The sequence below is a fragment of the Mustela nigripes genome, chromosome 16, assembly GCF_022355385.1.
Source record: "Mustela nigripes isolate SB6536 chromosome 16, MUSNIG.SB6536, whole genome shotgun sequence".
Taxonomy (NCBI): domain Eukaryota; kingdom Metazoa; phylum Chordata; class Mammalia; order Carnivora; family Mustelidae; genus Mustela; species Mustela nigripes.
Window position 1 is genome coordinate 59818926 of NC_081572.1, and position 61398 is coordinate 59880323.

At 59.6% G+C, this 61398-nt stretch overlaps 1 protein-coding gene and 1 long non-coding RNA gene across 12 annotated transcripts; one reads left to right on the forward strand and one right to left on the reverse strand.

Annotated features, from left to right (window-relative positions):
• Positions 1-2669: 2669 nt before the first annotated feature.
• SPNS3 (SPNS lysolipid transporter 3, sphingosine-1-phosphate (putative)) lies at positions 2670-36563 on the reverse strand. Of its 11 annotated transcripts, none has more exons than XM_059380027.1 (13): positions 36231-36556; positions 33369-33434; positions 29242-29378; positions 28622-28773; positions 27926-27992; positions 27184-27262; positions 26638-26800; positions 26212-26364; positions 22922-23111; positions 10097-10162; positions 5338-5436; positions 5085-5256; positions 2670-4217 (listed from the first exon to the last, which is right to left on the reverse strand). In XM_059380027.1, the coding sequence occupies exons 1-13, from the start codon at positions 36466-36468 to the stop codon at positions 4144-4146; spliced, it is 1656 nt and encodes a 551-aa protein (XP_059236010.1). In that variant the 5' UTR covers positions 36469-36556; the 3' UTR covers positions 2670-4143. The 11 variants fall into 11 exon arrangements, with proteins under 11 accessions (XP_059236010.1, XP_059236008.1, XP_059236016.1 ...); XM_059380025.1 differs by having other exon boundaries at positions 27169-27262; XM_059380033.1 differs by lacking the exon at positions 36231-36556 and adding an exon at positions 34851-34882 and having other exon boundaries at positions 27169-27262.
• LOC132004009 (uncharacterized) lies at positions 30146-32372 on the forward strand. The gene is made up of 3 exons (XR_009400401.1): positions 30146-31232; positions 31476-31583; positions 31772-32372. It is a non-coding gene; the product is annotated as an uncharacterized LOC132004009 (long non-coding RNA).
• Positions 36564-61398: the final 24835 nt, after the last annotated feature.

Consider the following 61398-nt stretch of genomic DNA (forward strand, 5'->3'; position numbering starts at 1 on the left):
CATGGCCCCTCTAGAGGAGGCATTTTCTCCCTGACTGACTCCACCCTCCATCACCATCCATGTGCCATTTGCCTCCACCCTCTGATTACCTTTCCCCCAAGTCAGCACCCAGCTCCGGGGAGATGGCAGCCCCTCTTGGCTACTGCCGTTGCCATGCAGGGGACTCATCCAGGCTGCTCCATCCCCCAGCCTGGGCCTGCCTCGCGAGTTCTGCTCAGAATGCTCTGTCCCTGCCTCTCTCTCCTGCCCAGAACAGATGGCTGAGTCCCCACAAACACAGAAGTCCCTGTTCTGTCATTTGAACATTTTTAATGCTTTCTAAATGATCGAAGCTTCAGTCTCCTCTGATCGGGGACTCCGACTACCAGAAACAAAGGATCCCTTGAAGGACCCTGAGCCCAGCTTCTTCCCGGTCCCGGTCCCGCCAAGAGGCTGCATCTGAGAGGGGGCCCGTGACCTGCCCAAGATGGTTATGATGGACACCATCACTGCTTGTGTTTGTTTCCTTCCGCTGCTGTTACGTTTTGATATCCAGAGTCTCTTCCCCCTTCCCAGCAGCACCCTGGTTTCCTGGGCTTAACAGAGCTAAAAATCAAGGAATGCCCAAGGGTCCCACTGGACTCTTTTGCCCCAGGCTTTAAATCCTGACTGGGGTGGCAAGAAAACGGGGAAGATTGTCTGGCCCTTTGGGGAGGGTCCCCTGTAAGAGGGCTCCCCTGAACTCAGGGGTGGCTAAAGGCCTTCCACATTTGTGCATGATGCCTGGACCACACCAGGTTTCCTGACCGAGGGGCTGGACTTTTCAGAGCCTTTAACGGAGGGCATACACTGAACCCAGCCTCCTGAATCTGGACTATGTCCCTTAATTCTCTGAGCCCCAAATATGCTTCCAGCAAATCCCTCCCTTGCCTAGCATGGCCGCTCAGCTCCTTCTGCACACAGGCCCCAGCCCCACCGGACAGAGTCACATAGAGGGGGCACACTCTCCTGTGTTACGGGGAAAGCTTAGTGCCAGTGGCCACCCCCCCCCCCAACCGCCAGCTCTTGTCGAGAGGCCACATTCAACCCAAACGTCCACATTCCCACTCAGACAGGGAGGAAAGTCGGGCACTCCAGGGGATGGGACAGACATACCCGTGTTTGGTGTTGCAGGGACACCATCTCGAGGGTTGGTGTGACCATCTCAAGGCCCGTGCCCCACCCTCCAGGCCTGAGGGCCGTGTGGAAGAGCCGACCTACCGCCAAGCCTCCCCTGCTGACCCGCAGACACAGAGAAGAGCACAGGCACACACCTGCATGCCGTGATGACACCTGGGAGCTGGAAAGCACACTTTGTCTGGCACGAGCCGGCAGAGGGAGTGGATCAAGCCTGAGGGCCTGGGCCTGCTGACCGTACACGCCCCACAAATGAGGCTATCAAGAGTCTCCAGGCCTCAGGGATTACTCAGAATTGTCCTTTAGGCCAGACAGGTGTGATGGGTTGACCACTCCTCTGCTCAGCTAAGCGGTTGGGCACCTGTGGCCCCGGGGCGGCAAGGCCTGAGTGACCGCCCGGTGAGACAGGAGTGTGGGAGCATGAGCAGCTGGCCAGGACAGCCGGCAGAGCAGGCCGGGTCTCTCACCTCCCAGAGGCCGCCGGCCCAGGCCCCCGCCCTGCCCCCAAACTTGAGATGAGAACACCCTAAACTCCAAGCTGGGCATTCTGTCCAGCTCAGTCCCAGCCAGGCCCACGCTGCCCAGCCCCGTGACAAAACCCTGGGACGCACTGAGTCAGAGAAACCCGGGGTTCAGGACTCGAGTCCCAGCTCCCAGACAGTCTCTCCTGCCCCCAAAGCACACACAGCCCCACAGGACCACAGAAGCCTTCTGCCTTCCCCATCCCGCACCTCTCCTGGGCCCACCTTCTCCTGGAGGATTGCCCTTCCCCCACACCTTCTCCTGCTGTTGGCCAGCTCCTCCCCCAACCTGCCTGCGCAGAGGCTCTTGGGGGACAGAACCCTTTCCTCTGCCCACAGGGGTGGTGTGCCTCACCTGGCCTGGCGTTTCCCTGCCTGTGTTGGGCTGTGAGGTCCAGGGGCAGGGTTGGATCAGCGTCTCCACCCACCACCTGTTTCTGATCATCCTCCCCAGCTGCTGGACGCTGGGGTGGGAGAGGTAGGGTGACCATTCTGACTCTTGGGAGCCTCTCAAGGCTCCTTTCGATGGGTGCAGGGTGGAAGGGTCAGGCCTCAGAGCAGGGCTTCCACGGGCCTCGGCCCAGCCTGTAAGAATCACACAATGGGGGCTGGAAAAGCCACACTCAACACCCCTCTTAACACACAGCTGGGAGTGTGAGGCACAGGAAGCGTCCCAGGTCACAGCTGGTGCTGCCCAGTGGGTCCTTGGCATCCTGCCCACCCCCCCAGACTGGGCCTCTCCTTCTTAGCAGAAACCAAGTCTGACTGGGGGCTCACACGTTTGGTCTTCATCTGTTTCCGCACAGAGCTCCTAAAACTCTTGGAATTTCCTCAATGCTGAGAGACCTGAAGGTGCCTTTTGTTTGTTAATGAGGGGGCATTTGGGCCCCACGTAAGGGGGGCTGGTGGCCGGGAGAACCCGGTCCCATCCCCTGACCTCTGGTGACAGACGGCGGATGGGCTGGAGGTCGAATCAATCACCAAAAGCCAATGGTTAATCAATGGTGTCTTAGTAATGAAGCGTCCACGAAAGCCAACAGCGACAGGGTGGGCACGTGGGGATGCGGGTGGATGGGGTTCTGGAGGGGGCACGTGGCTCTGCCCCTGCCCCGCAGCGCGTTCTGGCCCTCGCTTCTGCCGGCTGCTCCTGAGTGGCACCTTTTAGTATAAACCAGTGATCTGGCGAGGAAACAGGTTTCCTGGGTTCCGTGAGCCGGTCTAGCCAATTAACAGAACCTAAAGGGGGCTCGGGGACCTTGGGTTTTTGCCCCTGGCCACTCAGGGGTACAGCTGACGTCGAGCACCCGTGCTTGGCCCGTCCAGTGGGCAGGACTGGGGGAGCAGCTTTGTAGGACTGAGCCCTTCCCAGGCGGACTCTGACCCTATCTCCGGATACACAGGGTTAGAAACGAGTTGGGGGTAGGAGAAAACTGCTTGGAGATGTGGGAACCCCTGCATACAGTGTGACTAGGTGTGGGCTGTTACTCACAAGTTCAGGAGCAGCCCATTTTGTGAGCTCCAAGGGTGAAACTGCGGGTGAGGGGCTGCTCAGCCTCGGGGTAGCCACTCCCGAGGGTTAGGGCTGAGGACGTGGGGCTGAGCTGGAGGGTCCAGCACCCAGAGCTCACCCTCCAGCAGTAGGGGCAGGGAGGCAAGCAGGGAGGCGAGCACAGAGCAAGCAAGGGTCAGGAGGGGTGCGTGAGTCTGGTGCCGGGAGGCAGGCCTCTGCTGGCCAGGCCCCAGGGGAGGTGGAGAGACGCTCCTGCTCCTGGGGCAGGAAGAACATGCAGCCCCGGCGCTGCCGGCCTGGAAGCTGCTGGGCTCCTGCTGCGCCCAGCTGCTCCGAACCCAGCGGCAAGCGAGTCCCGCAGAGCCAGCCCGGCCCACACGCTGTGCCCCAGGGATGGAGCAGCCTCCCCAGCCCCGCCTGGTCCCAGGGCAGCTGAGTCCCTGTGGGGTCCAACGTGCCTCTCCTGGGGGCTTGAAGTCACAGCAGCACCAGAGTGGAAGCCCCCCTCCAACACCCCCCCTTTCTGTTCAGAGGGTGACCCAGGCAAAGGGGTGTCCTGTGCCCTCCTGACCCGCAGAGGGAGTGGTCCTGGCTGGGGAGCAGCCCTCCTCTTCCTCTCCTGCCCCCACTCCCAGCAGAGACACCTGGAGGCTCTGAATAACTCGGTTGTTCAGAAATCCATGGGCTTTGTGCAGGCCACGCTTGAATCAGGGCCCAGGGAACCAGGCGCAGGGCCCCAGGCTGGAGCGGCCCAGGCCTCCCGCAGAGGGTGCGGATAGCTCAATCCACAGCCCACAGGCTCGGCCAGCGCCCCGGCTGGGTGTGAAGCTGCAGCAGGTGCGGCTCAGCCGGGGTCCTGGAGCCTGGGCCAGATGGGCACTGGGGCACTGAGGCTGTGGGGCCGGAGGGAGGGGTGCAGCAGGGGGAGTGGGACCTCCTCGCCGGGGCGTGGGGGCCTCAGAGGTTCTCGGCGACGGAACCTGTACTGGAAAGCAGGGCTTGGCTCTCGGCATCCTTGCTGTCGGAGGTCCCTATGGGAGGGAAGGGGAGGCAGAAGGTGCCTTGGGACCAGGCCAGGAAACCCCTCACTTCTGCTTTCAGAACGAGCTCCGGATGTGACTCCTTCTCCTCACCTTCAAGGCCACCCCCAAGGTCCCAGCCCCACTGCTTCCCCTGATGACACAGAGTGTCCTGCGCCCCCGTTTCCACGCTGACCTCTCCAGTCTGTTCTGCACACAGCAACCACAGTTGTGCTTTTGCACTATAAATAAAACACCTCGGGGCCTGTCTACAGGAAACGGCACAGAGGCTTCCTCTCAAAGTAAAGGCCATGGTCCCTACAAGACCCCTAGCTGCCTGCTCTGGCCTCATCCCTACCACTGTCCCCCTTGCTCCCACTCCAGCCACACTGGAGTCCCTGCCAGGCCTCAGACATGTCAGCCACAGGCTCACCTCAGGGCCTTTGCACTGGCTGTTTGTCTGCCGGGAGCCCCTTCCCCGCAGAGAGCTGCATGGCTCCCTGCCTCACCTCCTCCAAGCCTCTGCTCCCAGGTCACCTGTGCATCGAAGACCTTTAGGACAATCTTTCAAGAGCTGAAAGCCGCGCCCACATGTTCCTCCTCCCACCCTGGTCTACTTTACGCCTCTCTGTACGTAGCACTGATCACCCTGAACGTACCAGGTCTTCTGCTCTTCCCGTCTGTTTCTTGTCTTTCTGCCCTAGAGCACCCTGGGTGTTCACCCCCCGCATCTGGCACATAGCTGGGGGGACGAGGGGGTTAATGGCCACTTTTGAACAAACGGACAAATTAACAAGTGAGATTGCTCGGGGCGGCCTGTGCCGCTCCCGTGAGGCGTAGCCCCAAGCCTGGCGGGGCGGGGGTGAGGGCTGGGGGTACCTGTGCCAGGCTGCCGAGCCCGGGCCTGGTCCGTCTCCAGCCGCAGTGCGGTCAGCAGGAAGCAGCCGCCCCCCAGGGCTATGACGAAGGCGCAGCCCAGGAAGCTGTACTGGAGGCTGAGGAAGGACTGTAGGTAGGAGTCGGGCCGCGCGGCCCTCAGGGTGCCGGAGATCTGCAAAGACAGGCTGCGTCTGCCCGTCTGCCTGCCGGCCTGCAGCAGCTGCCCCCGTCCCCTCTGGGAACCCCCCCTTACAAGTCCAGTGAGGTAAGGGCTGCCGGCATCTCCCAGGACGTGGCCCACCGTGATCTGAAGCGCCTCAGCTGTCCCCCGGCACCGGGGCACCACCACAGACTGCAAAACACAGGGGCGTCAGGGGAGCTCCAGAGGAGGGCAGAGCATGGGTGCCCCTCCGTCCCGCCTCCTGCTCCCGCCTGGACTGCCCGGGAGCTAAGGCAGGCTGGCCAAGTCAGTGGGACCACAGGGAGTCAGCGACGCCCCACTACCGGGACATCAGGCCCCTCCGAGGGCTGGGGATGCCACAGCCTGGGATGAGGCCCCACTCCTCCAGGGCTTGCTGTGAGGCTGGCAGGGACCAGGCCGGGCTGGGACTCAAGAGACGGGGTAACCCAGCTCAGGGCGAGGAGGCAGGAGTGCAGGCCCGCATGGGCACGCGTGGGTGCCCGGGCGGGGCCCAGAGGGCTGGGCCCTTCTCTAGGGAAGTTCAGGCCACACTGGGCAGAGACCAAAGATGGCCCTGTTGAAGAGACCCCCACGCAACGCCTGGAAGAGGGTATGAATTCTGGAACAGAATGTCTGAGCTCCAATCCCAGGCCCCCCACTCAGGAGCTGTGTGACCTCAGGTTCTGCATCCCCAAACAGGGGGACCTACTGGGAGGACAGGTTCGTTACCATTCTTCCTGTGGACAGCAGACCGAAATAATGCCCCGGCCCCAGAACACTTCCAGACCCTTCTGCCTGACCAGCCTTCCCCGTTCTGGCCCAGCAGGAGCATCCCTACTTGTCGTTCAGGATGGACTTTCCCAGATTTCGGGGGCCTGCCCTACAGCCCCTGTGTGTACCCCAACTGAATGCGCACCCCCACCCTGTCCTCCCCTTACCCCCACACTGTCTGGGCAGCAAGGCCCCTGTCCACGTTCCCTCATGCTCCCTGGAGCACAGCAGGGCGCCAGGTTCAGAGGGGACCTGCTTAAAGTCAGCCAAGTGGATGAGGCCAGTAGAACCCAGCTGGAAGCCAGGGGAGGGGTTCAAGCAGCGGCCACACAATCCCAACGGGAGGTACTCCCCCCAGAGACCCTTCCCCAAGACCTAGGTGTCCATAACCTGAGCCCAGGCAAGAAGATGGAATATATGTGACATGTATGAAATGTCTCCTGTCTGCGCCTTATAGATCTCCTGCCCATCTACATCCACTCAGCCTCGCCAAGAGGGAGGTAGGATGACAATCCCCATGTCACAGATGAGGGAACTCTCCCCGGGGAGGGTGGGTCACCTCTCTAGGGTCACCCTGCCAGGAAATAGCCTAGCCCGCTCTTCCAGGATCTGGCCGTCGACCGCTTTGCTGTTACAAGCAAGGAGGAGCCTTTCCTGTGATCTCTGTGCACTGTGGGACGCTTGGAAGGCAGAGAGAAGGACAAGCTCAGCTCTGCACGCAGCTGAGGCAGAGGGAGGGGGATGGGCGATGCTGGGGTGGGGGGGGCCGGGCCAGACACTGAGCCTCTCTGTCCAGGCGGCCAGAGAAGCTGGACCTGCCCACCCCCACTGCACCGGGACCTGCCGTTAGGCCGGAGAAGGAGCTGTGCTCAGCTTTGCACCAGCCCCTTGTGCCTCCTTCTTGCCCATACTTAAGGGATTACGCACCGCTGGTCCTGGAGGGTAGGCCTCCGGGAAGTCCACGCCTGCGGCTTGGACCCTCGGTCAGGTTCCTTCCATGCCCGTGGGAAGTGCTGGGCCCAAACCAGTCCCTTGCTATCGGGGGCAGGAGTGGTGGATCCCCAACCTGTTCTGTCCTGTTGCCACCAAATGACGCCGGTGGGGTGGGGGGAGCAGGCAAAGCTGGCAATTTTAGGACAAGCTTTGGGTTCCTAAAACTGCAGGCCCACTCTATTCTGAGACAAAGCACCTCTGTTTCTGACTCTTCTTTCTCAGAAGAGCTGTTCCCTTTGTAGCCTGGGGCATAACCCACACCGGCCAAGGGCCCACAGGACATCAGAGCGGCAACCACCAGGTACGCACTCCCTAGCAGCCTGCCTCCTGTGTTCCCCACTCAGCCCTCACAGCCAGCTGCGTTTGGGGGAGGGGGATGGGATGGGCAGGTGGGCAGAACAGGGACGCACTGAAAGTACCGGGATGCAGGAAGAACAGGACGGTGATGCCCTCAGGGGGGACCGGGGAAATTGGCAGAGGAGGACCCCAGAGGACCGACCTGATCTGGGAGAGATGGTGAGTTCCACTTCTGCTCTACTCCCTGCTGCTGACCCTGGGGAGCCTAGCTCCAGGCCTCCCTCGTGGGCCTTGCGAGAGAGCTGGAGACGCCATCAGTCAGGGGCGCCGGGAGCTCAGCCTGGGGGGACACGACCCCTGCCTCCCAGGGAGCAGAACCCTCCAGAGAGGGGCTGCTGGAGGTGAGTGAAGGAGCCAGACCCTTTCCCTCATGAGCCTTCAGGAGGCAGGGGCTTCTTGGGGCTCCGTCAGAGGGGTATGGGATCAAGGACAGAGCCTGCAGGGGGTCTGCAGACTGGGAGCCAGCTGTGTCAGAGTGGTGTTCCCCCCGGGTGCTCTGAGGAGCGCCCCATCAGGAGCATGTGAGATCCCCACACCCGGTTCCTACGCTCTCTGAGGTGCCACAGCCCTTGGCCCAGCCAGCCCCTGAGATCTCTGCCCCAGGGAGAGCCTGGGTTCTCCTTGTGCACCGGGGGGCCAGAGAGCAGGCTGCTGTCGTGGGCTGATGCCAGGCGACCCTCGGGACAGGCAGGGCAGGCAGCCAGCTGTTGGACCGCGGGGCCTCCTGCCCTCCTGTGCAGGCTTCTAGCCCGGATCCCACCCTCGCTAGACCCCTCTCTCGGTCCCACCCTCCCTGCCCCTGAGGGACCCCCCTGCCTGAGTGCTGGAAACCAGCTTCCTCCAATCCTCCGGGCTCCAGCTACCCCCCAAACCCCACTCCCTGCCCAGCTGCTTGCACTCTAGGCCTCTGTCACCTTCCACACCTGCCCCTCTGCGGCACACGGCCCACCCCCCACAGCCTGTCCCCAACCTGCCTTCGGCCCAAGAGCACTCCCTCCTGGAGCCCTCCCACTTTCTCTGAGCTCCAAGGACTGCAAGGATCAGTCAGCCCAGACCCCCGCAGGGTCTAAAGGCGACCTTTCGTGGAGGGGCTTCCGGAAAGGGGGAGCAGAAAGCTTTCCTGGGGTGGAGAGACTGGCTACCTCCAAGCCTGGGGAGGATGGCAGGGAGCACAGCCCCCTGGGCAGCTCCAGACAGCTCCCCAGCAGAGCCAGCCGGGTCAGGCCACGGCTGGCTGGCCCTGACCCCCACACCCCCACGCCTCCCCTCCCCTGCCCCCAGCACAGGCACAGCCCTGCAAAGGTCCTGGAGGTTAATCATTCCTGCAAACACAGACACCGGGTGGGCAGGGGGGACACGGGTGCTGTTCTCGCATATCTGCAGGGCTGCCGGGTGGAAAGCAGGCGGCATTGTGGGGGTGGAGGAAGCTGCAGGGTTCCCAAGATGCCAGTGCGGGGGGTAGCTAAGGTCCCCATGCCTAAAATGGGCAGCCCCAGGTTAGATGTTGGCCGCACATTCCCGAGTACGGAGAGCTCTTCTGAAGGCCACCCGGCTGACCCCACCAGGCTGGTCATAAACACCTCTCTTCACAGGAAGGAAACTGAGGCCCGAGGCTGTTCGTCGCAGCCAAGTCTGGGCAGGAGCCCAGATCCTCTGCCTGGAGGGAGAAGCAGAAAAGACCCACCAGCCCTGCAGCTGATACACCCCCAGGGCGTCAAAGGGCAGCACTGTCTTCACCCGCTGAGCCTGGGCTGTGGAATGGGGGGCAGAATGTCTAGGCAGGGCGTGAGCCACTCCGTCAACAGCAGTAATCAAGCAGGCCCGCATGGCCCTTTCAAACTCAGCTTTGAGGGCACAGGAGTCCTTGGGAAGCCAGGAGACGGAACAGGCAGAGCTGTGGCCGGCACCCTTGTCACATCACACCCACAATAACCCACGAGTATCTCACCCCATTGTCCGCATGGGGAAACTGAGGCCCAAGACACAGAGTGGCTTGCCCACATCACGCGCGGCTAGGAAATGGCAGAGGCGAAGCTGAAGTCCAGGTGTGGGCCAGGCCCTGGCCCCGGCTGCCTCAGGACTGCACTCAGCCCATCGCCAGGCTCCCTGGCTCCCCTGGGTGTGGGCTGCCCTATGCCAGCCCCTCAGGAGGCAGGATGAGGCCCAGGTCTGGGGCCCTGAACAAAGCTCGCCAGCATCCAAAGTCCTCCCCTGACATCTAACAGGAGGCGGGAGGCGGGACAGGGGAGCTACACAGAGAGCACAAGGCTCGGTGAGGGCCACACTCCGGGCAGAGCGGCATCACATGCTGGGCTGGCACCAGCCGCATTGCAGCCTGAGCCGGACCCACCCCCCAGCTCAGTGGCTATCACCCTGAAGTCCCCCACCCCCGTCCACACACCCGGAGCCCAGGCCAAAGAGCCGGCTTGCTGAGAAGTGTGGTCAAGGAAGAGGGGGTGCTTGAGAGCCAGCCTGGGCTCCTGTTCTGGCTCGATGCCTTCGCATGCTGTGTGACCTTGGTCTGGGCACCTGCCCTCTCTGAACCTCCACCTGCTCATCAGCAAACTGGAGGTGGTGGTCAGTAGATCTGTTTGAGAGTACCAGGATGACCTTGGTCCCCTACCCCACGGTCTCGGAAGGTCCTCCCAGACCTGAACCAGACTCCAGCCCCCTCCCCTCAAGAGGCCCTGGGACCAGCCCCCACACGTACCAGCAGGATGTCAGCAACCACCGCCCAGTTGCAGGACAGAAGCAGCTCCCCGAGGACCAGGAACACCTGTGGACAAGGACCCCAGTCACCAACACCCCATGCATTGGCTCTTCCCGCCTGCAGAGAGACGGGGCCGGCGAGATTGGTGGGGGAAGAGAGGCCAAACCCCGTCTGCAGTGCCGGCGGCCTCCAGGGTGGGTCGACCTTCCCATCTGGCCAGGCTGCCAGCCAGGACCCAGAGGACAGGGCTGGGCCCCGAGCCTTGATGAATGGCCCCCAGGCCCAGGCCTTGAAGTCCCACCTGAGGCCCAGCAGGAGGGGCCCAGGACTTCTAGGCCCCGTCCTATACCACCACACCCGCCCTGCCACCTGCCCCACCCCAGGGTCTGCCGGTGACCGGGGCAGGGGGTGGCCACTGTGGCTTGTCTTGCCCAGCCCCCTGAGCCCCCTGCCCCATGCCAGGGGATTAGGACAGCCCTCATTCCACTCACTCAGGAAGAGCTTAATGAAGCAGCAACAAGGGGGTAAAGTCATTTCTCAGAGCTTCCAAGAGCTTATTGCTGGAGCGGAATTAGTCATTCCTGGAGTCACGGGGCTGTGCCCAGGGCAAACCGCGCTCTGGTTCCCGGAGGCCAGCGAACACCCAGGGCAGAGGAAGTGCAGGAGGCTGGCTTGCGCCTCCCACCCCAGGCACGTCCACCATTCACCCTCTGGGCCACCTCCATAGGCGAGGGTCATTACACCCAGCTCCCGGGCCTGCACACCAAGCCCCTTTCTGGAGAACCTCACTCCGGACTCTGGCCTTCTGCAAGGGAAAACTGGCAAAGGGGAGTCAGAGGGAAGCCCAGGGTGGGGCGGCCTTGCGGGGAGGTGGCACGGAGCAGAGCCCAGAAGAAGGGGCAGGATTCCCCAGGAGGCAAGCAGCTGGAATATGGACCCCCATGCTGGGAGACCGCCATGCTGGGGGCAGCAGAGCGAGCTCCCTCCATGCAACCAGCCCCGTCTCCACCCAGACCGAGGACCTCTGCAGCCCGTAGCTGGGCACCCGTAGGCTGGGGATCGGGAAGTCACTGGGGCAGGTCTCAGACCCACATCTCAGCCTGAGAGGGTCCCACCCAGGCCTCCTGCAGCCACATGAAAGCCAGCCCACTCTCATGGCCCTCCTTGAGCCACCTGGATGGCCATGCGTCCTGTCCTCACACCCCGCACCCTGGGCAGGGTGCCCGTGTCTCTCCCCGGTTCCCCCATGCCCACAGGACTGAAATATGCCTTCTCCTTCCTCCAGCTGGAGCAGGGTGGAGCCCGACCCCAGAATAGAGCCTGCGGAGAGAGGCTGCGGCCGCAAGCCACCAGGGGTGCCAGGTTTCCTGAGACACACCTGGAAACCGCCCAGCCACCCAACCGCCCAGTGCGGCTTGGCAGGGCAAAGGCCGGGTGGGGAGTGGGAAGCGGCTGCCTCCTGGCCTCGTAATTACACAGGCTCCCCAGGCGCCAGGAGGGCTCGCCCACGAAGGGGCAGCCACAGCCCCACCTGCCTTGCCCAGGGAACCTGGGAGGTCACCACTCTCTGGGCCTTGCTTTCCCCGACCCGGAGGGCAGTGGGCTTCCCTCGGCTTGTGCCCCTGTGTCCCCCGTGCGCTGAGTGCAAATGGGGTCTTGGAGCTCAGGGGCTCCCATGGCCGACTCAGACTCAAGTAAACACCCCAGCCAAAGGGCCCCTGTCTGGCCGGCTGTTCAGCCCCAGGACCTCCTGGATGCCCTCCTATGCCCAGAGGGCCCCGGGCGCCTCTCAGCAGCCGGTCCTGAGCTCTGTCTCTCCTCCCGGCTGCCATATCCCTGCACTCACCCTGTACGGCTGCGCCAGCAGCCAGGACAGACCCCAGTACAGGCTGCCCCCAGCAGCCCATCGTGCCTGCCTCTCGTCTGGGAAAGCCTGCTGCATGCGGTCACTGGAGCTGGACGTGGGGTGTGGGTCCTCCAGGCTTGCTGTCCACTCTGCTCCCTAACATCGCTCAGATCAGCCCCCCTCCTGCCGCGGCTGACCTGCTCCAGGCCTCCCTCTCCTCCTCCCCGGTTCCCAGGCCCCACCATGCCTCTTGACCCTGGCCCCCAAGGGGACTGGCAAAAGGGAAATCTGACCCTGCCCTTGTCCCCTCAGCACCTTGCAGCGCCCTGCACCCGACTCATGTTCCCGGGAGAGAGGGCCTGGCAACGCTGCCTGGAGCCCCCCAGCCCCCGGCTTCCCCGTTTCAGACCCAAGACGGCCCCTGTGGCTGGAGCAGCGATGATGTATGTCCCGGCCTTAGTCACCCCGGCCAGAGACACGCGCTCACACCCGTACGCGCCTGCTGTGACTCACGCACACGTTCTCACACACGCTGCAGCCACACGAGTGTGCACAGATGCATGTGTGTGCGAGACCTCACCGTGCACACGTTTGCACACGTACGTGGACACGCATAACCAGGGACACACAACTCACACCGCAAGCATGCACTGCGTAGCCAACAGTGATGACTCAGAGCACTGCCGCGTGTGGCGTGTGTCGGCAGACAGCGGTGTCTGTGCCGGGGCCGACCTGCGGGCGAGTGAGCGGGTCCACGTGTGTTCTGGTGGCCTCGCGGACGTGCACACCTGTCCTTGTGCACACACAGGTGGGCGTGGGGAGGGAGCCAGAGGGAAGGCAGAATGCCTGCGGGGAGGGGGTGCTCAGCCCGAAGGCGGGGAGGGGCTGTTGTCCCGCAGCGGCCGTAACTGAGCTCTGAACTGCACGGACACTAGGCCTCTCCAGGAAGGGGGACGGCAAGCAAGCACCCCCCCATGGGCTCCGAAGACGGGGACAGAGCTCAGACCCGAGCTTCCCCTCCCTCGGACCAGCTCCATGCCCTGTGCGGCTAAGCTGGGCAGGACAGGCCCCAGCACACGCTGGCCGCCAGCAAGCTGCCAGGCCGGCTGGCACACTCTGCCCCTCGGCCTGCCAACCGGTAATTGCAGGGACTGGCTTCAGGGCGTGAGGGCCCTGCTCAGTTCCTGGGGGGCCAGCGGCCTGGGAGGCAGGCAGGCAGGGAGTGAGGCCGTGAGCAGGCTGGGTTCTGCCATCCTCCTGGAAGACTCAGCAGACTGCGGCCCTCTAGGTGGGCATTGCTGCCCGTCCAGGAAGAGAAACCTGCTAGATCCTGGTGGGGGGTGAGGCACGGCCCTCAGAGGAAGGGCAGGTGGTCCCTCTTGGTCTCTCCAAGCAGCCCCTGGCAAGGCTGTCTACTCCCGCTCAAGATGCAAGACAACGAAAACCCCCCCAGGACCAGGTTGTTGGACGGCCCCCCAGAGCTGGAGCACCTGCACAGCCCAGCTGCCAGGCCACCCCAGCGGCCAGAGGCTCCTCAGCTGCCCCTGACCACAGCTGTGGTGGCCACACATGGTGGCTGAGCCTGCCAGCTCCTCCCTGTGCCCCGTGGGCAGCGGGCGGGATAGATGCCCCCATCCTGGGTCCTTGCTCTGGAGTCCTCAGGGCTGAAGGGGGTGGCATCCCTTACCAGAGGCTGAGGCCATGGTGACCGCTGAGCGGGCACCTGGAGGTGGGTAGAGACTCTGAGTTTGGATCTCGTTCAGGCTGGAAGGGGCCTTACCCATCGTCTGGGGCAACTCCCGGGCACAGACAGAGAGCTGGACGGTACCACTGACTTCCCTTCCCCCCAGAAGGGAGAAGGAGTGAGTCGGAAACAAATTGTTTTTCACCCAAGAACAAAACCTAATGACACAAACGTGGCATACTGGTAGCGGAAGGAAGAGAGAGACAGATAGTTCTGGAGGGCAGAGCTTCTCCGCTCAGCCTCCCCAAAGCCCCCATCTCTGGGGGAGTAGACTGAGTGGGGGTCCTTTGTTCCCACTCCTAGCTGGGCACCAGTGGAGGGGCTGCTGGGGAGAAGCAGGGAGAAGCGGAGAAGGTGAGTGACGACCCCGTTACGGAGTCTGTTCAAGGCCAGAGGAGCTCAATGGGAAGGTAGGTAGAAGGACTCTGAGCACCAGAGCTTTGATCTACCTCCCAGAGGGCCGCTGGGGCCAGGCATCAAACGAGGATTCCCGATGCCTTACCAGAACCCCAGGGAAGCCTGGGACCTGACCAGAACCTGACCGGAACCCCAGAGAAGCCTGGGACCTGACCAGAACCTGACCGGAACCCCAGAGAAGCCTGGGAGAGCCACTCCGAAGGGTCAGAGCAAGCTCAGCATCACAGCAGAGCCCACGCCCAGGCTCGGCACAGAGGACAGAGAGGAATGAGACCGGGACTCCCTTATCAATGGACCCGGCTGGCGCCTTCCCAGCCTACACATTTGAAGGCGTGAATGGCCGGGAGACAGAGGCCCACACAGCAAGCACCAGCAGCCAGGAACCAAGGCCCGAGGCCCATGATACACAAGGGTCTGAGAGTTGCCAATGACCACCCCGTGAACCTGGGCGTGGGTCCCTGTCCCGTCGGGCCTTCAGATAACACCATGGACCTTGGGCCAGCACCCACCTCAGCCTGGGGGAGACCGTGAAGCGGAGGGCCCCGCCGGGTCTGGCCCAGCACCTAACCCCAGAGGCTTGGAGACAGCACGTGTATTGTCTTAAACGGCTGAGTTCGGGGTGATTTGCTACACAACACAAAATAACTCATTCACTGACTGGGACACTGAATTTCAAGAACAAATAATGAAATTTTCAGGTATCCAGCTGGGAAAAAGAAACAACATGTAGGATTTTTTTTAAACATTAGGGTAACAAGGGGCACCTGGGTGGCTCTGTCGGCTGAGTCTGACTCCTGGTTTGGGCTCAGGTCGTCTTGTGGGTCGTGAGATGGAGCCCGCGGGGGGCTCCGTGCTCAGTGGTGTCTGCTTGAGATTCTCTCCCCTGCCCCTCCCCCACTAACACTTACGCTCTCTCTTAAATGAATAAAATCTTTTTAAAAATTTAGGCTAACTTTATCCTCCGCAGCAATAATTGAGCCAAAACACAAGAAAGAATGTAAAGCGACAGAGAAGGAAACTGATCCAAGGGTCAGTTAGAGCCAGTCGGTGCTGCTCAAGGAAGAGTCGACGAGAACACGGCTTCACAGACAGACCCAAGCAGCAGTCTCTCCGGTACAGACGACCTCAACCCCGAAACCGTCAGGTAGGAGTCGAACTCGAGAGAAGACCAGGAACGGACATTGCTGGACGTTGAGCCCACTCAGCGAGGGATTCCCCCAAATGATGGTGTGGTCATGCCTGGAGTGTGGGGGTTGTACTCCAGAAAAAGCGAAAATGATCACAGAACACGAACCAGGAGCTCGGGAGGGAAGACGGGTGGCTGACGCGAAGGCAGGTGTCCTCTCCCAACGCTGGGATGCAGCAGTAAGTCCAGAATCTTAAAAGTCGTTTGAACTTGAACAATCCCTTCTACTTCGCTTCAACTTCCTCAGGAAAATTCAGGTAAGTTTACTAAACAGATGAGTCCATGTCCAGGAAATATCTAGCATGAACAGATCGTTGGGGATGGAAAGTCGACTGGGGTACCCGGGCTGGGGGAGGGGCAGCTTGGCAAACGGGGAGGGACAGATTAACAGACATGAACCTTCCTTTCTGGGGTGGTGAAAGTGTTCCAAGCTAGATGTGACAATCGCTCAGCTCTGAATGCACCGGAGCCGGTGAAGGCCCGGTGAGGGCGGACGGGCCACAAATTCCTTCTCAGTCTGTCTGGTGTTGAAATTACCCTCCTACATGCCCCGATTTAACAAAATACCGACGGAAACATGAACGGGCATGCGTGTGTCTGCAGAAACATGGGGAGTGACGGTCCCCTAGCCGACGAACAGGGCCCAGATGCTGAGCGGAGACAATTCTGGGGACAAGAACGTGGGTCCCTGCTACGTTCCTCGCTGTGCTTTCCTGCATTGCCGTTCGTGTTTCAAGCTCCCCAAGAAGGAAGATAGGAATAGGTGCGGTGGGGCGGGCTGAGCTGTCCGCCCCACTCCGGACCTGGCGGTGGAGCGGGGGAGCACCCATGGCCCGGCCTGGTGCGCTCAGAGTCCCGCGTGGCCTCCTACTCCGTGCACGCGCCCCCCTCGCCGCCCGCTCAGCCTCGCGGTGGCACCTGACTGCCGACACCTCCCTCCTGAGGCTCAGACTCACGCCTGGTTGTCTGCAGCGAATGTCCGAGGAGGCATCTCGAATCTTACACGTCGAAACTCGAATTTGTAATCCCACCCTGTCGGAAACAAAGCTCTACACTTCCCTCGATGTCCTGGGTCGGCCTCTGACGGCGTGCAGCCCGCCAGGGTCACCCCCCGATTCCCAAGGCACAAGGAAATCCTGTTGATTCTACTTCCAAAACATACCAGGATCCAAGGTCGTCTCCATACGTCCTCACCCCGCCCCGGGCCCGCCACGGCCAGACCGAGCCTGTCTGACCCACAAGCCTCCTGCCTGTTTTCCCTGTTTCTGACTTTGTCCATTCTCATTCTACCGACAACGTGGCCTCCAGGGAGACCCCGTCAAATCCCGAGGAAGTCAGTGGCCACCACGTAATCGTGCTTCTTGGTGCCCACACCCTGCCAGTCACGGTGAACCACACCAGCCTGCGCCTTGCTCCCACCGATGAGCTATGGACAGCAGCGGTGCCTCTCCCGGCTGGACCTCGGGAGCTGCGGCAGCCTCCGTCTGCCCCTCCCTGGAGCGCTGGCCTGAGACGGTCCCGCAGGAAGGCAGTCTACACAGCAGAGGACACGTCCACTTGCAGAAGGCAGGAGCCCCCGCTCAGAGACAGACAGGAGAGAAACAGACGTTCCAGCCCACCCGTCTTCCAGGCCCAGGCAGCCACGCAAGGGAGGGCAGGTGGAAGCCGCCAAGACACCAAAGCATAAGAAGTAACAAATCACTGTTTCGGGGGCGACTTGTTCCGCGGCAACAGGTCCCAGCTACAAGCCCACGAGACAGACCAGTGCGTGACTGCGCAGTGACTCCCCGGGTCTCCCAAAACTTGAGGCCACGGTCGTCCACGGACAGGGTTCTGCACCCACGGCTCGCCCCTTCCAACCACAATTCCTTAAACCCACAGGCCACGATTTCCCCCGAGGACCCCTTCGCCAGCGGCTCCCTCCCCACTGCACCCTGACATCCGCCCGGCCCCATCCCTCGGTCTGCCAGTGAGTGTCACCATCTCGGCAAGTCCTCGCGGACCACCTGGCCCGGCCCCAGTCCCTCCCCTGTCCTCCTTCCCTGCTCTGTCGTCCTCCACAGAACACATCCCCACCTAGTGTACCACTTACTGCACGTTTAATGTGCTACCTACATGTTTTTGCCTGTTTTGTTCAGTGTGGGATCTCCAGGGCCTGAGACCATGCCTGGCACACAGGAGGGGCTTGGGGAGTGTCTGGTGAGTGAGTGTTTCTGCTCGTTCCCAGCCACCTTGCCCTGCTGAGCTCTGCGCCGTGAGCCCCTCGGGGACCTGCAGGGGCGGGAGGCTGAAGACCCCACGCCAGTTTCCCGCCTGTGAGGCCAGAGGAGCAGGTGGGACTAGGATGGGTGGCCCACACCTGTGGGGTTTCAGAGCTGCGCGCCCAGAGGACCCCAGGTAGTTACCCTGAGACGGCCACTGAACATGTCCCCTGCTCCATCAGCAGCCCCATCAAAAGACTGACCCTCCCCTTGATTCTGAGCAAGCAGCCGTGGCCCCAGCGAAATGCACAATGTGGACAAAGTGTTGCTGTGGGACTTTCCAGGGTGGGTCAGAAGGCAGCATGGCGTCATCAGGCCCTCACGGGATGCCGGACCTTGGGGGCCAGCCAGCCACCGTGTTGTGAGGAAGCCCCGGCCAGCCACGTGCAGAGGACCCAGGCGGCTGGTCCAACTCCCAACCCTGCCCCATGCTGCCCCGTTCACCTCAAGAGGGAAAAAGATAGGTTATCCCCACCACAACCCACCCAGACTGCAGACTTATGAGCAAAACAAGTGTTTCTGTTGTTTTAAACCGCTGGGTTTCCTCGCGTGCCCCTGGTGACTGGCGTGGGCTCGGAAGTTCATCGAGCTCCTCGGGAAATCCAAGAGGTCAGGATGGGCAACCCACGTTACAGAGAACTGGGGCGCAGCAAAGGCCAGCCCTCACCCCAGCTCACACAGCTGGCGATGCGGTCACGGGAACACCGTGCGTCTGTCCCTGAAGGCTCAGTGCCCACGGGCTCCCGTCCCCTGACCCCTGCCCCTCCGTCTGGACCACGAAGCCCGAGGAGGCATGGCCGACATTCAGGCTGTCCTCCAGCCACAGTGGTGGCGATGCTGGCGACGGTGAACCCCTTCTCCTCCGAAGGGCAGGAGCTCTGGGAAAGCGGCCAGGGAAGGGGGTATGAGCCAAGACCTGCTGTGCGTGTCTGGATCCTCATTAGCAGCCGCAAAGTCCACTTCCCCTGCCAAGGGGCCGGGGCGGAGGGGCGATAGGCAAGGCTCTGCGGAGGTGGGCTCCGGCCATGGGCCCCCCGTGAAGGTCCCGAACCAGACATCATGAGCTCAGAGACCCTCTCTCCCCGGAAACCCAGCACGTTGCCCGGATCCGTCCTCGCTGAGCAGCGGGCCAGACGCTCTCCTCAGCCGTGCACACCCATGCCAGGCCCATCCGGCACGACGGTGTGGGCACACAGAGACGCACACACATGAGGCCACACGTGTCCACACACACGTCTACAGACCAGAATATGTCCGTCCTGCAACGCACACTCACATGTGCACACGTGCCCGCATTTCCACACGCCCTTCCCAGGAAGCCGGCTCTGTCTCCCTGGACGGGAATTTCTCCAAGGTTCCTTGGGACCACGGACTTCTCCTGCCTCCGCGGGGCTGCTGTGGCCCACGCCTTGCCACCTCCCTAGATCAGGGCATTGGTCTAGCGCTGCCCACGCCGTCCAGAAAAGCCAGACTGATCTTTACTAAATGTGGGCCGATAACAGAAGAACAACAGAGAAAATCACTAAAACCAAAGGGGGCAGCAAACGGATCCTGACCGGAAAGAAAGGACAGACACGTGTAACTAAAACCAGGAGGGAGAGGCGCACGCCTGCCGACCTCACGGACACCTCGGGTCTGGAAGGGGTTACCACGGACACGTCAGACACCGACACAAAGGTACAAACACTTAGAAAGCCGCCAACTATCGAGAATGACAAAGATGTAAAAAACCTTAATGGATCTGTCCTGAGCAGACGCCAAGTCAGTCATCAGGAGACTTGCCACCAGCAACAGCCCAGACCCGATGGCTTCACTGGTGACTCCTGACAACGTCTAAAGATGAATTAATGTAATCGTTCCCAAACTCTTCCCGAAGATGGACTTGCCGGGGCTTTCCACAGAGTCGACCCCTGATGCCAGCACCACGAATCATGAGGATGCTGCAGGCCACTGTCCGTCGTGAACACAGACGAGGTCCCAGCCACACGGCCACGAGCCCATGTCAGCGGCACCAGCCTGTGACGGTAACACGACCGAGACACAGTCCATACCGGGAAGACAAGATGGGCTACCATGCAACAGTGGTGAGTGCCCCATATCGATAAAGGAGAAGCCACCCAGTCACCTGGACAGAGCCCCCCCGCCCCGCCCCATGCAAAAGCCCCTCACTCCCAGTCAAAGCTGGTCCCGCTCGACGCATGCAGGCCCCATGTGACCCCGTCCTCCTGTCCTCCTGTTCGTCCCGCCACACTGAGCAGAGGGTCCTCGTGGTTCCTCAGGCCCAGCAGGTGCGCGGCTGCCTCAGGACCCTAATGACCCCCCAGCCCCCCTTCACGTCCTGCAGGAGGCCTTAGGTCCTCAGCCAGCACGGCCTCCAGGGGAGCCCGCCCCCGACGCTCCCGTCTTCCTTATCGAAGCATGTGCCCTCGGAAATACTGCGACACGCGCTCATGTGACTCACCTGCCCGCTGCCTCCCTCAGGGGGGACGTAACCCCCAGTGGCCGCGCTGCTTTCGTGTCACCCGCCGCCTTGACTGCGGCACTGAAACCAGCACGCCCCTCACACGTGTTTGTTGAGTGAATGAATGATGTGAATTCCTGGTGCTGTGTCCCAGGCCCAGCACTGAGGAGGATGGGAACTGCCCTGGGTCCCCCGGGGCTGGGAGAGGGGTCAGAGCCTGAGCAAGAGACGCTGAGAGCCCCGGGAGTGGAGCGAGGGTGGGGCCTGGTGGTCAGCAGAGGCTCCGTGGATGGATGGGGCAGGGAGGGAGCCACGAGGGGCCTGCAGGGGGGACGGGGCCGCGAAGGCCATCCAGGAGTCCACTGGGGGCTTTGGGAGCCGGCAGGAGGAGCTGGACCCAGTTCCAGAGGCCCCAGGGAGCCCGGGAAGGTCCACGGTGTCCCTGGTCATGTGGGGAAGAGAGACCGTGATAGGGGAGCAGGGAGGCCAGCGGCCCAGGAAGGCGGCTCCTGGCACAGGGCCCGGAGAAAGACAGAAGGCATGTGCCGTGCCAGGCAGAGGGCACCGGCAGAAGAGTGCAGGCCCGGACGTGTGAGGGTTCTGTGACCGGCGCCGGGTGGGCGGGCAGGACCCGGGTCATGAGCCAGAACATCCATCAGACGGAAGCATGGAGAGGGCCTCTCCTCAGGAGGTCCAGAAGGTTCCGCTCTCCTCCTGGAAGACTGGAGCCAGGCCTAGGGGGGCTTATGCTGTTGGTACCACGGCCAGGCCTGAGCACGAGCCCCAGAAAGGAGCAGCATCCTGGCACCCGAGGGAGGAGGGACTCATCCCAGGCCTGCCCGCCGTCCTGCCCTGCAGCCCCTCACCCCCGTGCCAGGCATTGAGAATCTCTCCCGCTGGCCCTGTCAGCCAGAGCACAGTTTCATCTCCAGACGAGCCATCCAGCTCTGGAGAGGTGCCAGGCTGCAGAGGGGAAGACAGCTGTGTCCCCTGAACACAGCCAAGGAGCAGTCTCCAGAGCCAGCCAGGACCACGGCAGAAGCGGGCCTGGCAGGGGTCCGGGCCCCCGCCGCTGCCAGAACAGGCCTGTAGTGGGCCTCCATCTGCCTTCAAGGTCGGGCCCACGCGGCCCCCGCCAGCCGGGATGCTGGTCCCACTTGGGCTCCCGCTCCCTCAGCCAGGACGCCGCCAGTGCCCGTCCAGGCTCTGCTCCTCCCCTCAGGGACCACAAGATCAGTACAGCGTCTGCGAGCTGAGTCTCCACCTCCTCTGTCCCACGGTCTGTGCTGCTGTCTCTGGGCCTCTGTCTTCCAATCTGTGAGCGGCGGGGAGAAGCCCTTCCCCACAAGGCGCTGTGAGGGCCACATGCAGGCACGCGCAGAACACGAGCCGGTGGGACCTGTCTGTTCGCCAGGGACTCAGCCAAAGCCCACCCACGGCTGGACACGGGTGAGCAGCGCCCACACTGAGAGACGCGCCAGCCCCCGCGACAGGCTTGGGGAGGAGCGTGCTGTCCCCCTCCCCACCCCGGGCACTGCAGGGCGTTCATCTGAGGAGTGAGGACGCGGGTGAAGGGCTCTGGGTGGCCCAACCGCAGTCAGAGGACGCCAGCAACACGCCCACCCTCCCGCGCCAGACAGCACCGCAAGGACACCCCAGCTCATTGCCCGGGAGCATCGGGATGACAGGGCGGGGCACGTCCTGAGTGCAGGCAGGGGTCGGACAGATGCCACGGAGGGGAGACAGGCCTGAGGGTCCCAAGAGGGGAGCCCTGCAGGGTCCAGGCAGGAGCGGCCAGAAGGGAGGCCACCTTGGAAACAAGCAGGGGGAAGCCGTGCCAAGACAGAGGCAACAGTGTCACCTGCACCGAGAACCAAATGATGCAAATAGCAGGGCTCCAAGACCCACAAGGGGCCCCTGTGCACAGAGCCAGCGGCATCTGGGCCCCAGCAGAGCAACCCCAGACTCCGGGAATCCTGCCCCGACCAAGCAGGCCGCAGCTCCCTCTTGCCCCAGTGCGGGGCTCTGGGCCTGGACACAGAGTATGCAGACGCGGAACCAAAGCTGTGGTTGAAATGGGACCTGGCTTTTCCAGGGTACGAGGGTAACAGGAAAAGCGATGAGATCTGGCTGTGGGATCTGGCCATGGGCTGTGATTTGCCTTCCGAGTCCAGCCTGCTCAGGGGCATCTGTGTCTGTGGTGGGGACCCCAGGGCCTTGGGACAGGAGGAGAGGGGAAGGGGAGCCCATCTGGCGGGGGGAAGAATCATAGGTCCCTTCCCACTGGGTGGGACCATCAGGGCTAGGGGATGGGGAGCCATGTGTTGGGGGTGCACACAGCTCCCCAACACACCGCAGTGCCCAGTGGACCCACACATGTGCTGAGCCCAAGCATGAGCGTAGGATGGTCCGCAAAGGCTCTTGGAGAAGCCATTGCACAAGGCATGGCGGATGAGCAGTGTTCAGGATGCCCAGGAGGGGCAGTGCCCTGGCAGAGGCCGGGAGGCGTGAGCGGTGTGAAGCAGTGACAGGAACATGGGTTAGTGTCAGACCATCCCACAAGGGCGCTGGCCTCGGCCACGGCCCATACGGGCCTCACGGCCCCCCTCACACCCTCTGTGTCCTCGAGCTCCCAGCGTATCAGAGCCGTCAGTCCCGCTCTCTCCAACCAGAGCATTAACCAGGTCAGAGGACAAGCCTTAGAGTCAGGGCCGCTCAGGCTCGAAGCCCAGCTCTGCTCCTTCCCAGCTGTGCTGCTCTTGGTAAACCTCCGTTTACCCGTCTGTGAAATGGGGGTACCAGAGGCTCCCTGGGCGGCTTCAGAGGTGGAGGCTGGGCACGGAAGGAGCCCACGTGAACAGGGGTGACCCACTCCCCATGCCCCGCACCGTGCCAGGGGCTCTCACTTACGTAGGAGGCCAGGAGAGTGACCCGGGCCAGGATGAGAGCCAGGAAGAGGCAGAGGGCGGCGGCAAGCAGGCTGCAGGCGCAGATGAGGGGCTCGGCCCGCGGGTTGACTTTCTTGTACCTCCTCGCAGCCTCTGCTCCCAGGACAACCCCAATGATGCCGGTCACCACAGTGAGTATCCCAAAAATCAGGCTGAGGACAAAGAATAGAGCAGGGTCCGTGAGCCAGGCGGGGTTGGCCCTGTCCTGGGGCTCGGCTCCCAGTGCAGGACCGGGTACCTATGGTGAATGTGGCTGTGGACCCCTCCCTCTCCCTTCAAACCAAGGCTCCAGGGTCCTCAGGGTCCTGATCAGGGGCCCATATACTCCCCCTCCCCCATCCCCATTCCTGCCTCATCGTGGGGATCTCACCAGCCATGAGGGCGACCGGCCCACCACCCCCACCTCCGGGGAGCTTCTCCGACCACCCCCCATCCCGAAGCTCCCCCCTCAGAAATCTCAGCTGCCCCACTCTGGCCCCAAGCAGCTCGCCTTCTCACTCCACACACAGTTGGGAATGGAGGCACGGGAATGTTTATTTGTTGAGCTCCTAGGATACACCTGGCCCTCATCAAGCTTTGCACACACCCTCCCGAACCCCACTGTTCCACGCGGCCTTGGCAGAGCTCTCGAGCTGCCCCCACCTGCCACACTCCCTTTCCCACCCACTCCCCCCTCCAGCTGCACTTGGCTCCCCGGCACCCGCCCAGGGAGAGCCGGCCCTCCAGAACAGACCCCACAGGTCCCCAGAGCGTGTGTTCCAAAATACAGATCTCCCAACCCCCACTGGAAACCATCCACCGGCTCTCAGACACCCACCGGATTTGTGCCAGCCCACGTGACGCACGTGGCCCTTCCTTCATGGTCTCATCCTAGTTGACCTCAACCCTGTGCCCCTAGCTCCAACCTCTTCTGCCCCCAGGCGAGTTTCTGTCCCCACTTCAGACTTTTACTCCTCCATCGGGTTAAAGCCTCTGCCTTCGACTCCGGTCATGATCTCAGGGTCCTGGGATCAAGCCCCGCATCGGGCTCTCTACTCAGTGGGGAGCCTGCTTCCCCCTCTCTCTCTGCCTGCCTTTCTGCCTACTTGTGATCTCTGTCAAATAAATAAATAAATCTTTAAAAAAAAAAAAAGTCCTGCAAGTTCTATGCTGACCCTCTGCACAATAGGCCTGGTGAAGCAGCAGTCCGGCTCCTACTTCGGTGCCCCAGGGGTGGGGAGTTCACTACCCCCACACAGCCCCTTCCCTGTGCACCAGCTCTGAGTGGCGGGAGTCCTCCCAGGGCCGGAGCTGGAATCCTGTGTCCTGGAGCTTCCTGCCCTTCTGCGTCCTCACCCTGGGGTGACCCCAACCACGGAGTGGGGACTAACAGCTGAGGTGGGTGTGGAACCCCAGCACTGGGACCTTCTACCTGCTCTGTGATGGGCTGAATGGTGCCCCCCACAATGGCTAGGTCCTAACCTCCAGAACTGTGCAACACAGACTTCAGCGCAAAACAGACTTTGTCTATGGGATTCCGTTAAGCATTCTGAGATGGGGAATTATTCTCCATGTTCGAGGGTCCCTACAGGCCACCGCCAGCATCTCTGTAAGAGGGAAGCTCAAGGAGACTTGAGACACAGAGGACAAGGCAACAGGACCACGGCCGCAGAGACTGTGGATGCGGCCACATGCCGGGGCACACCAGCAGCCCCCAAATGAGAAGAGGCAGGAGGACTGCCCCCTGAAGCTTTGGAGGGGGTGTAGTCTCTCAGAGCTCCACTCTGGCCCCGTGAAACCCCTCTGGAGGCCCAGCCTCGGGACCTTGGAGAACAATTCTTTTGCTCTAAGCACCACACCTGTGCCACTTGCCACTGGGGCCTAGGACATCGCTGGCCACACAGGGTCCATGGAGGAGCCCAGTCGGAGGACGAGGCCAGCGCTGAGAAAGGGGAGCTGACTTACCCCAGGATGCAGAGCCAGAGAGCGTCAGACAAGAACATGAGTTCTACCTGTCCCCCCGCAATGTGTCCGGGCCGCTGCAGGACCCCCGACGTGTCCAGGCTGCTGTGGGACTTTGAGGGCCCCGTCTGTGTCCCCGGGAGAGAACAAGCTAGCGGTAGAGCCGAGACCAGCAGCACAATCTCGCAGGCTGCCTTCCTGCGCTCTGTCCCTGAGGCTTCCGCATGAGCACCTGCCCTCTCCCGGGCCACGACGTTCAAGTCCCCAGCAGTCACGGGAGGCTCTGGCGGCTCCAGGATGCGGCACTGGGAGCACCGGCCCCAGAGTCAGACGGGTCTGAGGCTGGGTCTGCGGCCTGGACGGCTCATTAACCTTTCTGACCTCCCATCTTCTCGCTCCATAACACGGAGCAACAGGTTTTGCCATAAACACTCAGAGGGTCTTCCAGGTAAATGCTCCCCATTCCGGCTTGAACTAATGAAGAGGCTTAAGAAGTAACGACGGGAAAAGGGAAGGGAGCTCCGGGCGGGCCAGCCAGGCCAAGGCACAGACACGCAGGAGGCATGCAGCATTCTAGAAATCACATGAGCTCCTTCCAGGCTCCAGTGGGGGAGATGGAGACAGAGGGGAGGCCGGGGACAAGGAGGGGGACACGGGTGTCAGGGGGCTATACACCATGTCCCTGAGCCTCGAGGAGCTCAGCCCCTGGGTACTGAGAAGCCAAGCAGAGATGAGGAGGAGGAGGAGAAAGGGAGTAACGGGGGCCTGGGGCTGAGCTGGAGAGATGCTGGCCTGGGCACAGCGCAGGACAAGGTGGGGACAGGAGGACGCTGCCCTCCGGGTGGCTTTTTCCCCCACCCCAACATTCTGGCAGCTTTCCTGGGACTCTTGGGGCCCCTGATGAGGCAAAGAACACGAGTCAGTGCACGTGCAAACTTCCCAGCCCCGAAAGGGATGCAGCATCCCCGGACCTCGATTTGCCATCTGTGAACGGGGAAGGCCTCACACCGCAGGTCCCACCGTCCCGCAGGCCCCTCAGAAGCCTCACTCCCATACCAAGTGCCTCCCAGACCCCCACAGCAGCCCAAGAGCAGGAGAACTGGGGCCCAGAGGGGACAAGGCTCCTCTCCTGTGGCCCCCAGAGCCCTAGGACCTCAGCCGGAGCAGATCCAGGCCTGCCATGCCGCCAAGGTCCCAAATCCTGGTTTCTGTACAGAGACGCTGATCTCGGGGGCTCAGAGCGGCCAGAGCACTTGCCCGCCAGGAGCCCCCTAACCTGGGCGGCGCCCGGGACTCCCGGAGGCCCCTCACCTGTCCTGGCTATTGCACGGATCCTGGAGGCAGGGAGGCTGCAGTCCATGCACCACACGGGCCTCAAACAGAAACTTGGGGGCCCAGAAGCCCAGGGCTCCAGTCACAAAGGTTATGGCCGTCACCCCAAGGGTCGACCACACAAAACTCCAGCTGCAAGAGAAAGTGCCCTGGCTGAGACCCCTGGGAGAGGGCCAGGGCTTCGGGCTGGCTGCCCCTGTCATGCACCGCCCCATCCCGGGGGCACTCTGGCCCCCCAGGTGCTCCGGATTCTCATGGCGTCACCCACGAGCCCCTCACTCCCCCCTCCACGCGTTCCTTCTCACTGGCCCTTCCTCCCCGATCTCTGTGGGACCAGCTCTCCCCCTCCCAGATGGCCCCAAGCCAAGATCACATTCTCCAGGAAGCTGTCCCCGCTGCCCCCACCTTCCTCCAAGTGCCCTCCACCGGCCGCATGGCTCCGTATCAAAGAGAGCTGGTCCCGTCCGCGCCCCACATTCCAGTAAATCAGGAGGCTTGGGAGTGCGGTTGACTCCTGTTTGCCTCCCCGCCCATGCCTGGAACATGGATGGACGCACTCCCACGAGGCCTGCAGAGGTGAGTGATGAACTCCCAGCATCCCCCCCCCCCCCCCCCCACACACACACAGCCCTGGGAGAATCACATCCATTGAATAAAGAAAGGAAGGGAGTAACGTTCCAAGTCTCGGGTCACTCGGGGATAAGGCAGCGACCGAGCCAGCATCCAGGCTCACACCGCCTCCTTCCCAGCCCCTACGGTCCCATGGCAGGGCGAGAAGGGGTCCTCCAAGTGAGGGAGGGGTGTGTCCATTGGTGAGCTCAGAGGAGGGAGAAGGCTGTGAGCCTTGGGGCTCCCTGGAGGCCGGGCGGGGCAGGGCGGGGCTGCTGGGCAGACGGGGGTTTTCAGTGACTCAAAGGGAAGAGCGGGGACACTCACTTTCTCCCCAGGTACCTGACATCCTCACACCAGCTGCTCCTTGGGTCCCCCACGGCCGCCTCTTCCTGCTTCTCAGCAGCTCCCCTGGGTGGGTCTGGAACCAGCACGATAAGCAGGATCAAGGCCACGGCTTCCAGGCAAGGCATGACCTGGGCATGGGAGGGCCCGGAAAGCTCAGGACCACACAAACACGCCTGGGACCCTGGAGCTCCTGCCGGTGACGTGCCACGTGGCCCAGGGTCTGGGGGGCTTTGCGCCCTGGGGGCGGGGCAGGGGTCTCACTTCTTGGCTGCTGGATATACGGAAAGCTTGACATCTCCTCAGCCCTAGGAGCACAACCTCTCTGCGGAGTAGTGTCCCCTTAGGACTCCCTTTAATGTGTCCAGTAGACACGACTCCCTCGGGGCTCATGAGCCTGACCAGGGGGACTCACCACCTGCGCCCGCCAGGTATGTTCTGCCCCAAGCTGTTCCCACCCTTGGCTGTCCCTCCCGGAGACCCCACGATGCAGCATGTACGGCCCCCACCCACGTTACAAGCCGCTTGCTTGAGCTCACACCGCTAGCAAACCCAGCAGCCAGCATCTGAACCCAGGGCCATGACCTCCACAGCCATGTTCCATCGGATGTCTGAAGCTGCCAAGGTCTGATCCCTCCCATGGCGCCAGCAACCATGCCAAGTGGCTAAGGCCACTGGAGGCTGGAAAGTCCCTGCCGGCCCAGGGGGATTGGAGCGAAGAAGAGGAGGCTGGACTCACTCGGAAGGCCCAACGCCAGTTCCCAGTCAGCTGCAACACGGCCGACCCCAGCACGTAGCCCAGACCGCTGCGATAGAGGGGCAAGGAGGGCAGGCAGTGAGGGTGGGGGGCAGGTACGAGCCGGCAAGGCCAGCCTGAGCTGGGGCCCCCACCCAAGACGCTGCTGCTGTTCACAGCCCTGTCACGGGAAACGTGAGCCACGTGAGGCCCAGGTGTCCGCTGCCCTTGGTCAAGTCACTGGTGACCTCTGGCTCCAGGCCCATCCCCTGCACCACTGCCCAATGCGGCCCTATCTGAAGACCCAGGACTCAGCCCTGCCTGAGTCAGGCGATTCCAGGAAACCCGGATTAGAGCTCAGAGGTCAGATTGCAAATCCCACTCTGACCTACACAAACCTGCCCCCACACTCACTGCCCCAGGGGTGCCTGGCCCAGGCCCACACACGCCCCAAGTGGGCCTTCCCCAGTGTCCTAGGGTAGAGGGAACACCTGTATTATCTCTAACCCTTAAGACAGCCCATCGGCCTGTGTCCTCGCCCCCTTTACAGATGAGGAAACTGAGGCCCAGAGAAGTAAAGGGACAGGACAAGGAAGGGGGAGGGCTGGGATGCAAATTCCATCTCTAGTCCAGTTTCTGTCCTGGCTCCTGTGGGCCTCAGTTTACCACCTAGGGAAGTGGGTCCTGGGTGGTACCAACCTTCCAACAGGAATAAAGATGTAGAAGATGGCCAGCACCAGAGTCCGCTGATCCCTCACAAAGAGGTCGCCCAGGACGGTGGGCGCGATGGTGGAGAAGCTGGCCGAGCCTATGCCCACGACCCCCCGGGACAGGAAGAAGAGCCAGGAATACTGGGCAAGGAAACACAAGACCCCAGTGAGTCCCAGGATCACCCATGGGGGGAGGGACCAGAGTGTGGACACGGCCCCCAGGGAAGGAGGGGCCCGGGCTAAAGACCCCTGGCTAGCCTCCCCGCCAGAGCCCCCAGCATCACACGGGCGCCCCCTGCTGATGCCTGCAGCCACAACCGGCCCCTTGTCCGGGGAGCCCTTTTTCTGAGCGTCAACCTTTGCGCGGCAGGCCAGTTCCAGTGGACAGTAGCGGTCACCCGCACACGCCCCCAGCAGGCAGCAGCCGGTCGTGCAGGAGAGGAAGGCTCCCATGGACAGCATCTAAGGGGGTCCTCCCTAGGCCCTGGAGGGCGCCCCTGCCGCCAGCCTGGAGCCCGGAATGGACGGAGGCCAGCGCATCCGCCTTTCCAAGGGAGAAACCAGGCGGGGGTAGGTCCCCAGTGGCCTGGCAGGGGTGTGGGCACCTACCTGGGGGGAGATGAAGGAGCTGGAGAGGCCTGTCCCCGACCAGAGCAGGATCCCAATACTCAGGGCGGCTTTGCGGCTGTGGCGATCGCCCAGGTAGCCGAACACCGGTGCGGAGAGCAGCAGGCAGCAGACGAAGACTGGAGGGGACAGGCAGGGCCGCATGCATCTCCCGCTGCGGCGGGCGGGCGTGCGTGCGGGCCTCCTGGCCCCCCCGAGTAACCGGGCTCAGATGCTACAGTGGGCACCGCGGCAGTGGGCGGGAGCCAGGAGGAGGAAAAGGTACCCCAACCCCCCGATCTCCGCCTAACCCATAACCCAACGCCCAGAGTAAGGGGACTGGGAAGGGGAGTGGAGGGTCCCGGCGGGCTCACAGTGCACAGCTCTGAGCATGCCCCCAAGTGCCCACGGGGCTGTGGCCCAGAGTGAGGGCAGACGCGGCCTCGGGGCAGCTCGGGGGGTCCCCAGGGCTCCCTGCCCGGACCCTGTCTCTGCAGAACCCCCCTCCTCGCACCGGCCGGCGGGCTGGGTCCGATTTTGCTACCGCACCCCTGCTGGGGCGGTGGGGGCGGCGGGAGGCGAGGGCGGTCGGCCCGGGCTCGGCCTCCAGCAGGGTTTCGCGGGGTCGGCGGCCGGTCCCGGACCCCGTCGTGGTGCTGCCCACTCGGTGAAGCAGACCCTCCGACCCGCGGCGGGACGAGCGAGCCCGGCGGCTGCCCCGCGAGCGGAAGAAGCTGCCGCGCGTCTGCGGGACTCGCCGCGGGCACGGGGACCCTCGCGGCTCGGGTCCCTTCTCTGCAGGTGCAGCGGACCGTCTGGACCCGCGTACACCGATGCCCCGCCCACCCTCGGTCCCCATTCGCTGAGCGCAGATGATTGACGCGGCCCGAGCCGAATGAGCGCCAGACCCGCCCGGTGCGGTCCCAGCCCCTCCCATCTCCTGGGGCGGCTCTAGCAGCCGGCTGAGCCGCCCGCGGTTGCAGGAATTAGGCCAGTTTGGACCCACAAAACCTGGCAATTTAATACGGTTCGACCGAATACCCCCACAGAAAATGGTCCTCGGTGTCCCGTGGCGTTTAGAATTTAACAGCTTCTGCCAACACGGCCGTATCCGTGTCCGCGGGCGCAGAAGCGCGTGCCATGGCCCCGGCTGGCACCTGACCCATCAGTCACACGAACTGTTTTCGCTCCTTTAACGGTTGAAAAGCGGACAGTGTCTCGATGGTGTTTCAGTCTGCATCGTCCATCTGTCCAGTGAAGCTGAGCAGGTTCCGGAGCTCACATCCTCTGCCGTTTGGAATTACCACGCAGATGGTAGGGCTAGAGGACCTGGGCTCTCACCCTGAACCAAAGACAACCCTAACCCTAACCCTAACCCTAACCCTAACCCTAACCTGTGTGCCTGTGGGTAAGCTCCTTAACTCTTCTGCCCCACTCCAGTCAGTGATAGGAAATGGTAACTGTGCTTCCCACAGAAGGTTACAAAGAAAATGAAACAAAACAAAACATAGGACAGGCAGCACCTAGCATTAGGTGACCGCCTTGTAACTGTCACCCATCGTCATCTCTAATTGCATTTGTGGTGTCAACTGCTGTTGCACGGAAGAGTGTAGCCTCTGTGGACTCAAGCCTATCACTCTTCCTCTGGCCGGGGTGGTTTGTCTTCTTAAGGTGTATCTTCTCTCCCCGAAGGTTGTAGAAATATTTCCCTGAATCCTCTAATAGTTTTATGAGGTTTGGGGCAGGGATCCCTTATAGATATAAACAGCTTCACCCTGAAGACTCCCTGAGATGGAGAAACCTGCCCTAGGGGGAAGGCACCCTCACACAGGTGCATGCCCCGGCTCCTGGCAGCTCCAGATTCGGTGGCTTGGGAGAAAAAATGGAAGGAGTGAAGGAGCAGGGGGTGAACAGGAGGGCTCTACAGGCAGCTGCCAGGACTCAAATCCCAGCTGCGGGACCTTCAGCAAGCCCACAGCCTCTCTGTGGCTCAGGTTTGTCATGGGGAGAACGGCACAACCATAACAAGAATCCCTAACCCTGTGGGATTGTTGTGAAGGGTGAATGGGTCAGTCTCACAGGGCACTTGAGACAGTGTCTGGCACGCAGCGAAGGCCACATCAGTGTTGGTTTTAAATATTACCCATCAGTGGACCAACCCCAGGAACCTTCTGTCCCATTGGGAGGGTCAGGTCCGACTGCCGCTGACCCCCCCCCCCCTCTGCTCCATCTTACAGCTGAGCCACACCCTCTCCGTCAGGGGCTTCCTGCATTCTGTGCTCTGTGGACAAACAGCACCGTGGGGCTCGGGTCTTACATAAGGCCTTACACCAGGACTGGGGAAGGTGAAGACTCCCCCGGGGTCATGAGAGAGACAGAGCCTGGTCGTCAGGCCTCCAGCTCCCTGCTCTCTCCACACACCTCTCGGGGCTGCTTCTGCAGTGCTAACCCTCCCTTCACCCACTGCACACCCCGGGCACGTGCACAACCCCCCGACACTTGCACACACATGCACATGCTTCTCTCTCCACAGCATCTCACTTATGGGAGCCTCGTGGTGACAACCCAGCTCACTAAGCAGGGGGAGCATCAGGGAAGACGGATAGTGACTCAACGGCCATCATCTGTTTAATCCAGAAGGTTGTGGGGACTGAGCCCAGAGGGTCTCGCTTTGGCTCCTCAAAGGTCGGCACCTGCTGCTGGCCTCTGCCTCAAGACAAGAGCGGTTGGAAAACACACGTGGTCTAAAGCCAAGGTCTGCTGGCTCTTTGCCCCAGGGCCTTAAGAGAGAAGCTTCTCGAAATACGTACCCTTACACGTGTGTTCAGCTGACATTTAAAACACCCTTGTCATAAGTTTAAATAGTTGCAAAGGATGTGATTTCCATCACTATTGTATTTTTTTACTATATTTTCATCCAAATCCTTGGGGCTGCGGGTCACGTTGGGAAATGTGATGTGATCACTGACCCCATCTCATCCCTGACGGGAAAAGGCTGCTATCTCCACACATTGGCTCTAAAGGGCAAAACCAGTCCTTATTTGACAGATCAAGCCAACAAATCAGGCTGACTGCCTGTCAGAAAGATGTTAAAATGCTGGCTTCATCTTTGCTAATTGAAATAAATGTGTTGACACCCATCCGTGAGACATCTCCCTTCTGAACTGTAAATCCTAGATAAATCGGCCGTCGCGCCAGCAGGACAGCCAGATAAGGCTTGGCACTGGGCCGTGGGCATGTGGCCTGGAGGAAGCCTCCCCAGTGAGTTTCTCCTGACACGCTCTCTGCCTGGCTTCCACGGCTTGCCCCGCAGATGCCGAGCACCCGTGGGGATCCCCTCTGTCTGGCACCCCGGAGGCTTTCCCACCCCAGGGCAGAGCACCAAAGAAACACTCAGAATAGGGAGGAGGGATGGTCTCTGTTTGAACAGAGGTGGGAAGGAAGAACCAGAGGCTATTTCTTAGACGTGTCCATTTTAGGAAAGAAAAACCCAGGCTTGAGGGTCTGTAAATAGATTCTTTCAAAACTCTGGTCATGTCGACCCAAGAAAGTGTTTGTGACCCCCCCCAGGGGCCCCACACCCCAGCGTAAGAGACTTGTTCTGAGGTGTTGGGGTTGCAGACTGTTACGGGAGGGGAGCACAGGCAGGAGCCATGCGTGGGCTAGTTATGTGTCTGTGTGTGACCTTGGAATGGGAGGTGTCACTGCTCCCCACTCCTGGACCCCATATGAACCCATGCGGCAAATACAGATCTCTGTCGGTCCGTCTGCCTGTGTTCTGTAGGCCGGAACTTTCAGGTCCGTGGAGGAAAGCCCAGAGCAGGACTGCCCAGCCCCAGCCAGTCTCCGGCGTTGCGCTGAGCCGGGCAGGGATGAGTGACCCATCAGCGTGGCCTGAGGCTCTCCAGCCCCATGCCCCTGCTCCATCAGCAGCACCAGCGCTCAAACCCAAGACGGCTGCTCAGGTGCCAGGGCTCAGCCCACCTTCTCCATCCTCCCACCCATGCTGGCCCTCAGCCAACCCCTCAGTGCCCCTCCTCTGCATCAGGGGTGCGTGGCGGGGCTCAGCCTGACCCCCGCTCCAGCATGAGACCCGGGCCCCAGCTCCAGAGCAAGGACTCAGTCCTTACCTGTCTGAAGCAGACCGGCATTGCTATCGCTGATCTGAAAAAAGTTCTGTATGTCCAGCAGCATCCCTGTGGACAGACGGACAGTGCTCAGGACGTGGGAAGGGGTCCCCTGGGCCTCTAAGGGCAGCTGGCCCACCTGTGGGATGGGGCGCCAGCTGACCAGCACAGCACAGAGTGCGGCCCACTGTTCTTGTCCCCTTCCTCCCACACACATGCAAGCACACACGCGTGCAGATGGGGGGACCGGCGCCTAGAGAGACCCGCACACATCACCACACATACAGGAACATGTACCCCAGAGGCCCAAACGCACACCCACGTTCACGCACGAGCACCCACCCCGGGACAGAGAGGCAGACACGCAGATCCACATCCGTCCACACAAATGGGCATGCACAGAGAAACACACTCTTGGGGCACAGACACACACACGCACATGCACGCGTGCACACGGAGTCTGCTTGCCACAGGCCTGCTTGCATTCGCACTCATGCAGGGCTGCTGTTCACATCCTCCTCCAAGGGGCTGACGGCTCCCTGTTGCTGCCCAGGGCACAGCTTACTTAGACTACGGTGTTAATGACTAGGCAGCCCCGCTTGGGTACAAACTCCAGACATTCCTGGATGTACATACCTGCGTGAGCACGGACGCGCCAAGACACACGTGCCCTGGGCTGCACATGCGCACACACAAGCATGCGCTTCCAGAGACATGAGCAGAGAGATGGTGCACCCGAGAGCTTCAGAGACAAGTCCCACTTGGGTCCAACCTTAGCCCCAGCTCCCTGAGGGAGACAGACCCTTGCTGCAACACCAGCAGGGCCTCGAAAGCCCTTCCAAGTTCCCCCCAGGCCACAGGCCAATGCAGCGCCCCTGAGCCTTTGGCAGTACGTCAGCAGGGCTTAGTCAGAGTGGAGGCACCTGCTTAGCTGAGCTGGGAGGCTCAGGCCCCAGCATCAGGAAGCCCTTAGCAATCCTTGTGGTCATTCGGTTATGAGCCGGCACCCGAGCTGGACCCTGCAGGTGTCTGCAGGTCCCCTCAGAGGCGGAGGCCGTCAGGGTCCCCACGGGGCTCCAGCCACGCCCACAGCTGTGCTGTGGGCATCCCAGCCAGAGGCAGTCCCCTTTGCCCACAGATGGGGTCTGCAGAAATGCCCACCCGCACCTCCAAGACCTGTCAGCAGGGCCGAGAAGCAGAGAAACCAAGTACCAGATTCTTGTTGAGACCTTTGCTTTGGGCCCAAATGCCACAGCGTGCAGCTGTCCCACCCTGTCCGTCTGTCCTTCCTTTTTAATAACATTAATCACATGAATAAGACAGAAGACTTGCCCCGGGTTGTATCCACTCCTGGGCTCCTCCCAGGGCCTCCAGGGCTGGGAGTGGACTCAGCCTCCTTCTCCCCTTCAGCCCTGAAGAGCTGCTCCCCACAAGGCACTGGAGCTGCAGGGAAAACCGCCCGCCCCAGGGGTCCCTGCCACTCACCCTGCATGGTTTCACTTCTCCGGGCCTCCTGTCCCGGCAAGTGACCTCGGCCCTGCTTTCCACCCAGCGGGAGGAAGTCCCAACAACAGGAAGGGCCTCTGCTGGCGGGACTTGGGGCCTCCCCAGCCTGCGGGGCCGCCAGGCCTCTCTGCCCCTCCAGGCTCAGCTTGGGCCCTGGCCCCACACACCTCCACACCCACTCAGGCCTCTGCCGAATGCATCGCAGCAGCCCCGGAACCGGAACCCTGGGCTTGTTCTGCCTGCACCAATCTCATTCTAGTCTCCCCACCCCCAAAATCGTCTATGGCCCCCCATTGCCTCAACAGAAGGCCCAGAATCCCAGCATGGCACCCAGGAAGCCTGTGATCTGGTCCCAAAACCATTTTGAGCAATCCCTGCTGTCTCCCCTCCAGCCACCTCGCCAGAGCACTCCCCCTGCTCCATCACCTGGGCCCACGCTGACCCCTCACTCAGCACCCTCCCCTCACCCCACCTCCTGCCTCCAACATTCTCAGCTTCAGACCCACCCAAATGCCCCATGTTCTGAGTTCGGCCAGAACCCTCAGTTGCCGTCCCGGGGCCACCCAGCAAACGTCCAGCCTGCTCAGTCCTGTGTGTGCCCTCTGAGCTCCCCAGAGACGGATGGCGTCTGCAGCTCGCATCCTGCTTGCTCCGTCCCTGCCTGGTAGGCTGAGCCTGTCTCTGGTGCACTGGGGTCCTGGCCTCAGGGCTGCTGCAGGTGACCCCATACAGCAGCCCCCCAGCCCGGCCTGGGCTTCCCTCGGCCCCACGACGTGGGCATTCCCAAGCTCTGGAACCAATGGACGGACCCTCCCTGGGTCTGCCCACAGGGTCGTTCAGTCAATCTTGAATGATTCAGTGATCAAGAGAGAAAAGGGGGTTATGTCTTGTCTGAAGGCGTGAACGAGTGAGTTAGGTGAATGTGGCTGAGAAGAGTGGGCGAGCGCCTCGGGGCCTCCACGAAGGAGGTCAGAATGTGCGAGGCCTGCACACAACCCCCGGTCCCAGAAGCATGCGGCCCGCCATCTCGTGCCCACCCTGCCAGCCACAGCCTCCCTCAGCGTCCCACCCGAACCTCCAGTCCTTCCCCTGAAGGAGCAGCCCTCCCTGCGGCCCTCGCCGCCCTGCTGTGTGCACACGCCTGGGTGGGGGCTGGGATGGGACCTCCAAGCCCCCCTCACCCCGTTGGGGCTTGGCTGGAACCCCTCCAGGGCTGAGAAGGGCAGGGCCACCCTGCACGAGGGGACGGTCTGCAGGACATGGGGCCCCGTGGGCATGCAGTACTGGCCGGGGGGGGCGCGGCCGTGAGCTGGCGGCCACAGGTGCTTCCCAGGGTGCCATCCACCAGGGCCACCTCACCTGCGACGATGAACCAGTTCATGTAGTTGAGCAGGTTGATGTAGCAGAGGACTGCGGCGGCCACACGAGCTCTCCCGCGGGACAGGCTCCAGGGGCTGGACACCATCCGGGGGGCCCACGCACCTTCTCCCGAGGCTCCAGGCTGCCTGCCCGGCCTGGGCACCCGGCTCTCCGCCGACGTGCCGCCATCCATGACAGCCTGAGTTCCTGTCCCGGAGGTGTCAGGGCAGAGGCACATGGGCTCTGCACCGAGTCACTTCCTGTGGGCTCCCGGCCTCCCGACCTCAGAGCAGCTGCCCTAACTGCTCAGCATCTTATCTCAGGTTCCTGCCAAGCCAGCCCCCGGCTGGCCCCGGAGGTTTCACCAGCCCCAGATCTGAGGCCCACGGGGGGGGCCCATACTGGGAGGCCGGACATGACGGTCCCCTCGACCTAGACTGTGGCTTCAGCAGCTGCAGTGAGGAAGAGAAGCTTCATGCGACAGGAAATGAGTTGAGTCTTCGGAGCCCTAGTCTCCAAAAGAGGTTCGAGGGCTGCCCACACAGGACCTGGGCGGCAAGCGCAGGACATGAGCTGGGCCAAACCGGGAAGGCTAAGTGCTGGCCAGGAGAGCAGCACCCAGCTGGGAGTGAGGTCAGCACCTGCTCTGCTCTGGGGCCCCATGGGGGTGGAGCAGAGGAGTGATGGAGGGACTGTCGCCAGGAGCACAACGGATTCAAAATCCAGGGGGTGGAGGCACCTGGGTGGCTCAGTGGGTTAAGCCTCTGCCTTCGGCTCAGGTCATGATCCCGGGGTCCTGGGATGGAGCCCCGTGTCAGGCTCTCTGCTCAGCAGGGAGCCTGCTTCCCTTCCTCTCTCTCTGCCTGCCTCTCTGCCTACTTGTGGTCTCTCTCTATCAAGTAAATAAATAAAAATCTTAAAAAAAAAAAAATCCAGGGGGTGGTTTGGAAGAGAGGCTGGGTACTGGCACAGTCTCCAACGGTCTCTTTACAGGATGTTTATTGGGGCTGTAACTGTGCAGTAGAGGAACCAGGCAATGTCCAGACCAATTAAAGGAACACCACCGCCAAGAGCAGAGGATGTGTGCATCTCCCCCAAGAGGCTCTGAGCTGGCCCCATGTCACCGAGGCAGTGTTCCCATCAGCAATCCACCACCCTAATCTAATGAGGAAACGTCAGACACACCCAAACTGCAGGACACGGTATTGTTTTTACTAGACTATGTTCTAGGGAAGTTTTAGGACCACAGCAAGATTGAGCAGCCGCTGGTTCTCTCACACACCCGCTGCCCCCCCACACCCATGGTCTTCCCCACTGTCAACACCCCCACCACGGGCACGTTGTGATGACTGATGAGCCTACGCTCACACGTCATTGTAACTCAACGGCCATCACTTACATCAGGGTTTGGTCTTGATGGTGCACGTTCTGGGGGTTAGACCAGGGTCTGAGGTCTATCTGTCCTTGGAGTACCACACAGGGAAGTTCCATTGACCTAAAAGTCCTCTGTGCGTTGTCCACGTCCCTGCCCGCCCCTGGCAATCACTCCTGTTGGACCCCCTCCCCCCCATAGCTGTGTCTTCCAGGAAGCCACAGGGTCAGAATCAATGGTAGAGAGCCCCTCCAGACTGCCTTGTTCACTCAGCGACATGCATTGACAGGGCTTCCACGTCGTGTCATGGCTTGGGGAGTCAACTAACGTTCATGCTGCATAACACGCCATTGTCTGGATGGACCACATTTTATTTATCCGTTCATCTGCTGGAGGACATGTCAGTGGACTGTAGGTTCTAGTGGTTGTAAATAAAGCCGTCCAAACCATCTGTGTGCGAGCGCTTGCATGCGCTCCGGGTTCCACTCCCTAGACTGCACGGTGTGGGTGTGGAACACGATCTTTTCAGTAGGGACTATATTCACTGTTTAAGATTTATTTATTTCCTTGAGAAAGAGCATGCACATGGGGGTGGGGGGGCAAAGGGAGAGAGAATCCCAAGCAGACTGCATGCCAAGCAGGAAGCCTGACACAGGGCTTGATCCCACGACCCTGCAATCAGGACCAGAGCTGAAATCAAGAGTCGGACACTTAACCAACTAAACCACCCAAATGCCCCTTTAAGGAAGGGTATTATCCAAAATACCAAAGTCCTCAAGGACTCAGGTAGACCAAGGGCTTGTTTAGATTAAAGGAGGTGAAAGAGCTATGATAAGTCAGTGCAACAGGTTGTCCAGACAGGGTCCTGCACTGGAGGGAATCACGTGTTACTGGATCAGCTAATAAGACCGGAATGCAGACGGTAGACCCGGAAGACAGACACCAGCATGGTCGTACTGAAGTTGATGACGGTGACGTGTTTGTGTAGATGAAGACCTTATGCCAAAGAATATAAGGGTAATGACTGCGGTATATGCAACTGGCCCTCAAGTCATTCAGGGGAAGAAAGGTAGAGACCACACGAGAGCCGATAGGGCAAGATGTAAAGAGGAGAGGAGTTTGGGTAAAGATGGCATGGGTTTTCCATACCATATTGTAATTTTTCTATAAGTCGGAGATCATTTCCCAATAAGCAAAGCACAAAAGGATGAACAACCCAATTAGAAACAGGCAGCAGGGACGCCTGGGTGGCTCAGTTGGTTAAGCAGCTGCCTTCAGCTCAGGTCATGATCCCAGCGTCCTGGGATCGAGTCCCACATCGGGATCCTTGCTCCACAGGGAGCCTGCTTCTCCCTCTGCCTCTGCCTTCCACTCTGTCTGCCTGTGCTCGCTCTCACTCGCTCTCTCTCTGACAAATAAATAAATAAAATCTAAAAAAAAAAAAAAAAGAAAGAAAGAAACAGGCAGCAGACTTGGGTAGGTTTCTGCAAGGATGTACAAAGGGCCAATGTGCATGTGAAGAGATGCTCACAGTTGCTCGGCCCTAAGGAAAGGCCAGTCCTCACCACAATAAAGATGGACGTCCTTTGCACAGCTCCCAGGTGGGCTCTGCATTGGGTCTGCAAATGTTCTCACTGGAATAGTATCATGGAAGATGCTTTGTCTCTTAAAAAAAAAAAAAAAAACCAATGAGAAACCCACTCACACACACTAAGATGACTAGGAGTAAAATTTTTTTCATTAAAAAAAAAATAACAAGTTTGGTGTGGATGTGTGGGTAAACTAAAACTTTCATACATTGCTAGTGGGAATGGAAAAATGGTTCAGCTTCCATGGAAAACACTGTAGTTGTTCTCCAAAAAGGTCAAACTTGGAATTACCCCCATGACCAGCAATTCCGCTCCTAGGTGTATACCCAGAAGGGTTGAAAACAGGGACTCGGGCAAGTACATGCCCATGAATGTCCACAGAAGCACTACTTGCCATTGCCCAAAGGCAGAGACGGCCCAAAAGCCCACCAGCTGGTAAACAGGCTGGTAAACCCTCTCGGTCCCCTCCCTCTTCTGGAGTTTGTACTCTATCTTTCAATCAACTTCACTATCACTCGATAAACTTTGCTGCCTACCAAGAGCAAACAAACAAAAAAACAGGCAAACCAAATGCAGGTTGTGCATGCAATGAAATATTGTCCAGGCACAAAAAGGGATGGGGTCCTGATCCTCGTGGCTGAACACTGATCCTCGAAACACTACGCTAAGTGACAGAAATCACGCACTGGGGTCACACACTGTGTGATTCCATTTATGCAAAATATTCTGGGTGGTTAAGGCCACAGACACAGAAAGCAGACTCGTGGTTGCCAGGGGCTGGGAGGAGCAGGAAATGATCGGTGGGTTTGGGGTCTTGCAAGGGGTGATGGGATGTGTTGGAACCGGACAAAGGTGGTGGTGTCACAACACTGAAAGGACCGAATGCCACTGGATCCACTGGACCGTATGCTCTGAAATGTTTAGTCTTAACATTATGTGAGGTTCACGGCGACTTTTTAAAACGCACTAAAGCAAGCCAAGAAAAAGCCAGTCTGGAGACACGTCAAGAATGTGAGCTTTGCAGGACGACCGACCAGGGCTCAAGTTCCAACTTTGCTTCTTCCGAGCCGCACCTAGGGCAAGGCCACAACCCCTGTGGGCCTCAGGGTCCTCATGGGGATAGTCACGCAGTGAACTATCGAACCATCAGGGTCAAGTGCGTGGAGCTTTCCCTGCTGGCCCGGTGTGGGGGAAGGGGGGCCTCATAGGAGGCGTCTGTGGAGGGGGAGGCTGGCCTTTACTACTGCGGGTCAGGGACGCTCCCGCAGCCTGGGGGGTGGGGGTGGTCTTGGCACAGCATGGGGAAGCTCAGAATCAGGCTCTGGAACAAGAGCACGAGCAGCCCCAGGGCTGAAGGCCTGCCCACGGGGCTAGGTCGCCGGGCGTCCCTCCGGTCCGCACAGCCCAGGCTCCTCACCCGCGATCCGGGTCCTGCCAGCACGCGCCCCTGCTCCTGCGGCTGCGTGGTTGCTGTGCTGTAGACAAGGTCATCCTTGAAAACTTCCCAGAATTCGGCCAGGTGTTGAGGAAGTGCTCGGGGTGGCCGTTCAGCAAAGTGGGGTTCCCCTGGCTCAGGTGGTGGGGACGTCGATCCCGGACCCACCCTCAGCTACGGGACAGGCCGAGCTATATCCTCGGGTAGAGCGATGAGAACAGACCCAGTACGTGCACACAGGTGCCTGTGTCCTGCCAACGACGCGAGAGCTTTTCACGTGACAAGCGTGAGACAGCTGCTGGTGGTCACCACGCTCCAGGGTCCGGCCCACGCTCTGCCGGGCTAGAACACCAGCCCGCCCCGGGCTTCCCAGCTCCCAGGATGTGTCCCATCAGGCTGGCAGGGCTCAGCAGGGAGGGCAGAGGGCAGGCTCCCACCAAGGACATGGGATGTGTCCCCCGGGAGGTAGGGTCTGGAGGAGGCTGTGCCCAGGGGCGTCATGGCAGCAAAGCTGGGGGCCAGCAGGATGACACAGTCTCGAATGTTCGGGTGCAGAGCCCAGGCACCCACACTGCTTGGACAGCCCCCCAAGGTCCACTCGGCTTCTGGGTTGGTGTTCATCTATCTGTCGGTGGGGCTGCACGCTCCCTAAGGCGTCCAGGGAGCAGACCTGCTCATTCCTCCAGGGATCACCAAGGAGATGGGGCCACCATCGGGCCTCGCATGCCGGAGCCAGGACACCACAGTCCTGCTTCTCAGGAGCAGAAACAAGAATGGGAAGTACTGTTTTCGACGGGCAGGAAAGATAGCCACCATCCCAGGAAGGGGCTGGATGGGCCCGTGCCGGCTGCCAAGCCCCACGGTGTGGCCATCCCCTCCCACCCACCACGAGAGCAGAGGTGTCTGGCCTGCAGTATCTATGGGTTCTGCTGAGTAAGGTGTGACATGTTCAAAATAACTTTCCCTGAAAAGCCCGTGGGCGTATGTCCGAGCCTCAAGAGAAGGGCCTCAGGCAAATGTCCGCAGCAGCACCGGTCACAGCAGCATAAGGCCAGAAACAGCCCAAATGTCCATCAGTGAGCGAAAGGGTCGGCAGGATGCGGCCTGTCTGTACAGTGGGACAGGACTCAGTCCTAAGAAGGAAGGGCCTTCTGACACCCGCCGCAGCACGGATACGGGATGCGCCCAGTGACACACGCCGGTCCCAGAGCACAAGTGCTGTGTGGTTTCATGCAGCCGGACATGTGGACAGACTGGACGGGCATGCCGGGGCCGAGGGGCCAGGGGGCCGGGGGTCAGTGTGGAACAGGGACAGCGCATCCGTCTGGGGAGATGGGAGGTCCTGGAGATGAGCCGTGGTGAAGGCCGTACAAGGGGTATGGGCTCAGTGCCCCTGAACTGGACATGGACAGATGGTGAACACGGTACATTTTGTGGGATGTGTGTTTTACCACAATTAGAAAGAGTAAATATGGTGATCACACTATCAAAAAAGGGGCAATTTTCTGGGCTCCGGGCTTCAGGGGACTTGTTCTGAATAATGGACAACATTTCCCCTAACAGGGGTCTGCGGCGACCTCACATGGGCTCGGGGTACGGCGGCGAAGGGTCGGTCAGAAGGCACAAAAGGTGTACGCAGAATGACCTCGCCAAGGTAAACATAATGAAAATAAATACAAAGCAACCTTGGCGGTTGGCTGGTTGGTTCCCAGGCACTGGGCTAACACGGTTCATTTGAGAGTATCTTGAATAGAGGCCCTTCCGGAGGGGGACCTGAGAGAGTTTAAACGTAGGTCCCTTTAAAAAAATGAAGGTGATATCCAGCCTCACACACTAGAGACAACAGAAAATCACCTGGGAATCGCTCCTCGGAAACACCCAAGTCGCTCTCAGAGGACAGACCAGGAAGGGCTCGTGGGACCCAAGGCATAGCCCACCCAGCAACGGCAACACGAGGACAGGAACTGCCCCCTGGGGGCCAGGGAAGCAGGAGGGCTTGGGGGTGGCGAACCCACAGCATCAGGACAGCATTGGAGACTCTGGGCTTTGCCCCCTTCCTCCCTGAGATCCTTATGGTGTTGGTCTTTGGGTACCTCTCTGCATTTACATGACAAATCACCCCCAAAACTTCGGTCTTTAAAGAACCAACTTGTTTATTTGTCATTACCTTCCACAGTTTCGGTGGATCTGGAATTTGGGGCAGCTTGCTGGGCGTCCAGGCTCAGAGCCTCCTGTGTGCCTGCAGGGAGGGGTCAGTGCCACAGGCCGGACTGGAGCTGGAGGGCCCACCTCCAAGATGGGTCCCTCACACGCTGGCACATTGGTTCTGGGGTCCGCTGGTCTCCGCAACAGCGTCCGAGTGTCCTCCCAGGGAGGGGGCTGGACCTCCTCTGAGCGAGCAATCCAACGGGGACAGCGCAGAAACGTCAGTGCCTTTGTGGACCCGACTTGGGGGCCCATATTCTGCTGTACCCCATCAGTCACACGGGCCAGCCTGGTTCACTGCAGGGGGGGTGATGGCACGGATGTCATCACCGGACCTGCCGTTCACTGGACAGCAGTTTGCAGGCTGGCCACACACAAGAAGGAAGGTTTCTCCCCACTGTGCTCATGTGTGGTGATCAGGGAGGAAACTGCCCCTGCAAACGCCCCAGGAGGCACTCCTCGGGACCCATGGGCAGGGTTGGCTCCTGGGAAGCTGCCCCTAGTGAGGGAGGCCAGGAGGGCAGGTGTCCACTGGGTGAGCAAGTGTCTTCCATGACTGGCCAACCACAGCAGTGCCCAGCTGGCCTCCACATTCCCGGGAAGAGGAGTGTGACAGGAGGGCGTGACCAGCTCCCGCTGGGGATCCCCACTATGTCTGGGTCTAAGAGGCAGCAGGTGCTGGAAACTGTCCTAACCCGGAGCTCCTGAGCTAGCAGGAGGTGCGTGGGAAAGAGAGAGAGCTGTATGCTTGGGGCCTCCAGCCTGGAGGGCCCCTTGCTGGGCATAGGGCAGTTTCAAAAGGGCCCCAGAGCCTCCTTCCCTGGGGGATCGGCGGCCACAGTGACACCCTGTGGCCACAAGCTGGAACCGCAGGCACGAGGCCCCGCGGGGCGTGCGGGAAGGCCCCGAGCTTCCTGGTCACTGGAGGAGTTGGGTCACTCGAGGCGCCGGGTCACTCGAGGCGGTTTGCTAATAGGACACAAGCGAGCATGGGCCACTATGGGGAACTAAGTGTTCTGTCCGTGTGGCCGCACGCCACATGGTGGAACCGGCCACGTGGATAGCGTATACATACTGGGACAGTGCAGAGGGGTACACCCAATAGAGGTCACCTGGCCGGTCCCACAAAGAGATTACAGGGCGTGGTTTTCCTATCTTCTCTCTCTTTCTTTCTTTACTGGCCAGTAACTCTACGGCAGACACTGTGGGAGCACCTCCCCCGGGGCTGGGCCTGCAGCCGCCCGGGGACCAGCTGTGACGGTCGGACTAGGAAGCTGGGCCGGAGCCGGCGCAACCCCCTGTCTGGCTCCAAGCCATGCTCTACCCTCCGTGTACACCTACCTGCTCACCTCCTCCGCATGCACCAGATTTCTGGAATAGCAGAGAAGAAAGGAAAAATCAGTGACGTGCGGGTGTTTACAATCACATGCAGAAGTAATGCGGGGACAAAACAAGCCGCACAGGTCTGTGCCCCACACCTGTGGCTGCCAGCCTCATGGCCACGGAGGTCCCAAGGGTGAAGCCACGCCCACACTGGAGCCACGGGGTCCTGGAGGGAAAAGCTGTGCCTGCCACAGGGCTTCGGGGATCCAGGGGGCAAAACTGCATCTGCGTCGGGGCCGTGGAGTTCCAGGGCAAAGCTGCACCCACAAAGCCAGGACTTGGTGCCTGCTGAGGCCCCTCTTCACATGGGCTCTGCGGACTGGGTAGCAGTTCTGGATATTCCTCCTATTGGTTGTGTTTCCAAACCCCACTCAGAGGTCGCCTCCTCCAGGAAGCCCGCAGGCTTGGCTGAGTGCTTACTTTTATCATGATACTGCTGCTCATTCGTGGGAGTTCCTGTCTCCTGCACAGGCGAACGAACCCTTCAAGGGAGAGGTTGTGGGTGAGCCCTTTCTGCCTCAGCTGGAGGCCTCGACCAGAGCAGGAAGACGGACAGCAGGACAGCCTGTGTGAATGAGTGAGTGAGACGCGCTTCTCAGGCCAGTGGCCTGGGAGCCAGAGCCGACCCCACGTCAGAATGGCGTTTCTGGGGCGCCTGGGTGGCTCAGTGGGTTAAGCCGCTGCCTTCGGCTCAGGTCATGATCTCAGGGTCCTGGGATCGAGTCCCACATCGGGCTCTCTGCTCAGCAGGGAGCCTGCTTCCCTCTCTCTCTCTCTGCCTGCCTCTCTGTCTACTGTGATCTCTGTCTGTCAAATAAATAAATAAAATCTTTAAAAAAAAAAAAAAAAAAGAATGGCGTTTCTGCCGCTCCAGCCTTCACCAGCGAAAGAGCCAGACAGAACTCTCGGTTTTGAAAGCATGACGCAAGGCACTCTTGGGACCTGCTGAGGGAGTCTGGTGTGCTCTCCGCTGGGCACACCAGGGGGCTCCCTGTGGGTGGGGGATGGGGAGCAGGGGGACAGCCCCAGGGCACAGGGCTTGTTTTGGAGATAATGAAAAGTCCTAAAATTGGCCGCAGTCAGGGCTGCACGCACCTGCATAGACCAAAAGAACAAAACAAGCCACACCTGAATCGCATGTTTTAAATGAAGGCATTGAATGGCATGTGGATGGTATTTCAATAAAGTCGTTAAAATGTCAACAATATGTTCTCACAGCTTCTGTGGCCAGGAAGTCAGAAGCACTTCTCGCCCACATCCTCGGTGGACCTCCTGGTCATGCCTCATCTGCCTGAGACTTCGACCCTGGCCTCTTTCCACCCTCCCAGCTCCTGAGGCCTCAGCACAGCTCCGACCATCTCCCAATGCTCCACCTGGATGTCCTCCAGGCATTGCAAATGCATGGCCCAAACAGACTTCCTGGTTTCTCGCCTTGAAATGCCCCTCCCTGGCCTTCTCACATCTATCGTGGCCTGGTCATCCACGTGGGGCACAGGTGGTGTGAGTGTGTCCCTCCCTCCACGCACACACCCAGGCCTTCCGCAAATCTGTCCAACCTGCCTCTAGAACACGGTTGAGTCCATCCCGTCTTCCCTCTCCATCATGGCCAGCCTTGTCCTGGGCCCCCTCCTCTCGCCTGTGCCACTGCGGCGGGAAGCTGACTGGCCTACCACCGCCCCGCTGGGTCCACACGCTGTTCCACAGCCCTTGATCTTCGTAAAGTCCCTCCCCTGCTTAGAACATCTTCCCAGGCCTAGCACCGTGGGTGGCCTAGCACCAGACCCCTCCCCGGCCTGCAGGCCCTTCACTGTGTCCTTGACCTGTGGTCTTGGCCTCACATCTTCTTATCCCTCCACTTGCTTGCTGGGTTAGAGCTACATGGCATTCTCTGTTCCTCAAAGCTCAACGCCATTTCAGGGACTTCTACCGCCCCCTCCCCCTGGAGTGCTGCTCTGGGAGACCTCTGCACCCCAGGCTTCTTCTTACTCAGATCTCAGCTTCAAGGTCACCTCCTCCAAGAAGCCTTCCCTGACCACTCCATTTAAGGACGTCACCCAGTCCCTCTCTGTCCCAGCTCTATATCACAGTCCAATGGTTTTCTTGTTCATTTGTTCATGTTTTACCTCTGCTGTCCCTCTCGGTAGCCCCAGTACACCAGTGCCACAGTCACTGGCCCTCAGGCCGTGTTCATTCGCGTTTCTGTAAAGGAAGGAAGGAACTGCTACGTGCTTCCAGGTGGGTCAGGGCTCCTCTCCGAACCCTCTCTAGGAAATGAAGTCCTGTGCCTGGGTAAGCTCTTTGCTTCTGAGGATCTGTCGGCCTTTAAGGCAATCCGGCGCTGGGTGGCCCGAGACCACCAGATGTCGCCAAACACCAAGGCGAGACCCGCATTCCAAGCTAGGCGGCATGAGTCTCCGTGATCAGTGTGCCCCTGAGAGGGTCTCCAGGGACACTCCCGGCAGTACATGCCTTCTGGGGAGACCCTTAAGTGAGGGATCTCCAGTGACGGCCAGCCGGGCAAAGGCCCCGGGGCTGGACTCTGGGTTGTCCCTGGGCCTCAGTCCTCCTATGTGCCCATCAGGTGGAGACTTTCGGTACGGGTTCTTCCAGTGCGGACCCCTCCTCCGTGGCAGCATCAGGGCTGGAGGCAGGAGGATAGGAAAGGAGAAGCAGATCCGCCTTTCTTCCATCTGTCCCACGGGTCAGGGCCGTGTCCTTCCCCGGGGACATCCCTGGCACTCACACGTTGCACGGGAAGCGTCCTCTGACAGGGCGCAGTTTTGTCACGCCCTTGATGAGGTGGGGGCCATCACGGCAGGAGGAATTCCTCTCCTGAGAGCTAGGGATGTCCCGGGGGAGGAAGGGAAACGTCGTCTTGTAGCGAGCGAATGTCAAAATCATCGTGAGCTCAGGGCTCCACCAAAACAGGCCATCAGCCAGACTCGCAACAGACCAGAGTTTGCAGAGCCCTGGTTTGGAGGAAACACCATATTAGGTCACTGCGGGCTCCTAGAAGAGGGACAAGTGCCCCTCAAGGAGAGGCAGGTTCACCCTTCAGATAAAACACACACAAAATATGCTCTGCCAGCGGCCGTGCGCAGGAGCAGGGGAGATCAGTGTGGGTTCTGAGAGACAGACCCAGAGCCAGCGGCAGCAGGAAAGCCTGGGGCTTCAGGGCGACACACCCCGAGACCCTGGTCCTTAGTGAGAATGACCCTCACCGCACACACTGAAGGGGCTGTACTCTCCAGTAGGTTACGCCTCTCCCCAAGACCCTTGTCCTGATCCCATCCAGCCCAAGAAGAGAAGGGGCGGCTTTTCAGGGGCGCATTTGGACGTAGGGCTAAGGATAGTCATGGGAACACAGTCTCCGGGTCCCTGTCAAACACCTGAGGACAAGCAGGGGAGAACTCCTTCCCCCAGAAGGCGCCACACTGGCAGAACGAGGTCAAGATGAGCCGACATACAGACCCTTATATGGGGTTCGACTTTATTGATATAACTCACAAACCACACTACTTCACCCAAATTTCTTTAAAGATTTTACTCATTTATTTGAGAGAGAGAGAGATCACAAGCGGGAGGGACAGGGGGAGTGGGAGAGGGAGAAGCAGGTTCCCCGCCAAGCGGGGAGCCCCATGCAGGGCTTGATCCCAGGACCCTGAGATCATGACCTGAGCCGAAGGCCGAGGCTCCCCACCCCCCCAGGTGCCCCTCAGTGAGTATTTTCTATTTACTCTCAACCTTCCTTATCCTTGTTTTAGGTGTTTCTCTCATAAACAGCATGAACCTTGCCTCTTTCAATCCAATCTGAAGGTCAATCTGGCCAAGTTGGTGCTGTTTCAATGATGGTGGCTCAGGCTGGTCAGAGGGGCTGGCAGTCTGCTCCATGCTGGACGGGAGGAGGGATGAGGGACGGCCATTACCAGCCGTGTCTCTGGGCCCGCCTGTGCCTGCTGCGTGCTCCCGCCGAGCCGGCGTTAGGACCTCTCCTGTTTCTCAGAGAGAGCGAGCATAGCTCTGCTGGGTGAGGTCACTCGCGGTCACACAGCCAGCGCGTGGCGGAGCTGGGGTTCTCCTTGGGCTCCGCCGCATGCCAGCGCCCTGCCGGCGCGCCCCAGAGCGGGCAGACGTCTGCCCCAGAGCAGGCAGACGTCTGGCTGGGCCTGGAGGATCAGACCATGGCAGAGAAAGAAGCAGGTTTCCCGGTGAAGGGAAGAGCCCCAACGGAGTGCCAAAGTGAATCAAGGTCAAAAGGGTGGGGCCCCGTTCCGTGTCACACAGCGTCCACAGGCACAGCAGGGACTGCTCCCCAGCCTGTCCCCCTCCTACATTTCTGCTGTCTGTGACGTGCACGGCAGGGTCTGACTGAGTGCTTCCAAGCAGAGCTGGAAAACACCAGATTCTGTTCCCGTTCCGCAGGTGTGTGTCGGGGGCTGCTGCACACCCCAGTAAGTGGGGAGGGGTGTCTCAGAGCGTCTGCCGACGGCTGTGGTGTAAACACTCCCACCACGACACACTCTCCACGTCACCAAACACAGACGTGGGGAGAGAAGCCCGCCATCTGCTCCCACCACCCCGCTGAGCCCTCCTGGAGAAGCCTGCCCAACAGAGGGGGGGCCCTGCTATGGGAGGCACTGCTTTCCCAGGGGGGACAGAGAGGCCATGCCCTTGTCCTCCCCCTCCTCCTCCAGGAAGACCTTCCTGTACGGGTGTGTCGGGGTTAGAGAGATTGAGGCTCAGGGAGAACTTACCCCGTGAGTGCAACCAACGCACCTTGCAGGACTGTCCACCTGTAACTGCGACGCCCGCACGGCCCCGTCCACGTCCACCTGCGATGTGGGCACAGTGCACCCGTGTTGTCCGTACCTGTGCACACGGATCTGGGCCTGGATGTGCATGAACACTTCCAGGTGTTTGGGGCTATTCTTGAGCTTGAAGCAGAACTTTGGTAATTGGTGATTTTTTGAAATGTGATGCTTTATTAAAAATACCCACGTGTTAGGTATTCCCACCATAGAGTCCTCAGCTGTTCATTACAAACAGCTTCTCTCTGTCGAGGGTCTTCTGAGCCCCTTCCGGCCTCTGTCCCCAGGAGCACTTTGTCCAGCGTGGGTCACACATGGCCCGAGACAACCTAGAAACCAGCTGGGGGTGGGGGGTGCTGGGTCAGGTGATGGTCCATGGGATAGAGCTAAATCCTTAGGTAGGTGGGAATCATGGTCAAGGAAGGCAGGGAGTGGGAGGAAGCCGGAGGCCAGGGCAGGGAGCAGGCTGTCCGCAGGGGCAGGTGCGGTCAGGGCAGAGTGAGTGGCGGGGCCAGGGGCTCCAGACGAGGACGTCCAAGAGCCGTGCAGGATCGTTCACCCCGTATGCACACTTAGCTCCACTGCACAGAGGCTTGTGGGAGGCAGGGCACGGACAGACACGTCTGAATCAGCCAAGGGACCAGTGTCCGCCACCTACCAGCTGACTCCATCACTCAAAACAAATGACATTTTCTTGGCTCCAAATACGTTTGCTGGTGGGCAGAGCCCCAGCGAGAGGCTTGATTCTAGTTGGCCAGGAGAGACTGAGTTTCCAGAGGGGAGTGGGGCTGCTGTGCGTCTTGGTATCTCCAAATGCAGGCCAGTCTCTGCACTCACCTTGTTCCCACAACGCCCTCCTCTCCTGCCTTCCCCCCAACCCCCCCTCTCCCTGCTCACTGTGTCTATTACTGACCCACATTCTCCCAGAGGACGGCAGGCCACTAGGTTCCTGTGTGTAACAGGGAGTGTCTGTGTGCACATGCGATGTACGCCTAAGCCGTGGGTGTGCCTGCCCATGCCTGTGCACTCACGTGTGCCTGGGTATGTGTAAGCACCACTGCACATGCCTACCCCCGAATCCTCCCTGCCTCACGCTGCTTTGCTGGTCTCTGTGTATCACCCACCCTGCATGTTAACATGACAGCCACTCATGTCTGCAAAGTCCCTTGGAAGGAACTTCATTCAATCCTACAGGTGCTTCTTGGAGGGTCATTATTATATTTGGGTGGTGAGCTACACGCACCACACTAGCCTTCCTTCTGCTAAACAGGCTAATGATGCTTCCCCAGGTTTTAAAAGCCCAGTCTAATGATGAGATGATTATCTCATTTTTTTCCATATTAAAAAATTCTAGGGGTGCCTGGGTGGCTCAGTCATTGAGCGTCTGCCTTCAGCTCAGGTCATGATCCCAAGGTCCTGGGATCAAGCCCCACATCGGGCTCCCTACCCGATGGGAAGCCTGCTTCTCCCTGTCCTATTCCTCTGCTCTGTTCCCTCTCTGGCTGTGTCTCTCTCTCTGTCAAATAAATAAATAAATATAAAAAAAAAAATTCTACTCAGTGGACATCCTTCGACTGAGTCTTTCCAAAGCATCTCCCTTTGCAGCAGCTTTGAAATAAAACTGGAGCCTGTGGTCATTCTGTGTTCTCACGCACCTTCCCCCTAACCCTAACCCTAACCCTAACCCAGCAGGACAGAGCTGGGTAAGAGGAGGGCAGAGTTAGGAAACAGGTTGTGTGGAAAGACGGCCCCGCAGCCTCGTGGCTTCAGTCGCTAGGCTACAGGTTTCTGGGTTCCTGGGGGCCTGAAGCACACCCGCCACCTGCCCCAGCAGCCTGTGCAAGTTAAAAGGAGAAGCAAAACTCAAAACGCAGAGACTCAGCACCCTCTGCCAGCTGCAGGTGAGACGTTGAGGTAAAGCACCTGAGAATAAGGTTCGGTTTACTCGAGTCTTGTTTTGACTGATTTCTCAGGCTTTCCCACGCATCCCTGCGTGCGCTGAAGTGTTGCCCACTGGGGTGTCCCAGGTGCAGCCACAACCCTGCCCTTTGCGGGTGGCCAGGAGGCTCTACCCCCGGAGCATGCAAAGGGGTAGGAGATGAGAGGGGGCAGGCCTGGGTCTCTCCCTCCAGGGTGGGAGGTGTGCGGATCCAGGGAGGGGCCTGGTCTCTACCTCTGCAGCAGGGCTGGGGGGAGGGGCTGCAGGGCTCTACCCTAGGAGCTCAATGGGGGTGCATCTCTTCCCCAGAGTTCGGATGGGGGAGAGGGAGGGGTCTACCCCAGGAACTCAGATCAGGGGGAGGGGGCCGGGTCTCTACCCAGAGGGGCTGGCTTCCCAAATCACCTCGAGTGCCCAGCTCCACCTCCTGTCCACTCCTCGCAGGGCCTCAGATGGTTTGCCCTCTCCTCCGGCCCCAGGGACTGCTGGAAACCCGGCCCCAAGGCCCCAGTCCGAGTGGGTATTTGCCAGGAGCTTGGATTCTGGAAAGGAGGGCCGAGGGCTGGGATTCTTCCTGAAAGGGCGTGAAACCCCCGCGCAGAGTGGTCATGGGACCGCATGCCCGCCAGGAGGTGAAGCCCCCGGTGCTCCCATGGGGTGACGGTTCCACTAAAGGACGAGGCCTGGGAGTGGTCGGGTGGTGGGGCTGCCCCCACCCGCTGGGGGAGGCCTGGCACGGTTGCCAGAGTCAGCACACTTCAGAAAAGGACACCCGGGACGCCTGGGTGGCTCAGTTGGCTGGGCGACTGACTTCGGCTCAGGTCATGATCCTGGAGTCCCGGGATCGAGTCCCGCATCGGACTCCCAGCTCCATGGGGAGTCTGCTTCTCTCTCTGACCTTCTCCTCATTCATGCTCTCTCTCACTGTCTCTCTCTCAAGTAAATAAATAAAATCTTTAAAAAAAAAAGAAAACAGAAAAGGACACCCAATTGAATCTGAATGTCAGAGAAGCAACTTTTTAAAAAGTGTAAGTATGTCCCACGCACTATTTGGGCTGTACTTACACTGAAAGATCATTCATTCTCTGACATGGAAATTGATCTGTCAACCCTGACAGAGAGACTAAGATGCCTATCGTGGGTGCTCCAATTTGGGATTGGGAACTGTGGGGGAGAGGGGCGGCCAAAAGAAACATGGGCCAAAGTCAGAGAAGGATCTAGAACACAGAGATCTGCAAAGGGCGACGGCCTCTAGGTCTGGTCAGCCACCTCTGCTGTCAGGCCAGCAGCAAACACACTCAAGTTGGATTGTGACTGGAGCCTGAGGTTGGTGCAGCCCTGCTTCCCCATCCCCTGCCCGCCCCCCACTTCCTCCTCCAATTGATCTGGCCACCAGGTCAGCAGCCCACCCCCCAGTCCACGCTTCCCTGAGCCAGAGGGACAGGAAGAGGTATCACGGAAGGAGCAAGACCAGGGTGTGAGTCAGGAGTTATGTGAGCTCTTTGCTTGCTGTCCTGCAGGAAACCAGGAGCAGGAGACACCATGGAGATGAGTTAACCTGCTCTAGCTAGACCAGCCAAGTCAACCATCCCTCAGAGGCCATGTGGCCACTGTAGTCCGGCAGCTACGAGGAGGACATTCACCCCACAAACATTTCCTCATGTCCTCTGTCCCTCCCACAAGCAAACTCCGACTTGTCTTCTGCCCTTCCTCCCTCTCCCCTGCCTGTCATTCTCCCTCCTCTGCTTCCCCCATCAGTCCTACGTGGCCATCTCTGATGTGTCTCGGGGTCTGTGTCCCCAGCGCCCCCAGACTTGGCTCACCCGAACCACTGCTACCTTCTCCCCACCCCACACCTACCCCAGCTCCATTTTCCATAAAAGCAGGTCTCCTGCCACTCCCCTGCTGCAAATCCCTCCTCCGCATCTGAGGCCAAGTCCCAGCCCTCGGTGACAGAAAAGCAGGACAAACCAGGGTGCCTGGATAAAGCAAGCCTCTTTGGTCACCAAGAGAAACTGTTACTCATCCCAGGTGTGGGGGTGGGGAAGCTAGCCCTGGTGAGGGCTGAGCGGGCCAGGCTGCTCAGCCACCTTGCCTCTGCTGGGGTGAGGCAGAGGAGCACGGGCGGCGCAGTCTGGGGAGGGGGCCAGACCCCATTCCATGTACAAACCTGTCCTCTGGCTTTCTACCTCAGACGCTCAGCCTTGTTCATAATATAAGCAATGCAAAATTAACACTACGAGGTACCATTGTTCACCTGTCAGATTGGCTAAACGGAAACAAAGGTGAATGCTGGTCAGCACAGGTGTGTGAAAACAGGCAGGACCACCCAGAATTAGAGGGGAGTTCCTGGTACAACCCCCTGGGAAGGCAAATGGAGATTTCGATCTGAAGATTAAATAAACTGACTCTGTCCGATTCCAATTCCACGTTCCAAAGGTCACCCCACAGGTATACAGGTGCCCAAAGACACACACACAGTCGGCCCCTGGGTCTCCACGGAATCACTGTCCTCAAGTTCAGAGCCTAAATAGGAGGCTAGTTAAATAAACTGTCTCCAGCCATACAATGAAATATTATGCGTTATTATAAAGAATGAGGCAGGAGGTACTAGAGTTAAATGATACGATCAAGATTTGTTATGAGCAACACCAAAGCACAGAGCAGATAGTACAGCACCCAAAGTTTGTGCTTTTTTCCCCCTAGATTTTATATATTTATGTGAGAGAAAGAGAGCACAAATGGGGGGTGAAGGGGAGAAGCAGACGCCCTGCGGAGCAGGGAGCCAAAGTGGGGCTTGAATCCGGGACCCCACTGTCAGCTCAGCATCACCCCAGGGCCCCGCAGGGGAGGACGAGGCCTGGGGCTCTATGGCCAGCCTGGACGCTGCCGCAGGTTCCAGTCACGCGGTGGTACTGCCAGGATAGCGACCCACTGGGGATCATGACCCATGTTCCTTACGTCCCCAAACCCTATGCTAAGACTAACCCAGAACAGCTTTCGGTAAATTCCCGCTTTACGAAAGACCCGGACTTAGCCCAAGCAAGCGGACATTGCCACGGCCGCGGAGGACGGATTCCGGTTTGCGGTTCCTGACAGAGATGTGGAGAAGTGAATGTGTCCACGAGAAATGGAGCTTGCATTGCGGAGAAGAAGGACATGAGTGAATGAAACGTCCGACTCCCTTTCCTCCCTGACAGGAGAGTCAGAAGACGCTGGCGGGCGTCTGGAAGTGGGAGCACGTTTTGGCCTTATTGTTGTCTTATTGTTTGTCTTTGTGTTTAGACTTGTATTTAAATTGTCTAAAAAATCTTTAAAAGAAAAAAAGGAGGGGTGCCTGGGGGGCTCCATCGCTAAGCATCTGCCTTCACCTCAGGTCGTGATCCCAGGGTCCTGGGATCGAGCCCTGCACCAGGCTCCGGGCTCTGCGGGGAGCCTGCTTCCCCCTCTCCCACTCCCCCTGCTGTGTTCCCTCTCTCACTGTCTCTGTCAAATGAATAAATAGGTAGATAAATAAATAAGTAAATCTTGAAATTCTTTTTCCCTCTGAAACTAAATCTATAAACCCCCCAAAATAAAATAAAATAAATTTTAAAAATTCAAAAAAAAGTTTGTTTGTTTGTTTTTTAACTTAACTGTCAGAGTCGGTCTAACACACAAAGTAACCATTGGCATGTATCCACTCTCCCTGCAGGGGTAAGTAAGAAACAGCTTGGGTCCCACGCCATCCTGAGAGGTAGGTAGCCACGGGAGGGAGAGTTCCTTTCTTGTGTCTTTTGAATTTTGTGAAATGCTATCAAACTCACCAAAATATTAGAAATTCAGTTTCATCTATGTGTCTGTCAAATAATTTAAAAAGTAGGTCACTTTTCTCCGAGAGCTCGCCATGACAGAAGCTGGAGAGCCTATCAGATACCCCTCGGCCTGGGGCAGGCCCGGCCTCTCCCAAACCCCTGTTCCCATCTGGAGAGCAGGAGTTTGGGCCCAGAGGATTCCCACCCTACTCCTCAATCTGACCATAAGTACTGGGAGTGCAAAATGGCCTTGAGGAGACCTGGCTGCCCCTGAGGAACAGGGCCCTCCTCTGGCTCTGAGCAGGGGCCACCTGTCATCCCGCCTGGAGAAGACAGCCCTCTCCTGCAGAAGCCTTCCCTGCTGCCACCTCTCGGCCCACCTGCCTCTCCCGTCAGGCCCTGGGCTGGCCTGGGGAGGAGCTAAAGACAGCGGCCTAACAGGTTCTGTGGGGGCAGACTTCCCGTTTGACTGAGGTCCCGGCCTCCCTGCCGAGCCCTTCCTACAGGATTTGGCTCTGCCCCCTTCGCAGGTCGCCCTGGCCTAGCCCTCCCTCGCTCCTCCCTCAGCCAGGCCCACCCAGCTCCTTCCTCTGACAGAGGATGTCTGTGGAGGGAGCTGGGGGCCTGAGCTGCCCCATGCACTGAGCCCCCCGCCCGGGAGGCAGGACGGAGAAACCCGAGCTTTAGACTTCTCTCCGAGGCCCCACCTCCCTCCACAGGCCCCTGCCAGGGCCAGTCCTGGGCTTTGCTTTTCTTTCATTGATGGGAACCAGAGGGAGATAACAATAAAGATCAGAGGAGTCAAAGCCAGATGTGTTTTCTTGCCCTGCATTCTGTCTCCTTTCTGCCTGGTGTCAGAATCGGAGCACCTGTGTTTCTGTCCTAGGTTGGCCCTGGCTCCCTGGCAAAGTCCTTCTCCAGGGGCTTGGGTTGGCTGCATGCTCCCAGGTGCCCCCAGGGGTTCTGCCACAGGTGGGGGTGATGGACATTCCTGCTGAGTCTGCTCCCAGAAGCCGGGGTCTGAAGGAGGCTGCGGAAATGTCTCAGCACCGAGAGCGTGGGTGTTCCAGAGCTGGTGGGTGACTAAAGCGTGATAATTTACCACAGTTTACATTTGAGCAAACCCAGGATCAGAGAGACTGAACCACCTACCCGTGGTTAGCCTCGCCCTGCGGCCGGGCCCATGTCCTCACAGCTTGAGTCACGGAAGGCGTGAGGGATGGAGAAAGCGGCCTCCTCCCCGGCCCCTGTCCCATTCTGACGTTGCCCTCTCTGTGACCAGCAGGAAAACACTGTTGCTGTCAGAGATGGACTAGTCCACAGTCCCCAAGCACCTGCTGAATGAACCACAGAGGTTACAAAAGGTGAGTCACAGATCTCTGTCCCACGGCAGCGGGACCATCACAGCTTTGTTTTAATCAAAATAGAGACTAGAAAATAAAGAAAATCAGCCTGTGTGCCTCCTGATGGAAATCCCCAATACCACATAGGAAGAGGTCTCAGAACAAACTTGAACCCCAATCTGAGCAAATCTGTAGCTCTGACCACCACGTTAGGGAGCACAGGGGGAACAGGAGAACGTGTGAGATGACACCATGACGACATGCTCGGGGAGATCCAGACCTCAGGAAGTTTCATAGGAATAAATGACCCCATTTCATCAACAAGCAACTTGCAAGGAAAGACAAAAAGAGAGGGAGGGCAACCTATCAATTAAAGAAGACTTGAGAGACATGTAAACAGTCAAAAGAGATGGACCTTATTTCGATTATAACTCAGCAGACTGTAAACTAAAAGTTTACAGTTTTACTCTGTGTTATTAAGATTTTATTTATTCTTTTGGCAGAGAGAGCCCGTGTGCACAAGCGGGGAGAGGGGCCGAGGAGGGGGGAGAAGCAGGCCCCCTGCTGAGGAGGGAGTCCATGCAGGACTCGATCCTGGCAGCCCGGGATCACAGCCTGGGCCGAAGGCAGACGCTTCACCAACGGAGGCCCCCAGGGCGCCCCAGGAGTGCACAGTTTTACGTGGCAGCAGTGACAAACCGTGGCCAGGAATAATGATAATGAGACGGTTGGGATCTGTGAGCGCTGACTGGTGGTGGTGAGCAGCTGTGATCTTGGGACGGGATGATGGTGTTGCGCTTATAAAACAGAGTCCTTCTGTTTCAGAGATGCCGAAGGCTGCCAGTGAAATGAGGGTTCGGGTTTGGCTCTGAGGTAGTGTGAGGTGGAGAGAGGAGAGGGCGGCGGGGATGCAGATGAAATGAGGCTTGGCTGTGAGTGGAGAGTTGCCAAACCCACCTGCCCACGGGCGCGCCAGGGCTGTCACTCCGCGTGTTTACTCGTACGTGTGGGATTTTCCACCGTCAGAAGCTGCAGGCAGCAGAGAAGTTGGCAGCGCGGACAGTGGCGTGCGCACAACGCTCACGCCCGGCCTGACACGTGAAGCCCTGTCTCCGCCTGAAGGAGCCGAACTAAGGGAAAGAAGGAGTCAAGTGGGCACGGACCCGACCTGCTGTGCCCTTTTCCCCATGAGTTCAGAGCTTGCTGCCAGGCTAGGTTACTTTAGGGGGTAAGAGAGGTTTCGGATCACGAGGATCCGCTGGATTTCCAAGGGCCTTTGCTGCTACCCGGCGATGTGCCCCGTCTTCTTTTGGATTGGCCCGAGGCAGGCCCGAGACACAGATTCGAAGGCACGGGACTTGCTTGTCAGGTAAGGCAGGAGGACCCTGGGAGGGATGGGGGCATAAAGCGGGGAGCAAGCAGCAGTGAGCCAGGAGAAAGAGCAGGAAGCAGGTTACCCCGGGGGCAACGGGGCTGGTGTGGAATGTGCCCCTGGGACTCTGCCCACCTGAGGACTGACGAGCCAGGGCCACCAGCAGCTGCTGCCCGAAGCCTGACGAGCCAGGGCCAGGCTGGGGAGGTGTGCCAGCTCTCAGGCTGGGAGCTGTGGGGGTGGTGATGTGGGGCTCCCCGCAAGCACGCCACGGGGGCTATAGGCAGCTGCCACAGTGCCTTCCAGAGAAGGAAGAGAGAGGGCGCAGCAGGGAGAAAGGGGTTTGTGCTCTGATCATGGAATTCTGTCGGCCTACACCAGCCACAGGACCGCCCCACAAGGCAGCCTTTCTTGCAGGGCGGTGTCTTCTCATATCAAGTGGCAAACGGCGGGTCGGTCTGAGTTCTCCAGGCCTGGCTTTCTTCAAGATTCATAGCACTGAAGGGGAGGAATTCTGTCTGGAGTTAGGGCGGTCCTCATGGCCTCCCGCCTCTGCACTGTCCTCGTTGGCACACCCTGAACGACGACGCAAGAAGTCAGCACAAGAATGAGTAAGCGTGGGGCGCCTGGGTGGCTCAGTGCGTTGGGCCACTGCCTTCAGCTCAGGTCGTGATCTCAGGGTCCTGGGATCAAGTCCCGCATCGGGCTCTCTGCTCAGTGGGGAGCCTGCTTCCCTCTCTCTCCCCGCCTGCCTCTCCGTCTACTTGTGATTTCTCTCTGTCAAATAAATAAATAAAATCTTGAAAAAAAAAAAAAAAAAAAAGAATGAGTAAGCGTGATTGTCTGAAAGGTTGAGAGTGTGGAACCGGGTCGGGAATACAGGGGCGTAATCTCTCAGCCTCCTCCCATCCCCCCAAGTAAATGACTTTGAAAGTGGGCTCTGTGGTTTAGAAATGCCAAGTCTGGTGGGAATGCCAGCCCTCGGTGGGAATGTTGAAGAAATCAGCTCACTGCTCTTCTAGTCATCAAACTCGTGCGTGCGTGCGTGTGTGTGTGTGTGCGCGCGTGCGTGTTTACCACTGCAAAGAATGGGCCTCGGCATTCCTTAGGACAGCTGATTTTATGTCCATCTTGTGCCCGGCCCAGGGGAGGCACCGAGAGAGCTCACACAGAAGATCGGGCTTGTGCGGGGCCTTGGGGGACCAAGCCAGCGGGGAATGTCCGAGCCCAGCCCCATGCAAAGTCTCACCTGTGTTTTCACACTTAACACGCACAGTCATCCTGAGAGCCTGCATTCCCTCTCCTGAGATGAGAAGATGCAGCCGGCAGGCAGGGAGAAAGGGGCTCAGCATTGCGTAGTGGGCTTCTGGGCTCAGCGCTCGGGGGCTGTGACACCCCACAAGGGCAGCTTTGCAGCGAGAGCCCCAGCACGTGCCGAATGGACAGAAGCCCGGAGCCTCCAGGGACCCCCTCTGCTGGTGGGGGGAACTGCACCTTGGGCTTTGGCGGTCTGTGCAGACTTCAGGAGTCGGGGTGATTTTTCTAGTTCACATAGGACGGACGTTCCTGCTCACTGCCATGTCCAAGCCAAAGCCCTGAGCCACGGCCACTGCCTCCAGTCCCTCTTCCGGCTTCAGAGTCAGAACCCCAGGCCTCTGTAAGGTGCTGGCTCCTGTCATCTGCTCTTAGAGCCAGTCTCTCCTGCCATGACCCATGTGGCAGGTGCCATCACCCAAGGTCCCCGTGTGCTGCTGGACACAGGTCTGGTTATGCAAAGGCATGAAGCTGGCTAGTGACCACCAGGCAATTGGTCAAAGGAACCCATGCTGGCAGATTCACCGAGGGAGAAACATTTTCCTCATTCATTCATGCAACTTGTGTCCAAGAAGTGAGAACCGGGCATCGTTCCAGGCCTTGGGGATCCACGGTCAGCAGGAAGGAGGGCATGTCTGTGCCTGTCATGTCTGTGCCCGTGGAGCCTTCCCTCTTTCTCGTGGCCAACGTCCCCAAATGACCATCAGTTGTAACTCACAGCACTCCTTGTGATGCCCTTAGAACAGAAGAGGACTTTAATGAAAGTATTTGGTAACTTGCTGGATGTCTGGACGGCCAGATGGTCCTGATGGGAGGCCACCATCTGCGAGGGGTCTGCTGTCATGCAGTGGCCACTGGCCATGTGAATCCCCGAACCATGGCCAGTCTGAATGGAGGTGTACTCTGTGCATTGAATACACACTGAATTTCAAAGATTTAGTGTAGGAAAGAATATAAATTATCTCACAGATACTTTTGATAATATGTTGAAATAATGTGTAGAATATGTGGGCTTTAATCAAATATGCTATTAAAATGATCTCACCTTGGGACACCTGGGTGGCTCAGTTGGTTGAGCAGCTGCCCTCAGCTCAGGTCATGGTGCCAGCGTCCTGGGATCGAGTCCCACATCGGGCAACTTGCTCGGCGGGGAGCCTCCTTCTCCCTCTGCCTCTGCCTGCCTCTCTGTCTGCCTGTGCTCACTCTCTCTGACTAATAAATAAATAAAATCTTTAAAAAAAGATCTTACCTTTTAAATTTTTAAAAAGATTTTATTTATTTGACAGAGAGAGACAGTGAGAGAGGGAACACAAGCAGGGGTGGCAGGAGAGGGAGAAGCAGGCTTCCCGCCGAGCAGGGAGCCCGATGTGTGACTCGATCCCAGGACCCCGGGATCATGCCCTGAGGAGAGGGCAGATGCTCAACGACCCAGCCACCCAGGCGCCCCTCATCTTTAAAACTTTATTTAACGAGTCTATTAAACAACTGAAAATTACTCCCGCGGCCCGCCCTACGTTCCTGCTGCACACCACTTCTCCAGAAACCGGGAGAACATGCCCATCGCAGAGTGGGGCTGCCCCCAGGCAGGAGCAGGGTCCATCTGGCCCTGGCATCTCTCTGTGCAGCAGCTCACGCAGCCACTCTGAGCTCAGACCTTGGGCCCTCTCGTCTCTGAGAGCCTCCCCAGCCCTGCCCACAAAGGGGGTCCCGTGAGGCCAAGGGCACCTTCCTCCTGGCTCCGTCTCCTGAGCTCAGCTCTGGTGGGGGGCCAGGTCCAACCCGTGGGTCCTGGGCTGCAGAGGAGGTCAGGCGGGCAGGTCCCAGCAGCGACCTTTAGGAGGCAGGAAATCCCCAATGTAGAAGAAGAAGCGGGTTCAGAAGATGCCGGGGGGCTACCCAGAAAACAAATCCCGATACAGGCACCAGCCGCTTTCTGGCACATGTTTGCAGCATGTAGATCACGAGGTCGTGAAGTGTCCAGTCAAGCCATGTGCACACACATTGGGGACACCTGGAGGCTCGGTCCGGTGAACCTGGTCTGGGGACACCTGGAGGCTCGGTCCGGTGAGCATCTGGCTCTTAATCTCAGCTCCGGTCTCGAGCTCAGTGTCGTGACTCTGAAGCCCCTGTTGGGCACCAATCAATCAATCAGGCCTTGTCAGGGCTTCCCCATCAGCCTGGAAGAATACTGGGATCAGAACAGGCTCCTCTGATGTGCTTGTGTCTGCAATGACGGGGCGTCCAGCGAGTCACGCTCACGCTTGTCACAGTGGGCCCCCAGGCGTCCCAACTCCCCGTCTCCTCTGTGTCTGCATCTGGGCTGGGGAGCACTGTGGAGGAAAGTCTCCCATCGGTGCCTGGCACCAGCACCTTCACTCATTACCAAGGTCGGCCGCGCTCCCAGGCTGCCTGGCCGTGCAGGCTTCCTCGCTCCCCAGCCAGCCGTCTCTACTGCTCTCTGTTTCTTAGACCACGAGCACCCTGTCCCTATCTCGGCCGCAGGGCCCTGCCTCCAGCCCACACCGACAGCCACCTGCTTGCACCTCGGCTCCCTCTTCCTGGGTTCCGAAGGAAGATGTCATCCCCTTCCGCTGTGCACTTCTGGGGCACCCTG

Coding starts and splice junctions, on each gene's coding strand:
- SPNS3 (XM_059380025.1), bottom strand. CDS start 36,468: ATGTGCCTCTGCCCTGACACCTCCGGGACAGGAACTCAGGCTGTCATG. Junction 28,774..29,241: donor GCTCCTTCATCTCCCCCCAG/GTAGGTGCCCAC, acceptor TTCCTTGCCCAG/TATTCCTGGCTCTTCTTCCT. Junction 26,801..27,168: donor GTCAGGTACCTGGGGAGAAA/GTGAGTGTCCCC, acceptor TCACCTCTGCAG/GCCTCGTGGGAGTGCGTCCA.